Genomic DNA, 72089 nt, shown 5'->3' on the forward strand with positions numbered 1-72089 from the left:
GGCTGCTGCAGCCAAGGGCCACCCCCCATGCAGCTCAAACAACTGGATCTCCTCTTCCACAGTCTGGAGGCCAGAAGTCTGAGGTCAAAGGGCGGGCAGGGCTGTGGTCCTTCTGAGAGCTCTGGGGGAGGGTTCTTCCTCGTTCCTTCCAGCGTCCGGCAGAGACCAGCAGTCCTTGGCCTCCGGTGGTTTGTGAGCATCAGCTCATCTCTGCCTCCGTCATCACGTGGCTTCCTCCTGGGCACCTATGTCCACTTCTTCTAAGCACACCCATCATTGGACTGCAGGCCCACCCAAATCCATCATGACCTCATCTTCAATTGATTTTACCTGCAACCTGTTTCCAAGTAAGACCACGTTGTGATATTCAGGTTGGACATGAAAGATCGAGGAATCCTATTCAACACTCTACACCATCCTACAACCCCACATCAGGATGAGGAATCTGATTTACACTGTGAGATTTATCAGACTAGTTAGTTTCAGAGCCTGGACCATAACTCAGTGACCACATTCTCACCTAATATTCCTTCCAGCATTTCAATAAACACTGACTGCTAGGAAGTCCATGTGAATTCCACCAGGTCTTCAATACCACTGCCCACTGCCTGCAAAAAGTACAGCAGACCCTGCTTTTACCTTGCTGGTTACAGCCCAGGCTGTCCTGCTTGTCCAGGATGAAAGGAGCAGTTTCCAGATACACTGCTAATCAGATCAAGCAGAGGGTTGTGTTGTTCAGTTGCTGAGTTGTGTCTGACTCTTTGAGACCCCACGGACTGAAGCATACCAGGCTTCCCTGTCCTTCACCATCTCCCAGAGTTTGTGCAAACTCAGGTCCATTGAGTCGGTGATGCAATCTAACCATCTTGTCCTCTGTCGTCCCCTTCTCCTCCTGCCTTCAATCTTTCCCAGCATCAGGGTCTTTTCCAATGAGTTAGCTCTTTGCATCAGGTGGCCGAAGTATTGGAGCTTCAGCTTCAGCATCAGTACTTCCAGTGAGTATTCAGCGTTGCTTTTTTTTTAGGATTGACTGGTTTGACCTCCTTACAATCCAAGGGACGCTCAAGAGTCTTCTCCAGCACTGCAAGTTCATTTATATTCATAAAAAAGAAAAGCTCTGGAAGGATAAATCAGAAACTGATAAAGGCGCCTGAGTGGCAAGCGGTGGAGGGAAGCCTCTCTCGATACACTTTGCTACAGAGTTTGTATTAGGAAAACCAGCCAATCCTTCTCCTGTGTGCTGCCTTTACTAACACACAATGCAGCACCTCTGACACTTCTGACATTAAATGTGTTTCCCCCACACACACACACCAAGCACTTCTGTGACCCCAGCTGATGTCCCACAGTTGGACTCATTTCTAACACTGCCTACCTGGAGACGGCATCAGATCCCACAGGCTAAGGACTCAGACCCACAAGACTGCACCCCTCATCCACACACAGGTATCAGTGGCAAGGAGTTGATCCCCCAAGTGACCCACAACTCTTGTCCAACTTGGCTGTAAATCAGAGGTTCCCTCTCCTTGGGACCAGGGAATTTGTTAGAGTGGCTCACGGACCTTAGGGAAACACATTTGCCAGTTTATCACAAAATAAAGGACTTCCCTGGTGGCTCAGATAGTAAAGCGTCTGCTTACAATGTGGGAGACCTGCATTCAATCCCTGGGTCAGTGGCAAGGAGTTGATCCCCCAAATGACCCACAACTTTTATCCAACTTGGCTGCAAATCAGAGGTTCCCTCTCCTTGGGACTAGGGAATTTGTTAGAGTGGCTCACGGACCTCAGGGAAACATATTTGCCAGTTTAACACATAATAAAGTGTAGGATAAAGGATACAGAGACATTACTTTGCCAACAAAGGTCCATCTAGTCAAAGCTATGATTTTTCCTGTAGTCATGTATGGATGTGAGAGTTGGATCATAAAGAAAGCTGAGTGCCGAAGAATTGATGGTTTTGAACTGTGGTGTCAGAGAAGACTCTTGAGAGTTCCATGGACTGCAAGGAAATCAAACCAGTTCATCCTAAAGGAAATCAGTCCTGAATATTCATTGGAAGGACTGATGCTGAAACTGAAATTCCAATCCTTTGGCCACCTGATGTGAAGAACTGACTCATTGGAAAAGACTCTGATGTGGGAAAAATTGAAGGCAGGAGAAGGGGATAACAGAGGATAAGATGGCTGGCATCATTGACTCTATGGACACGAGTTTGAGCAAACTCTGGGAGTTGGTGAAGGACAGGGGAGCCTGGTATGCTCCAGTCCATGGGGTCACAAAGAGTCGGACATGACTGAGCAACTGAACTGAACTAGAGGATACAGATGAACAGTCAGATGGAGAGACACAGGGCAAGGTGTGGGGGGATCCTGAGTGTAGCAGCTTCCGTCCCCATGGAGCTGGGTGGCATCACACTCCCAGTATGTCCCAACCTGCAAGTTCTCTGGGAACTTTGGGATTTTACGGAGGCTCCCTCACGTCGGCTGACCAATTACTAATCCTGTCTCCAGCCCCTCTCCCTTCTCTGCAGAAGGGGTGGAGGGTTGGCCATTTCAAGCTTTTAACCATGGCTTGTTATTCATGGCGACCACTCCAGAGCCAACCCAGAGTCTTCTCACTGGACAAAAGTTGTTCCTATCACCCAGGAAACAACACAGATTTCAGGGCTTCAGGGGCTCTGTGCCGGGAACTGGGGACAGAGACCAAGATATAATTTACTATATTATCTCACAGTGTTTAACTTCCAAACTATGAAGATAATTTCCATATTCAAAACATTAACTTGACTTGAGAAAGTATCCTTATAAGAAGAAACCAACAACATGTAAATTTATATAAAGTTTATAACATAACTAAAGAGTCATTTCAAAGGATTTCAAAGCATAGTATTTTGATTATTTGCTTTCAATAGGATGTATTTTAAGGACAAAAAGACAACAAAGGAATCCTTAATATCGTTTAGTAAGTCTTACTGCAAGTATTATGCCTGGCATTGTTATTTGAAAGCTTGTTTGTATTTTCTAGGATAAAGCCATATGTAATTACCTAGATGCTGCGAGGAAGGAAAGTTATTAGTGTGAGAGGAAAATGTACAAATAAACAGTCACACAGGTTAAGTGTAATACTTGCGCTTTGAATTTGAATTGAAAGTGTTAATGTAATCTCATGGTGTATTATTATTATTATTTTTACTTAAACTAAAACCAAGACTAGGTCACCCATTTCTCCCACCCACCTTCCCTGTACTTCTGGCAACCACCATTCTATTCATTGTATCTATGAGCTTGGTTTTCTTTTTCAAGTTTCATATATGAGAGAGAATATACCATGTTTGTCATTCTCTGTCTGACTCATTTTACTCCATATAATGTCCTAGAGCTCCATTCATGTTGTGGCAAATGTCAGGATTTTTTTTCTTTTTATGGTTGAATAATATCCCTTGTATGCCCACCACATGTTCTTTACCCACCACCCATCAGAGGACACTTGGGTTGATTCCATATCTTGTCTATTATAAATAATGCTTCAGTGAACATGGGAGTGCAGGTATCTTTTAAAGTTAGTGTTTTTGTTTTCTTCACAAAAACACCCACAAGTGCGATTGCAATATGGTAGTTTTATTTTAATTTTTAAGGAACCTTCATACTGTTCTCCACAGTGGCTGTACCAATTTACATCCCTACCAACAGGGACATAGAGTTCCTTCTTTCCACATTCTTACCAACACTTATTTCTTGCTATTTTGATAATAGCCATTCTGACAGCTGGGCTTCCCTCATAGCTCAGCTGGTAAAAAAAAATCTGCCTGCAATGTAGGAGACCCTGGTTTGATTCTTGGGTCAGGAAGATCTGCTGGAGAAGGGATAGGCTACCCACTCCAATATTCTTGGGCTTCCCCTGTGGCTCAGCTGGTAAAGAATTTGCCTGCAGTGTGGGAGACCTGGGTTCAATCCCTGGATTGGGAAGATCCTCTGGAGAAGGGAACAGCTACCCTCTCTATTACTCTGGCCTGGAGAATTCCATGGACTCTACAGTCCATAGGGTCCAAAGAATCAGACACAACTGAGCAACTTTCACTTTCACTTTCATTTTGACAGGTGTAAGATAATATTGTGGTTTTTATTGCCTTTCCCTGATGATGAATGATGTCAAGAATCTTTTCATACCTTTTCAAACTTTTTAGAATTATTTATTCTATTTCTGGGGAAAATGCTATTGGAATTTTTATAGGGATTACATTTAATCTATATATTGCTTATGAATGAACATTTTAACAATGCTAATTCTCCCAATCCATGAGCATGAACATCTTTACATTTATTTATATCTTCTTAAATTTCTTCCATTAATATCTTGTAGTTTTCAATATATAGATCTTTCACCTCCTTGCCTAAATTTATTCCTAGATATTTTACTCTTTTTGATAGTTATAAATGAGATTTTTAAAAAATTTCTCTGACAGTTTTATTATTAGTGTATAAAAATGCAACAGATTTTTGAATATTGATTTTGAATTCTGCAATTTTACCGAATTCATTTTATTAGTTCTAACAGTTTTTTAATGGAGGCTTGAGAGTTTTCTACATTTAAAATCATGTCTTCTACAAATTGTAACAGTTTTACTTCTTCCTTTCCAATTTGTATATCTTTTATTTTGCTTTCTTGCCCAGTTGTTCTGGCTAGGACATCTAATACTATGAGAGTGGTGAGAGTGAGCATCCTTGTTTTGTTCCTGATGTGAGAGGAAAAAGTTTCAGCTTTACATTGTTCAGTATGATTTCAGCAGTGGGCTTGTCATATATGTCATTTATTATGTTGAGGTATGTTTCCTCTATACCTACTTTGTTGACAGTTTTTATCATAAATGTATAAAATAAATTTTGCCAAATGCTTTTTCTGCCTCTAAGATGATTATATGATTTTTTATCCTTCATTTTGTTAAGGTGGTGTATTATACCGACTGATTTAAAGATGTTGAGTCAGCCTTGCATCCTGGAATAGTTCTCTTTATTTTGCAATATTTATCTTTTTTAATTTTTTTTAAAAAAATGTATTTTGTATTAATGCTAATGCTATGTCCCTTCAGTCGTGTCCGACTCTGTGCGACCCCACAGACGGCAGACCACAGGCTCCTCTGTCCCTGGGATTCTCCAGGCAAGAATACTGGAGTAGGTTGCCATTTCCTTTTCCAATGCATGAAAGTGAAAAGTGAAAGTGAAGTCGCTCAGTCGTGTCCAACTCTTTGCGAACCCATGGACTGTAGCCCACCAGTCTCCTCCATCCTTGGGATTTTCCAGGCCAGGGTACTGGAGTGGGTTACCATTTCCTTCTCCAATTTTATATTAGGGTATAGCCAATTAACAATGTTATGATAGTTTCAGGGTGACAGCAAAGGGACTCAGTCATACACACACATGTATCCATTCTCCTCCAAAGTCCTGTTCATCCAGGCTGACACATAACATTGAGCAAAGTTCCATGTGCTATACAGTAGGTCCTTGTTGGTGGAATGACCGTCTTGATCATGCTGTCTGATCCTATTAATGAACCGTTTAATTCAGTTTGCTAATGTTTGTTGAGTATGTTTTGCATCTATGATCATGAGGGATCAGTTCAGTCAGTCAGTCATGTCTGACTCTTTGCGATCCCATGGACTGCAGCACACCAGGCTTTCCTGTCCATCACCAACTCCCAGAGCTTGCTCAAACTCATGTCCATTGAGTCAGTGATGCCATCCAACCATCTCATCCTCTGTCATCCCCTCCTCCTCCTGCCTTCAATCTTTCCCAACATCAGGGTCTTTTCAAAGGAGTCAGTTCTTCGCATCAGATGGCCAAAGGATTGGAGTTTGAGCTTCAGCATCAATCCTTCCAATAAATATTCAGGACTGATATCCTTTAGGATGGACTGGTTTGATCTCGTTGCAGTCCAAGGGACTCTCAAGAGTCTTCTCCAACAACCGCAGTACAAAAGCATCAATTTTTCAGCACTCAGCTTTCATTATAGTCTAACTCTCACATCCATACATGACTACTGGAAAAACCATAGCTTTGACTAGATGGACCTTTGTTGGCAAAGTAATGTCTCTGCTTTTTAATATGCTGTCAAGGTTGGTTATAACTTTATTTCTAAGGAGCAAGCAACTTTTAATTTCATGGCTGCAGTCACCATCTGCAGTGATTTTGGAGCCCAAGAAAACAAAGTCTCTAGCTGTTTCCTCATCTATTTGCCATAAAGTGATGGGACCAGATGCCATGATCTTAGTTTTCTGAATGTTGAGTTTTAAGCCAGCATTTTCACTCTCCTCTTTCACTTTCATCAAGAGGCTCTTTAATTCTTTGCTTTCTGCCATAAGGGTGGTGTCATCTGCATATCTGAGGTTGTTGACATTTCTCCTGGCAATCTTGATTCCAGCTTGTTCTTCTTGCAGTCCAGCATTTCCCATGATGTACTCTGCATATTAGTTAAATAAGCACGGTGACAATATACAGCCTTGACGTACTTAGGTCATGCTAAAATGACACCAAGACCCATGGATGGCCTTTCACTGGCCAACACCAGCCAAGTCAGAAGAGAGAGCAAAGACTGCATTTGACTGAAACACAGTTCAGGCATAAAAATCCATTTCTTCCTAATGACTCTAAAAAAAAAGTAAGATGAAAGTTTTTTAATCACACATGTTACCATTGGCAGTAATTGTTGTACCAACTCTTTACTCAAAGTTAATCATTAAAAGGGAAAAAATTAAGTATTTATCTCATCTGTCCTATACAACCTATATTTTGGGGTCAAATAACCCTAGTTGATGGGGTGAAGAGTTCTTCTTTACAAAAGAATTCCAGCTAATAAATCACAAATGAAAGTTGGAATATAGAAAATCAGCATTTTGCAAGCTCTCAACCCTGAATATTCATTGGAAGGGGGACTGATGCTGAAGCTAAAGCTTCAATATTTTGGCCACCTGATGGGTAGAGCTGACTTATTGGAAAAAAAAAAAATGCTAGTTAGTGCTGGGAAAGATTGAGGACAGGAGAAGAAGGGGATGAGAGAAGACGAGATGGTTGGATGGCATCACCGACTGGACAGAGTCTGAGCAAACTCTGGGAGGTGGTGAAGGACAGAAAAGCCTGGCATGCTGCAGTCTATGGGGTCGCAGATCTGGACATGACTCTGAACAAAAGCAATGACAAATGAAATAATGACCAAACAACACCCACCAGCAGATTTCAAAGCTGTTAGGCAAAGGCCACAAGGACCCTGGATATCCATGGTGCCCGCAGGCCCTTGGTGGTGAAAGTGGGAACCTGCAGCTGCATGGAGGAGGAGCCAGGCTGCCCCCCATATGCATCGCTGCTTCGTCCTAGCATCCTGGCAGCCAAATAGCCAGATGCCTTCTGAGCTATGCCACACACCTGCAAAGTTTTCCTGCCAAAAATAATGAGCTCAAGTCCAGTGAAGCCTTTAGATCTAGGTTCTCATTTACAAGAAATCACAGGGAAAGGGAGATGAAAGACAGTTCAACGTCATCACAACAAGCAGAGACATCCTGAACAAGGGACTTCTGACCTGGTTTCTTCAGTAAGCCTTGGCATGAAAGGAAAAAAGGGAGGGACTGTTTACAGATTAAAAGAAATATAAGAGACATAAAAGCAAGTGCAGGGTGGGGACTTTGTGTCATTATTCAAACTAACCAGCTGTGAAATAGAATCTGGAGGAACATGGACTGACTGGCATTGGATGGCAGACAGGAAGTGACCTGCCCCTGGTTAGCTGGGGTGATCGCTCAGAGTTTGAGTGAGGAGTCACCTGTATCTGTCAAAGGTTTACATACAATATTTAAGGTGAAATGCCAGGATACATTTGATTTCCTTTAACATATTTCACATTTGTTGTTGTTTAGTCGCTCAGTCCTGTCTGACTCTTTGCAACCCCGTGGACTGCAGCACGCCAGGCTTCCCTATCCTTCACCAACTCTCGGAGCTTGCTCAAACACATGTCCATTTAGTCGGTGATGCCATCCAACCATCTCATCCTCTGTCATCCCCTTCTCCTCCTGCCCTCAATCTTTCCCAGCATCAGGGTGTTTTCCAATGAATCAGTTCTTCACATCAGGTGGTCAAATTATTGGAGCTCCAGCATCAGTCCTTCCAGTGAATACTCAGGGTTGATTTCCTTTAGGATTTACTGGTTTGATCTCCTTTCTGTCCAACGGACTCTTTAGAGTCTTCTCCAGCACCACAGTTCAAAAGCATCAACTCTTCGGTGCTCAGTCTCCTTTATGGTCTAACTCTCACACCCATGCATGACTACTGGAAAAAGCATAGCTTTGACTTTATGGACCTTTGCTGGCAAAGTGATGTCTCTGCTTTTAAATACACTGTCTAGGTTTGTCATAGCTTTTCTTCCAGGGAGAAAGCATATTTTATCATATTTCACATACACACAGATAATAAGGCAAATGGGGCAGACGATTGATAATTGCTCATTTGTTGAGGAGATGGTGGTTATTATACTATTGTCCTATTTCTATGTGTTTGAACATTTTCACGATAAAAAGAACTTCAGACTCTGGGGGAGGAGGGGCCCTGCCTCGAGCAGCTCCTCAGTCATTTGGTCAAAGCACAAGGAAGCCTGGGCCCCAGGGATCTCCCGCCGTTTACAAACAGAGTCACTCGTTCTCGTCGGGATTTTTCCATCTGCCTCTCCTGCTGCTCAGAACCAGGGACATGAAGGGTGCTTCTCAACCCCAGGATTATGTCCTGACCCGGAAGGACTCAGGTGAATCAGGGCAGAAGCAACCAAATGAAGTTTACAAAGAGATGAGGCTAGGCGGGGGCTCTTAGGGTCCTCTGCACGCACTGTGCCATGAACACCCTCCTTTTTTAAAAAATCCTTTTGTTGGAGTATAGTTGGTTCACAAAGTTCTGTTAGTTTCTGGTGTATGGCAAAGTGAACCAGCTATGTGCATATGCATACCTCGTCTTTATAGCTATGGCTGATTCCTGTTGATTTACACCAGAAACCAACACATTCTAAAGCAATTATCTTCCAATTAAAAATAAATAAAATTTAAAAACAGATTATTTTCCCATATAGGTCATTACAGAGTACTGAGTAGAGTTCCCTGTGCTATAGGGTAGGTTCTTAGTTATCTGTTTTATACATGCATCTGTGCTAAGTCACTAAGTCGTGTCTGACTCTTTGCGACCCTATGGACTGTAGCCTGCCAGGCTTCTCTGTCCATGGGCTTCTCCAGGCAAGAATACTGAAGTGGACTGCCATGGCCTCTTCCAGGGGATCTTTCCGACCCAGGGACTGAACCCACATCTCCTGTGTTGCAGCAGCTTCTTTACCACTGAGGGAAGCCCAATTTATACATAGTAGTGCATGGGCAGAGGAGCCGGGTAGGCTGCAGTCCATGGGGTCGCGAAGAGTCGGACATGACTGAGTGACTTCACTTTCACTTTTCACTTTCATGCATCGGAGAAGGAAATGGCAGCCCACTCCAGTGTTCTTGCCTGGAAAATCCCAGGGACGGGGAAGCTTGGTGGGTTACCGTCTATGGGGTCGCACAGAGTCGGACACGACTGAAGTGACTTAGCAGCAGCAGCAGCAGCAGCAGGGTATATATGACAGTCCCAATCTCCCAGTTCATCCTGCTTCTCCTTTCCCACCTCCGTGACCACACGTTTGTTCTCCACGTCTATGTCTGTATTTCTGCTTTGCACACAGATGAAGCCCTCCTTTCCCACCATCCCAAGCCGTGCAGCCAGAGAGCATAGGCCTGCCCCCAGGATCACCCACAGAGTCCCACAGCAGCTGCTTTGCCAGCAAGAACACTCCCAGGCGGGCAGCTGGGCAACTGGCAAACTGGTGTGTGCGGGAAGACAACTCCAAAGACTTCCCAGGCTTGACCCTTCCAGGCTCAGCGCTTCACTCCACAGTGACACAGTCTGGAGTCTCTGGATCACCTGGCTTTCCGGCTTGTGAGAGGAGAGGGACGCATCAGTGACTGAAAGGAGCAAGAAGGCATGAAAGCATCTGTGAGTTTTGCTTGGAAATTTAGCCTCCAGGAATGATCTTGTGGATGTATAACAATATTAATGACAATTGTTACAAATTTATGATAGTGAAAAATGGGAAGCAATTCACATTTCCTAAAGGACAGTTTTAAAAAATGGTAGTGATATGGTATAGTCCCAATTTTTGATTATGTTATATTATATTGATAAGCTGGAAGAGAATAAACTAAAAATGTTCGTAACACACGTCTGATGGCTGGTAGAATTGAAGGTAACTCTTACTCTGTGTGGTTTCCAGTGTTTACTGTATGGCAATGGTGTTGAGTACCATTCATGTGACACCTGTTACAGTCCCAGCACCATACCTGGACCTTTAAGAGTAGGCTGTGGACATTACTGAGGACTTTCCTGGCAGCTCAGTGGTAAAGAACCTGTCAGTCAGTGTGGGAGACACGGGAGGTTTGGGTTTGATCCCTGGGTCAGGAAGATCCTCTGGAGAAGGGAATGGCAACCCACTCCAGTGTTCTTGCCTGGAGAATCCCGTGGACAGAGGAGCTGACGGGCTACAGTCCATAGGGTCACAAAGAGTCAAATGCAGCTGAGCATGAACACATAGGTACTATCGAGATTTTGCCAACGAGGAAAAGGAAGCTCAAAAACATTGAGGCAATGTAGCTGGTGAGTGGTGGAGCCAGGGTCCCCATCCGAGACTAGAACCCAGAGCACAGATGAACTGCAAATTCTGGGCCTTGTTAAAATGCTGCTTCCTGGGCCCCACTCAGCTTCCAAAGGAGTCTGTCTGGGCAGAACCGAGGAATCTGTGCTGACCAGCTCCCAGGTGATGGGGCTCTGCTTGCATCAAGGTCATGGTTGCAAGGATGTGGCTCCCAGAAGTTGGGAGATCCAGGGCCTAACCTTCCCCTGCAACCCCACGCACACACAAACTCGCTCTGCAGGTTAAGTGCCCCCTGGCCTTCGTGTCTTTACACGTGAACCTCCCTGGAGACAGCATTCACACCACAGTCTCCCTGACCCTCGCTAGCCTGTCTTACCCACAGGGAGGCTGGGGCCTAGGGTGGGGGTGGGCCCAGGAGGGGACAGGGTTTGAGCTCAGATCTGTCCACTCAAAGCCCTGCGAGTTCCCCAGAGCAGTGGGACCAGGAGCACAGAGATCAAGGGAAGAGTGAGGTGGACAGTTTCAGACAGGCCAGGACTGGAGGAGTTGGGTTCTGGAAGGTTCCCTGGAGACCTGATCTTAGCTGAGCACCTGCACAGAGCCTGACTTTAAGTTGAAGGATGGGAGGGGTAGCTCCCTGCCTGGCTTGGCCTGACACCCCGCTTGAGTCCCTGGGGAGAGGGAGGGCCATGGTCAGTCCAAACACTCTAGCTCTGTCCTTGTTGGGAGTGATCGCCTCAGCCAGACCAGAAAGCTCTTGGCCCATCAAGGGCGGGCACGGAGGCTATGCCATGACCCACCCCGAGAATTTCACTGGGCAAAGGGAGCACGTTAGCCCTTCTTGTTCAGGGCTGCAGCGTCCCCAGTGCCAGCAGACTCTCCGGACGCCGGCTCCAGGCTTCCTGTCTGGAAGGCCGGGTTGACGTCAGGCTGTGTGCACACAGGGGCGGGTCCAGAACTGATAGTGCTGGGAACCTGTGGCCCTCACCCGACAGGGAGCCATGGACTCGGGACCACATGGGCTCACCCTGGGGGTCCCCGGCCCACACCTGGTAGTGTCCTGGCAGGTCCAAGGAGAGAAAGCTGAAACCAACAATACCGGGGAAAGAGACTCTTCCAGGCCCCCAAAGGGGAAGCTAGCTGAACAGGAAGGTGAGGGTGCTGGGCTGGTGAGAGGGTGGCTTAGGCACAACTGACAATCAGTCCCCAGGGGGCTACTGCCCCCTCCAGCCGCTACCCCCACCCATTCTTACCTCTGGCTCCTCTTCAGCCTGCCTCCCCGGCTGATCCTCTTCCTGGACTATGAGCCCACTTGGGGTGAAAAGTCATAATAAACCTGAACAGTTTATCCATAAAGAAGGCTGAGCACCAAACAACTGATGCTTTCACATTGTGGTGTTGGAGAAGACTCTTGAGAGTCCCATGGACAGCAAGGAGATCCAACCAGTCTATCCTAAAGGAAATCAGTCCTGGATATTCATTGGAAGGACTGATGCTGAAGATGAAGCTCCAATATTTGGCCACCTGATGGGAAGAGCCGACTCACTGGAAAGCACCCTGATGTGGGAAAGATTGAGGGCAGGAGGAGAAGGGGATGACAGAGGATGAGATGGTTGGGTGGCATCACTGACTCAATGGACATGAGTTTGAAGGACAGGGAAGCCAGGCACGCTGCAGTTCATGGGGTCACACAGAGTCCGACACAGCTGAGCGACTGAACAACAGCAACAAAGACTGCTGCAGCCTGGAGGCAGCCGTGCTGTACCCACTGCAGAGGGGAGCAGGGGATCCCTTCTCCACTCTGGAGTTTCCCTGCCTCAGCCCCCTGGAGACCCCTGCTGGAGACCCCAAAGGGATCCACCTGCCTTCTTACTTCCAGGGGAGGGGCCAGCTGAGAGAGAAGCCAGGCTGGATCCCAGCAGCTCTCAGCCTAGGCTCCTTTGCAGGAACCTGGCCTGGGAGGAGGGAGATTTTGAGGGTGGAGCCTGCCCACCCACAGCTCAACAGGACCCTGCCCAAGGCTGCAGAGGCAAGCTGGTCATCACTTCCGCGCCGGCTGCTGGCAGCCCTGGGTCCCGCCCTGCCTCTCCAGGCCCCCTTGGAACAGATGCCCAAGGTGGAGAGGCTGAGAGTGGGCTTGGAGATCCTCTTCTCCAGGCTCCAGTGGCCCTGGGAACCATGCGATATCCAGCACCCCATATTGAGTGCAGGCACAAGGCGTGGGGACACTGTGGGAGGACTGGGGTCTCCTAACACTTTTTAGAGTCCTGGCACATACATGTCACAGTCATCCATCCAGAGCAATCCTCAGCGTGGACAGCAGGACCTATGTGAGTCTGGGAACCATCATCGAGGAAAGCTGTGTGCCCCAATCAGCCAGCCAGGGGTGTGAGTGTGGGTGTAGGCATGTGTGTTTCTGTGGTGTGTGCCTGTGTGCATATGTGATATGTGTGTGGTTTGTGTGAGAGGGGAGCATGAAAGTGGATCATGTGTCTGGGGTGTGTGTGTGTGTGTGTGTGTGTGCATGTGTGGTGTGTGAATATCTGTGCATCTCTGTGTGTGCACCCTCCTTCTCGGAGTGGACAGGGAAGACTTTGGGGCCTCGCAGCACTGCCCAGGCTGAGAGGGGAGGTCCAGGCAGAGACTGATACAGACACACCCGGAACACACATGCACAAGCTTGTCTGGAGGCTGTGGATGGTGGGGCTGACAATGACTTGAGGCCTTGAGGGGGGCAGAAATTCCCTGTCACTTCAGGTGGAATTCCTGGCCTGGCATCTGGTCCCATCACTTCATGGCAAGTAGATGGGGAAACAGTGGAAACAGTGGCTGACTTTATTTTTCTGGGCTCCAAAATCACTGCAGATGGTGACTGCAGCCATGAAATCAAAAGACGCTTACTCCTTGGAAGGAAAGTTATGACCAACCTAGACAGCATATTAAAAAGCAGAAACATTACTTTGCCAACAAAGTTCCGTCTAGTCACGGCTATGGTTTTTCCAGTAGTCGTGTATGGATATGAGAGTTGGACTATAAAGAAAACTGAGCTCCAAAGAATTGATGCTTTTGAACTGTGGTGTTGGAGAAGACTCTTGAGAGTCCCTTGAACTGCAAGGAGATCCAACCAGTCCACCGTAAAGGAGATCAGTCTTGGGTGGTCACTGGAAGGACTGATGTTGAAGCTGAAACTCCAATACTTTGGCCACCCGATGCGAAGAGCTGACTCATTGGAAAAGACCCTGATGCTGGGAAAGATCAAGGGCAGGAGGAGAAGGGGATGACAGAGGATGAGATGATTGGATGGCATCACCGACTCAGTGGACATGGTTTGGGTGAAATCCGGGAGTTGGTGATGGACAGGGAGGCCTGGCGTGCTGCAGTTCATGGGGTTGCAAAGAGCTGGACATGACTGAGCGACTGAACTGAACTCAACCGAACTCAGGTGGAGGCCACGCGATATGGCCCCCCCACATGGTGTGGAGTGGGAGAGTGCAGCACCCATGACTCAGCGCCCGAGGCTGCAGTCCGCCTGGGGATGTCAGAGGCCTGAAAGCGCTTCCTGCAGTCAGGGCCCTCAGTCTCAGGCCAGCCTCATCTCCACAGGGCTGGGGGGTGGGTTGCCAGGGGTCCTTCTCTGGGGGGCAGGAGGGGCTGCTGGTCAGAGGCTGTCAGAGTCCCAGCGTCCTCACCCTCCTACAGTGAACTGGGCTCTACATACATGTGGTCGCAGAAGGAGGCAGAGGGAGGTTGGTCAGCCCACAGTCTGGTGACTGGATTTGAGGTGGAGCCCCGCAGTCATGAGCCAGGGGTGGCTGGCAGCCCTCAGGAGCTGGAGGAGAGGGGGTGGGTGGGCATCACCTTGCTGCCTTTTCAGTGGCTTCTCTTGGGATTTTCTGAGCTGCAGATGCAAACCAACTGTACCACCAGGAGCTGCTCCATGGGGAGGTTTAGAGAACTAAGGAGCTCAGAACAGGGTGGAGAAAGTTCGTTCAGCAGGTGCTATGACCCAGAGGCAAAGTTGGCCTCTGCACTAGACTGTGAACTTACAGGGTCACCCCAGACCCGGGCCTGAAGCTGCTGCCCTGAAGGAGGCTGTGGATGATGAAGTCCCTGATCTGCTGCTTCCCAGCCCTGCGTCGCATCCCCCACTCCATCCCCACCCCCTCTTCCTGGAGCCACAGAAAACTACCCAGAAATGCAGCCCTCCAACCCCCGCAGGGTCTCAGACCTGGGCCCCCGACTCTGTGTTAGTAGCTCCTGCTTGACTCCTGGGACAGACCTGCCGCCCACTGCAAGGGACCAGCAATTCAAGGTCCCTGGTCCACTGCAAAGCCAGTGGGTGCAGAGGGCAGGCCTCACTGCTGACTATGTGGGGACACACCTATGTATCCCCATGATATTGCTGGAGACCGACTGTGAGGCCAGGAAGGGAGCAAGCACCCCTCAAGTAGCCCAGAGCCCATCCTCGACCCTCCTTCCATCCCACTCAGCTCCAACCGCGCCCTAAGCATGATGGCAGCAGTGACTCCTCTTGAACCTGCAGGACTCAGGCCCACCTGGGCAGTGGTGGTTACCGTGGGTTTGCCTCTGCAGCTCAGAAAGTACCAAGAGAATCCATTGAAAAGGCAACAAGATGATGCTCAACCTCCCTGTTGCCAGCACCCGCTTTCCTCAGGAAAGGGGGGCAGTGCTCATCTCTAGCTGGTCCCCCAGGGCAGCGGGAAGCTGTCCAGCCCCACCACTGACATGCAGCCGCTCGGCAGCCAAACTGGCTGGCTATGATGGCAAAGTCAGGCCAACAAAGCAGACCATTAAAAAGCAATCCCAAGGCACTTGCCTACAGCCCAGGGCGGGCGTGCTGGAACGAGGCATGGCGCACGCTTCTTGGCAGAACACCCAGACCTCCTGTCCTTGTTAGCCGGCTGCAGCCGGGACTGGATGCTTAGGGCCGGATGGGCGGGGAGCAGACGGGACTGAGTCATGGCAGATGAGAGGAGAAAGTAGGTGACCTGTATTGTCCCCAGGTCCCCTCTGCTTGATAGAAGGCTCCGAAGACCCTGCCCACACTCAGTCCCTCACTTTTCCTTTATCGTCTCATTCATTCATTCACCCATCCTTCCATCAGTCAGGGAGCCAGGTGCTGTCCAGGGTTCTGGAGACATAGCAGAGAACCAACCTCAGTCCCCACCCCTACGCAGCTGGCAATTGAGAGCCGAGTCTGGAAACCCGGACAGCCACAGAGCTGGCCAGTGATGCAAGGCAGGGGTGTGGGGTGATGGCATATGGAAAACAATGATGAGAACAGAATTCACGCCTGGACCCAGGAAGGAAGGCAATGAGATGACTGGAGGCTTATAGAGAGAAACACACATAAGTGTCCATCCTCTACGTGTGTTAGTTACCCCAGGCCTCTGAACCACAACAGCCAGAGCTAGGACCAGGAACTTGGATTTGAAGGCCCTGCCCGAGGTTGTGATCTAAGCCTCCACCTCCAGGAAGCTAATGGGTCATGGGCCCCACAGCCACGCTAACACCCTGAGCCAAGACCACATTCCCTGAGGCTGCTGCCCAGTGTCTGTGGGACACACACGGGGATGCCAAGGTGGGCCAACGCCTGGGGGACCTGCACCCCAGCCAAGCACAGCTCGAAGCCTCCCTGGGGCCTGGCCGAGCCTTCCCTCACCTCCCCGACTCTGCCCGGCACTGGGGTCAGACCAGCTCGGCCATCTCAGGCCCTCCCGACTTTCCCCCGTCCCGCTCACTTCCTGCCACACAGGTGTTTCCCCTAACAAAGACCCATCTTACCATCTGCTCCTCTGATGGCCCAGACTACCGTCCCCTCAGGCACCTTAGGCCTGGCCAGTCTCAGACCAGAGTCTGCTGGTCCTCTTATGGGTGATGCAGTGGTGTAAAGGTCACTGGCCGAGGCAAGAGAAGACCCAGTCTCTGAGCCAGTCCTTCCATTGACCAGTGTCATCTCTGGCCATGCTGGACCCATCTCTAGGCCTTCTTTTCTGGAGGAAAGGGGGAAGAGGGGCCAGATATTCCCAAGCACCTTCTGGCTCGGCATGGCATGGCCTGTGCCCTGGGTTCTGGCCTGCGACCCGGGCTCTGCCTGCAGCACTGAGCACACCTGTGGCCAAGGTAAGGAGCTGCTCCGAGGGAGTCCCCACACCCTCCTCACCATCAGCCCTTCACTGGCAGCCCCAGCTCATGTGGTCCTCAACCCCCTCCACTATCTCCAATGTCTGGAGGGCTCTCATGTGGCACCTGTTAGGGAAAGTGGTCAGCTACAGGCTGAGTCAGGCAAAGAGAATCTCCATGCCCATGACTTTGAGATTCAGCCCGTCTGCCCTTATCTTGGAGACCTTGTTTGTATTTTTGATTCATGAGGGTCATGAAGATAAGACTGGCTCTGAATCTCCCGAAGTGGGGCCAGTGGAATAGAGCCACTTCTTGTCTGCTGTGCTTTGCTGCAAGTTAGTGGTGGGGAGAAACATGGGATAGCTTAAACAAATAGGTTTCTTTAAAAAAAAAAAACCACATTGTGAGAATCAGAGATAGACAATTGTTATGTGTAGTTCACAGCTCAATGCCATCTTTGCTGAAGTCTGCCATATTCTTGACCTTTACCTCATTAATACTAGATGGCTGCAGTGGCACCAGCCATCCCATCTGCTTTCTGGAGACAGAATTAGGAGAGGGTTGATGTGTGGGGGATGGAAGAAGGCCTGTATCAGGGAAACCATAGTTTGCCAGGACCTCCTAGTAGACTTTTCTTGGGATTCACTGGAAAAATGTATCAGTGGGGGAGCATTGTGAATGAGGAGACCCTTGTGTTCACCCCTCTGACACATCAGGCCTCACCTCTCTTTCAGGGGAGCAACCCTTACTCAGATCTCATTTTAACACAAATTAAAGTCTGTGAGACTGAGCTCCACAGAGCCCAGTGCTGACTCATCTCCAGCCCCATCACCACCCAGGACATGCACCAATCTGGCCCTGACCGTGGGTCTGGGAGCAGCAGTGGTGCGGGTCCACCCCACCTCTCCCTGCTTGCTGTGTGACTTTGGGAAATTTTTAAGCTCCCCAAGCTTTGAGTTCCAACTGTAAGCTTGTGGTACCTGGATCCACAAACAATCATACTCTGGTCCCTTGGCTCCCAGACACCGTCCCTCTGACCTGCACCGTCACGGCTAGACACACACTGTGTGGGAAACCGTGTGTCTTTAGAGAGGGTTCTCAGCTTCAGTGATGTAGGAACATGAAGAGCAGCTGAAAATTCAGGAGGGAGCAAGCCCCAGCGGGGAGTACTGCCTGAGGGTGCCTGGTGCATGCAAAGGGCTGTGGGGCCCAGGTGTCTGTCCCAGGGTGGCCACCTGGGCTGGACCCCACTGCAGCTACCTCTTGGCTGGTGATCTCTGTGCCTCTGTTTCCTCATCTGTTTAGAGGGGGACGTTAACAGTGCTTCGTGTCCAGCTGTGAGGGCCAGTGGGTTGACACATGCCACTCGCAGCCAGGCCCACGTGTCCCCATTATCACCATGTTCCGGTGAGTGTCCAGGGCTCCCCACCTCTTGGCCACTGAACCCTCACTGTGGTCCTTCCGGGGAAGCCTGTCGTGGCCTACCCCAGAGACAAGAAACCTGGGAGAGTCTTTCCGGGTCCAGGGCCCTGCGTACCACCCCTCTCTCGTGAGCCTTCTCCCTCGGCCTCTGGGGGCCCTGTACTAGTGAGGTCAGCTGGTCCTGATCCTAAGGAGGATGGACAACAAGGAAGTGACTGATCCAAGCATGTATGTGTGTGCTAAGTCACTCAGTCATGTCAGACGCTTTGTGACCCCATGGACTGTAGCCCGCCAGCTCCTCTGTCCATGGGATTCTCCAGGGAAGAATATAGGAGTGGGTTGCTGTGCCCTCCTCCAGGGGATCTTCCCGACCCAGGGCAGATTACGTCTCTCGTGTCCCTCGTCTCTCATGTTTCCTGTACTGGCAGGCACATTCTTTACCTCTGAGCCACCTGGAAAGCCCCCGATCAAAGGGTAGGAGTATGAATTTAGCTGCCAAGGCACTCCTGAAATCTAGGAGCCTTAGAGGATTTGAGCAACAGAGCTGGGGCCATCTCCAGGCGGGGTCAGCCCCCACGGCCTTTGCAAGAAGCGTCCTGGCCATGCAGCCCGGCCCTTGGGGGCGCGCTACACCACACCCCTGCTGCTTGCAGGCACCTCTCCGTGAGCCCCGGGTGATGGGCGGCCACCCTCCTCCCTGTGGCCTGGGACCCCTGCCATGCAGCCAGACTCCAGTCCAAATGCCTGTGCAACACCCCCCGGACATCCCCAGACGTGACCACCCCATCGTGTCCTAACGGCTCTGAACCTACCCGACTCAGCCCAGCTCTATTCCTCCGGAGGTTGGCCCAAACCCTGAGGACCGCCAGCCTCCTGGACACCCGTCCCCTGCAGACGGCGCCGCCTTCTCACCCACGGGGCATCCTGCCGCTCTCCCCTCTGCCCTGCCCTGCTCTGAGCGGCTGTCACCCGTCCCTTGTTGTCACAGTGGACTCCTGGCAGGTCCGCTGCACCAGCCTGGCATCCTGGTGGTCAGCTCACCCTCAGTCTCTCTCAGGGCCGCCCCCACCCAACTCCCCGGGCTCTGAGGGCCAGGCGCCAGGAGTCCGCCCGTGCCCCTTCCTCCCTGGCTCCTCCTCCGACCCACCCTCCCCCAGAGGCGCCCCCTCACTAATGACCTGGCCTGGGAACCTTCTCCCCGATGTCTACCTTCCCGCTGCCACCAACCCTGGGCCCCCATGGCCCCCACCGCTCCTTTAGCCTGATGGAGGAAGCCCAGTGGGGGAGTGGACACTGCTTTTTCCTTCCTTAAGGTCACTTTGGAGCCTGAGTGCCTTTAGTCCATGCTGGCTTGTCCACTGTCCCCGAGCCCTGGGTCTCTGCCCTGCAGAGACGCCTTTGCTGGGGCCGGAACAGACAGACAGACAGACAGCTCCACTCCTAAACAGAGCAGCTATGATGACTGCCAGGCTTGGAGGGCATTTCTGGAATCTCCTGGCTGCTGGGAAAGGGCTGTGGGGCTTCCTCAATGCCAAGGCTGACAATTACCCAGATTCAGCACCAGCCTACGGAGGCAGGTGGGGTGAACGCCAACAACACACAACCCGGCATGTTGGGGCGCGGGGAGGGAGGGCATGCTGTCTGGACAGCTGCCCTGCAGCCATGATAGGCACAGAGCTGTCTGTGGACTTCTCCTGGGGAATTAGTGCCTTTTATTTTTCCTGTTCAGTTCAGTTCAGTTCAGTCACTCAGTCGTGTCCAACTCTCTGCAACCCCATGGACTGCAGCACACCAGGCTTCCCTATCCATCACCAAATCCTGGAGCGTCCTCAAATTCAAGTTCATCAAGTTGGTGATGCCATCCAACCATCTCATTCTGTGTCGTCCCCTTCTCTTGCCCTCAATCTTTCCAGCATCAGAGTCTTTCCAACGAGTCAGTTCTCCGTATCAGGTGGCCAAAGGATTGGAGCTTCAGCTTCAGCATCAGTTCTTCCAATGTATATTCAGGACTGATCTCCTTTAGGATGGACTGGTTGGATCTCCTTGCAGTCCAAGGGACTCTCAAGAGTCTTCTCCAACACCACTCTTCAGAAGCATTAATTCTTCAGCACTCAGCTTTCTTTATGGTCCAACTCTCACATCTATACATGACTACTGGAAAAACCATAGCTTTGATTAGATGGACCTTTGTCACAAAGTCATGTCTCTGCTTTTTAACATGTTGTCTAGGTTTATCATAGCTTTTCTTCCAAGGAGCAAGCATCTTTTAATTTCACGGCTGCAGTCACCATCTGCAGTGATTTTGGAGTACCAGAAAATAGAGTCTGTCACTGTTTCAGTTGTTTCCCCATCGATTTGCCATGAAGTAATGGGATCGGATGCCATGATCTCCGTTTTTTGAATGTTGAGTTTTAAGCCAGCATTTTCACTCTCCTCTTTCACTTTCATCAAGAGGCTCCCCAGTTCCTCTTAGCTTTCTGCCATAAGGATGCTGTCATCTGTGTATCTGAGGTTATTGATATTTCTCCCTGCAATCTTGATTCCAGCTTGTGCTTCATCCAGTCCAGCATTTCCAGCCTGGCATGATGTACTCTGCATAGAAGTTAAATAAGCAGGGTGACAATATATAGCCTTGACATACTCCTTTCCCAATTTGGAAACAGTTCGCTGTTCCATGTTCAGATCTAGCTGTTGTTTCTTGACCTACATGCAGATTTCTCAGGAGGCAGGTAAGGTGGTCTGGTATTCCCATCTCTTGAAGAATTTTCCACAGTTTGTTGTGATCCACACAGTGAAGGGCTTTGGCATAGTCAATAAAGCAGAAGTAGATGTTTTTTTCTGGAACTCTCTTGCTTTTTCTATGATCCAACAGATGTTGGCAATTTGATCTCTGGTTCCTCTGCCTTTTCTAAATCCATCTTGAACATCTGGACGTTCTCAGTTCACGTACTGTTGAAGCCTTGCTTGGAGAATTTTGAGCATTACTTTGCTAAGGGGTATGGGGTTTGATTCTAAACGTGATTTCACCCCTCCTACTGTCTTGTTGGGGCTTCTCCTTTGCCCTTGGACCTGGGGCATCTTTTTTTGGTGGGATCCAACATTCTCCAGTCAATGGTTGTTTGGCAATTAGTTGCTATTTTGGAGTTCTCATAAGAGAGGGTGAGCATGCGTCCTTCTATTCTGCCATCTCGCTAACCTCCCTGATTTTCCCGAGGCTTTTTGATTAGCATGCGTATGTGCCTGCATGCTGCTCCAGTCGTGTCGGCTCTTTGTGACCCCGTGGACCGTAGTCCGCTAGGCTCCTCTGTCCATGGATTCTCCAGGCAGGCACAGTGGAGTGGGTCGTCGAGTCCCCCTTAAGGAATGTCAGAAAGGGCGCCTATGGGAGAATGAACTCTGCTCAGGATACAGGGGTGGGCAACAGAGGTTCAGAGCTGGTGCCCACCATACACAGGGCATCCAAGGAGTCCTGACCCCGCCTGGTCCTGGATCCAGCTCGGGTCGGGGTGTCCCAGCTGCTGGTGCTCCCACCTCGGGGAGCTGCGGCCTGTCCCCGCAGAGGCCAGAGCACCCACCTGACAGATTGCAGGGCAGGGGTCTGTGGCCAGAGTGCAGGCCAGGCTTGTGTCTCATCTGCTTGCCAGCCTGGGCTAACTCCCCAACCTTCTCTGATCAGACCAGGAGACCACGTGGGTCGCTAAGCCTCTGCTGCTTCCAGCTCTGGGCCATTGTCACCACGAGATTGGCACCTGAGAAAATCAGCTCAGGCCAGTTCACATCACCGTCTTGACCGTTCTCATCTAGGGGGCCCCTGAGGATGGGGAAGGGGGTTATGGCTGTGCCCTGGAATCAGAGCCAAGGGAGGAAACGTCACCGGGAGCCATGGGCCAGTGGGCCTGACCCTGACTTCATCTGGAGGGGCTCACTGATTTCTCTGTGATGGGGGCTCTGCCCATGGTGGGAAGGAGCTGTTGGGGAGCTCAGCTGGTCAGAGAAAGCAGGGACACCCCCGCCTCCCAGAGCTTACAACAGCGCCTCCTCTCACCCCCTCCCACCCGGGGCACCTCAGAATCAGCTCTTGTGCTCTGGACCCTGCCACATGATGCTGGCACCTGGCAGGTCTCCGGGCCACATCCCACATCTGCAGTGACACCCCATTCCTTCCCACCCACTTGGCTCTCTGCCCGCCCTGACCCCGCAGCCTCCAGGACCATGCAGTCATGTGGTTCCACCATGCGTATCTCACCCAGGAAGTCCCAGGACCATCCTACCTCAGTCATGCCATGCACGGCCCCGTGGTGGACTCTCCAGGAATGCTGCCTAACCACCAGGCTGGAGCTCCAAGGCTGCTGGTCGTCCTGCTGGCCCAGTGACCCTTTGTCCTGTAAGGGGCTGCAAGCCTCGGAGCCTCAAGGCGGGCCTGCATATGGCCTGCCGAAAGCTGGTCCCTTGCTTGATGCCCAGAAACATCTCTGGTCAGGCCACCACACCCAGCGGACACTGCCCGGGGAGGGGGACCTGGGGGAGCTGGAATACATGGACAGCTACAGCTTCAGGCTGTAGGGCTGGCCCCTTGGAGGACAAAACCCAGGTGTTGGATTGTCCCTAAGCGTGAGGACACCGCCCTGGGCCTCTGTGTGGGCCTGTGTGGGCAGGCCGGCCCCCAGACCCCTCTCAGCCCACTCAGCTCCATCTTCCATCCAGGCCCTTACATTTTTGGTCACATCTGTGCCCCACCCACTGGCCCCCAGAGGAAGAGCAGAACCGGGAGGTGCCCAGGCCGGCTGGCATGGGTGAGGGCCCTGAAGCAGAGACCAGAATGTAGGGAAGAAGGGGCAGGGATGGGAAAGGAGGGCCTGGACCCCAGCCAGCATCCACCTGGCCCCCTGGGGAGGTGGGGAGCCTCTGGAGCTCAGACCCAGGCCTGGTCCCCATGAGCCAGTTTGAAGGGAAGGCAGCTGTGATGGTTCTTGGGGGCGGGACGGGGCTGGGGTCCTCTGTCCGGCATCAGGGGATCGCTGGGAAGGAGGATCTCGTAGCACTGAAGGGTCTGGGCAGTTCTGCAGCTCCAGGAACTCGCTAAGGACCCTGAGGGGTTTGCAAATGTGGTCCTAGACCCCCAGTGAGACAGCTAGGGATCTTCAGGAGCCAGCAGCCCCCCAAACTCAGAAAACAAGGCATCGACTGGGGGTAGGGTGGGCAAGGAAAGGGGGCTCACCTGGGATTGGGATGCTGGGAGCTCCAGAAGACCCCCAGGCTCCCGGTCCTCAACTGAGGTCTCCAAGTTGGAAATGCTAAGGGACAGAGTCTCTGCCTGGGGTCTCCTGGTACCATGAGAGGAGTGGCCTAACAGGGGTTTTGGGGCAGGGGGAACGATGGGGTTGGGCTGAGTACTGACCGTAGCCCACAGTGATGGCCAGGAGCCCTGGGCGCCCTCTGGACCTGGGTGGGGGAAGGTCCTGGGATTGCCATTACAAGAACAGCCCAAAGCACAGAAACATGTTATCACACAGTCTGGAGTCTGGACTCCAAGGTCAAGGAGTAGGCAGACCTGGAGCCTTCTGCCAGGCCTCTCCCGGCCTCTGGAAGCTCTGGGGCCTCTTGAAGACAGTCGTCTCCTGTGTCTTCACGGCTTCTTCCCTCTGTGTGTCTCTGCGTGTCCAAGCGGCCCGTTTCCATGGGGACACCAGTCAGATTGGAGGAGGGTCCCCCTTGATGACCTCATCTTACCTTGATCACCTGCAGAGAGCCTTTTCCACAGGTACTGTGGGTGATGAATGTAGCATTTTTTGGACACACAATTCAATTCGACCTGTCACCTGGGGGAAGGCGGGGGAGGACGCGGGGGAGGACGCAGGACCATCTGTGGGGGGGAGGGGGGAGTCCCACATGCCTAGAAGTCAATTGTGCTGTAGCTACTTCCCTTTCCCCTCTCCCCACAGCCACCACACACAAGCATAAACATGCATCTAGCTGGAAATTTAACATCAAATCCTTCCTGCTACTTCAATTTCTACATTAGGACCTGGCAGGACGAGCACATTTTTCACTGTGTTACGCTGGGCTGATTCGAGTGGGCACGTGGCCAGGGCATGCATTAACAGCGAGCCTCTCCTCCCCGCCCAGGGAGATGCATCATCACTTACATCCTCCTGGTCTGGCCCAGCACAACCCCAGGCGTCCAGATGAGGAGCCGGGGGGCACGGTCTCCTTGGTTTCCTCTGGAGGTGGAGCTTTCTGCAATTGCATAGAGCAGACTCCGAAAACATCACAGGGCCAGCACTCCCCTGACGTCTTTTACTGTTTTAATATATAAACTGGATCTCTTAAGAAACAAGCCACAAACCTCATGGTGTGCCCCTTTTATGTGCATGAGCTCTAATTACTTGGTATTCTGTAAGTGCCTGAAAAATTATATTGTTAATTCCTCCCAAGGCCCATCATGAAAGAGCTTATTATAACTGCCGGGCCTTCCCCCAGGATTTAGGATTTCGTCTTAAGGGCGATAACAGTGCTCAGAGCTCCTTGTAAGGATGGGCCTTTCAGGCTTCAGCATTTGCAGCTCAAGAATAAAGGGTCTGCTAAAGATGTCTGTGGGCTTTCCCGGTGGCTCAGTGGTAAAAAAAAAAAATATCTGCCTGCCAGTGCAGGAGATACAACTTCAATCTCTGGGTGGAGAAGATCCCCTGGAGGAGGAAATGGCAACCCACGCCAGTATTCTTGCCTGGAGAATCCCGTGGACAGAGAAGGCTGGTGGGCTACAGTCTGTAGGGTCACAAAAAGACATGACTGAGCGACTAAACAAGGATGTCTGTGTATTTGCAGGCCGTGGAGGGCAAGAACCACCTCGCCATCCACAGTTTCATCGTTGCAGGATTAGGTCACACACCAGGCCCAGAGCAGATAAAGAACTGCCCGCGCTCCAGCTCTCGTAGGCAGAGGGGGTAAGGGATTTTGGGAGGAGCCCATAGAGGAAACTGAGTGTCTGGACCTGGCTGCAGAGGAATGGTTGCAGGCTGTATCCCTCCCTGCTCCCATCACCTCCTGGGGCTGTGTGTCTGTCCCTTATGGCCTTCTCCCAGCTCTGGATAGTCCTTGGCTGTTAAATGTCTCAAGAATGCCAGGGAGTGAATCTTGCCACTGGGCAAAACATTCCTTCCATTTGGGATTTATTAGAAAGCGTTCGGAAACCTTAGAGAGGGATGCCAGTGCTAAGGGGACCCAGGGTCATAAAACTTTGAAACTGGATAAGACTCAGGGTTAGAGGAGACAGGGGTTAGAACAGGGTAGTAGGTTACCTTGAAGTCAGACAGCAGCCACTGGCCCCTGCTTCCCAATTCCTCATCAGATAGAACTCAGCTTCAGCTCAGTAAACAAATGCTAGGCTAATGATTCCTGTTTGCTAGCTGGCAGTCCACATCTACAAGGAATAGAAGTTGTGACTCATACACTTGGGAAGCTTGTGGTGTAGACTTAGCAGGGTTGGATTCTGAGCAGGAGGCACTATTACACAGCAAGTTCTAGATAAGATCCTTGAGACAACCGAGAAGGTGGATGAAAAAAAGTTTGCTAGCTACCCCCAACATCCTTTCCATTCTTCTACTTAGGTAACTAGAATCCCAAATTTTAGCTGGATACACCACATTCATGTAAAAGGCTATATTCCCCACACTACACTATGACTTAGTGAAGAATGTTCTCTTGATAGGAATTTAGAGGTGATGGCTGCCACTTAAGCAACCATTTTGGACCATGAGGTTGCATGGTCAGGATGAAAGAGCAGCATGTGGAAGAAGTCTGAATCCCAGCTCTTAATCTGAACTCTTTGTAATAGGGACCCTCCAGTTTAGCTGAGCATATTTCCCCATCTCTTTTGCAGCTAGATGTGACCATACATCTAAATTCTGGCCAAAAAATTTTAGGCAGATGTCTTATATGCAACTTCCAGAAAACATCCTTATCGGGCAGAGCCATGCCTTCTGCTATGAACTGAATTGTGTCCCCACAGAATGCATGTGTTGAAGCCCTAACTACCAATGTATTTGGAGGTTGGACTTTGAGAGATGATTAGGTTTGGATAAAGTCATGAGAGTGGGGCCCCCAAGTGTCCCACAATGGGGTTAGTGTCTCTATAAGAAAAGCAAGAGACCCCAGAGCCCTCTTTGTGCCATGTGAGGACAGGGTATGATGGCCATCTGCAAGCCAGGAAGAGAGAACTCACCAGAATTCAACTCTGTGGCACCCTGATCACAGACTTCCAGCCCCCGGAACTGGGAGAAATAAACATCTGTTGCTTAAGCCCCTGGTCTGTGGCATTGTGTTAGGGCACCCTGAGAAACCTGAGACATCCTCCTTCGCTCCATCCCTGCTGGCTGGGATGCCCAAGCAGTCGTGCTGGTCCACCAGGGAGCTTGCTGATGATGGAGCATCATCACTATCATTAAAGAACCAGATGTTGTTCTGTGTGTGCCGGGTCACCCCCCTCAACCAGTTCCCTTTGATTTGCAATATATTCTGAGACAGAATACCTATTAAAACCTGAACACAAGGACGGTTTTTTCTTTGATTTTCCAATGAAAGAAAAATTAATTATTTGCCTGAAAATTCTCACCCCACAAATTAACACATATTTTCCTACTCTTATCTTCCCCAAATAGACAGCTGTCCCCTGAGGTTACCCCCAATAAATTATCATACACGTGGTGGCTTAAAATAACAGAAATTTATTTTCTCGCAGTCCTAGAATCCCAAAGTCTGAAACAAGGTCAAATCAAGGTGGCAGAGCTGTGCTTCCTCTGCAGGCTCTATGGGAGGGTACTTCCTGCCCCCTCCAGCATCTGGGGCTCCAGGCATCCCTTGGCTTATGGTTGCATCACTCCTGTCTCTGCCTCCATCATTGAACAAGCTTCGTCTCTTTTCTCTGTCTCTGCCTGTGTCTTTATAAGAACATTGTCACTGGATTAGGGGCTTATCTGGATAATCCAGAATGGTCTCATGTTGAGATTTTTGTTTGTTTGTGGTTTTTAATTTTTTTTTCTATTTTTGTTTTTGTAACTGGAATACAATTGCTTTATAATGATGTGCTAGTTTCTGCCGTACAGCGGCCTGGCAGCTGGGGAGCAGGCCTCTGAGCCAGAGAGAAATGAGGAGGATGCAGAAGGGACCCTGAGGGGTGAAGGATCTTGGAGGGCAGCTTGGTCTGCTGGCCACAGCCACCTTCCTGGGCCGTGAGCTGAGTGCAGGCAGAGGGGAGTTAGCTGGCCTCACATCCCGGCTGGATGACCAGTCACCAGAGTGGACCCAGGTATTCTCTCCCGGGAAGATCCCCCAGAGTAGGGGAAAACTCACACACTCACAGGATACCGTGGTTCCTCTGAGGGGCTCTTCTGCACAGGCTTCACAGCCCCTCCCCTGACATCTATGAAAGGAAAATCAAAAAGGAGTCAGTGTTGCTTAGACAGTCCTTCAGACAGAGCCTGAAGCCCATTGAGGACGGGACTCACGCTCATCTCAACCCGGATGGAATCTGACCTGTGACCACGTTCTGTCCTGACAAAGCATCCAGGACACTTGCCTGAAACTCAAGACGCCAGTGGGACCCTGATCCCGAAACAACGTGTGACAGCCACCCTTTCGGGACACTCCTTCTGTGTCCAAGTTCAGCCCCGTGGGTCTTGCCTTTATTGTAAAGCCCCCTGACTCTCTTCCCAGAAAGCTCTGTGCCTACCAAATTGCAATTTTTTTTAACCGAAGGATAATTGCTTTACAAAGTTATGTTGTTTCTGCCAATATGAATCAGCCATAGGTATACATATGTCCCCTCCTTGCACCTCCCTCCCACCTCCTCCAACCCCATTCCACCCCTCTAGGTTGTCACAAAGCACGCGGTTGATTTTCCTGTGTTATACAGAAACTTCCCATTAGCTATCTATTTTACACATGGTACTATGCATGTTTCAATGTTATCCTCAATTCCTCCCACCCTTTCCTTCCCCAGCTGTGTCCACAGATCTGTTCTCTACATCTGAATCTCTATTCATGCCCTGCAAATAGGTTCATCAGTATTATCTTCTAGATTTCATATATATGCATTAATATATGATATTTGTTTTTTCTTTCTGACTTACTTCACTCTGTGTAACAGGCTCTAGGTTTATCCACCTCACCTGAATTGCAGCTCTTTGGACCCCCAAATAAAGCTCCAGGTGGCTCAGATGATAAAGAACCTGCCTGCCAAGGCAGGAGACATAAGAGACACAGGTTCAATCCCTGGGTCAGGAAGATCCCCTGGAGGAGGGCATGGCAACCCACTCCAGTATTCTTGCCTAGAGAATCCCATGGACAGAGGAGCCTGACAGTCCACTGAGTTGCACAGTCAGACATGACTGAGCGACTGAGCTTGCACACACATGTTGTGATGTCTGCAGACGCTGCTAAGTGCGCCGCGAGGAGAAGCTCTGACACAAAGGGTCCTGGCTGAGAAGGTGTAAGCCTCCCAGGGTCCTGCCCTCCCTGAAGCTGCGGGTTCTGGGTCACAAAGAGGAGTCAGGAGCTGCTGGGTGAAGGTGGGCTGGGTTGGGCGGGAGCCTGGCTTTGTCCTCAGGGCAAAGGAAGCCCAGAGGGAGAGGGAAGGAAAGGTGGTCTGGGGAACTCCCTTGGAAGGAGAAGGGATTTGCATAACATTTGCATGGAGCAGTTTGCATTTCAATGACCCAAATTTTAGGACATGCAAATTTTGGTGTTCTAGGGGTGAAAGAAATCCTTTGTGAGGCAAAATCCGGAGTGGGGACAGTTTGACCCAGACCAGGAAAGGACCAGGATGTTCTTGGAACCACCTAGGGAGGGAAGAGGGTGCCTGCCTCATCTGCTCAGCCCTGTCCTCCCACAGGGCAACATCATTGTGTGTGTGTGTGTGGTGGTGGTGTTTTGTGTGTGTGGTTGTATGTGTGTTTGAAGCTGGAGGTCACTAGATTAAGAGATGAGTAAGTTAACGTAAGGGCTTCCCTGGTAGCTCAGCTGGTAAAGAATCCATCTGCAATGCAGGAGACCCTGTTTGATTCCTGGGTCAGGAAGATCTGCTGGAGAAGGGATAGGCTACCCACTCCAGTATCCTTGGGCTTCCCTGGTGGCTCAGGAGATAAAGAATCTGTCTGCAACGCGGGAGACCTGGGTTCAATCCCTGGGTTGGGACGATCCCCTGGAGAAGGGCATGGCAACCCACTCCAGTATTCTTGCCTGGACAAGTTCATGGAAAGAGGGGCCTGGCAGGCTACAGTCCACGGGACTGCAAAGAGTCGGACGTGACTGAAGCAACTCGGCACAGCACAAGTTAATGTAAAATGGGAAATTGCTTGAATAATGAATGTTTGTATTGTTAAAAAACAAGAAATTTAACTTAAATACACATATCTGAAAAGGGATGGCCCTCTCCCAGTGATGAGCGAGTAGGGCCCGGCAGAGGAAACGGCTCAGTGGTCAGCTGTCCTTGGTCAGCTGTCACTCCCCTGTCCTGAGTTGCAGGATGCTTCCTGGCCCCCTCCATCCGGAAAAGCCTGGCCTGGCCTGGAGGACTCCACACAGACCTCCTCAGCACCAGAGACCTTTTTAGCTGCTGATTTGATAAAAGGAAATTCTAAGACACAGCATGAGATCTCAAAGAGAATGCCTTCAACTTTCCCCAGTTTCTAGCTTCGGAAGGTGGGATGGTGGCCCCCAGAACACAGGTCCACTCAGAACCTGTAAATGTGGCCTCCTGGGGGAAAAGGTCTTTGCAGATAGCCTGGATGAGGTTGTCCTGGGTTAGGGTGGGCCTGAGTCCTGTAAAGTGTCCTTAGCAGAGAAGAGAAGGGAGGAGACACCCAGGGAGGAGCCCACGTGAAGACAGAGGCAGAGGCTGGAGGAATGTGGCCACAAGCCAAGGGTGTTCAGAACCACCCAGAGCTGCAGGAGGCAAAAAAGTACCTTCCCCCAGAGCCCGGGGAAGAGGGGTGGCCTTGCTGACACCTTGGTTTTGGGACTTCTGGCCTCCATAACTATGAAAGAATAAATGTCTCCTATTTTAACCAGCCAGCTTGTGGTGCTCTGTTACAGGACACCAACTCATCAACTCTCTTCAGAGACGCTGCTGCTGTGGGGTCCCACAAGCCCCAGGAACACATCACACATCCCTCAGGGCTCTGAGTGTCCTCTGGGGCAGGCTGTACCCCTGTTGTGCACTCACTTTTGCATTTGGCAGGCAGTGAGGGGAGGCATTGGGCTTCCCAGGTGGAGTTGGTGATAAAGAACTCATCTAACAATGCAGGGGACACAAGAGATCTGAGTGCAATCCCTGGGTAGGGAAGATCCCCTGGAGGAGGAAATAGCGACCCACTCCAGTATTCTTGCCTGGAAAATCGCATGGACCGAAGAGCCTGGTGGGTGACGGTTCACTGGGTCACGCAGAGTTGGACATGGCTAAAGTGACTTCTCATGCATGCACGCAAGGGAATGTATTGTCTACAGAGAATTTAAAAACAATAGGAAAACCAGCTGTCATTACCATGTGCTGTCAATTCTGAATAGTCTGTGAAAGAATACACCTCCTCTTAAGGGGATGAGAGGACTCCCTGTTGGCATACTGCCACTGGGTCATCCTGGCACATGCCCTCCTTGGAAGCCAACACAAACCCTGAGTCTCTCCCCAGGCCCAGGGCCTGGCCCTACAACTGGCTTTGTGTGCATTTACACCATCTTCAAACCATACAATATATCCCTCCAAAATGAGAAAACAGACAAAAAGAATTTTTGTCATATTAATTGAGAGACATTATTATAAAAATATTAGACAAATATCCGAAGAAACCCCATCAAATAATTGAGCATGGTAGTTTCTCACAAAAGTAAGCACAGAACTACCATGCGTGCATGCGGTCACTTTAGTTGTGTCTGACTGTTTTCACCCTGATGAACCATAACCCACCAGGCTCTTCTCTCCATGAGATTCTCCAGGCAAGAATACTGGAGTGGGTTGCCATGCCCTTCTCCAGGGGATCTTCCCTGGGATTGAACCCCACATCTCTGGGGCTCCTGGATTGCAGGCAGATTCTTTACCATCTGAGCCACTGAGGAAGTCCTATAGAACTACCTTATTATCCAGATACTCCATTTATGGGTACAGACCCAAAAGAATTGAAAACAGGAACTCAAACCCTGTCTGTACATCTGGGTTCATAGCAGCATTACTCACAATAGCCAAGGGGCAGAAGCAACTTGAGCACCCCTAATGGATGAATGAATAAGCAAATTGTGGTACATCCGTACAGTGGACTATTGCTCAGCCTGGAAAAGGAAGGAGCCTGACACCTGCTACCACATGGATGAACCTTGAGGACATGGTGTTCCACGACATCAGCCAGGCACAAAAAAAGACAATCACTGTGGGATTCCACTTACATGCGGTTCCTGGAGGAGTCAGATTCACAGAGACAGAAAGCAGGATGGTTGGTGCTGGGACTGGGACTGGGCAGGGGGCGTGGAAAGCGAGTGTTTCATAGGGGCAGAAAGGACAGAAGCAAAAACCTGCAGTGTAGGAAGATGGGATGTTCTGGAGATGGATGGTGGGGATGGTTGCACAACAACATGAATAAATTTAAGGCCACTGAGTTGTACACTTAAAGATGGCTAAGATCATAGATTTTATCACAATTAAATGGTTCTCTAACTTTTACAAAAGGAAACAGAAAAGTTGTTGTCAGAAACAAATTTTTAATTAAAAAAAAAGAGGTAAGAAGATATCTGCAGGTCAGAGCTGTGTCTGTTGGGATCTGCTGCTGGAGCATCGTGTCTGTGACAAGGACACATGCGGTCTGTGAGGTGGACACGTGCGGTCTGTGAGGTGGACACCATCCCTGCCCGCTGCCCCGACCCCCACACACTGTACACTGGCACCCAACCAGAGTAGGTTCCCAGGAGCCTCCCAGCTTTCTGCATCTGGTTCTGTGTGGCCCATAGTGTTTCCCGGCAAATCTTTCCTTCTGCTGGCTGGACGCTACACTGGCCTCCTCTCTCTCAACCTGCCCACAGGTCTTATCAGAAGCTTCATCTTGGGTCTTTTCTCATAAATGCCTGTGTTCTGGGGTTACTCTGCCTTGAGAAACCCTGAGAAATGGGGTGCTTTCTGCTTGGGGGGAAGATCCTCCTGAAGAAGAGGTGTGGCCATTCTCAAGAATGTCCTTCTTGGGCTGGAGGACACCTGGACGCCTGGACATCTGGCTCCTGGAAGGGCCCAGGGGCCATCAGGCAGCCCCTCTGGAGGCTGGAGCTCCCGCCCACAGCCACAGTTTGGCCTCATTCCCAAGAGGGGGGTGGATCGAGATAAATCAGCACAGAGTCCCCATGTGCAACACATGGTCCTGCTCACGTTTATGCACATGCACCCTTCCCACACACAGGAAGCAAGGTAGATCTTCACGGTGCAGACCACCCTTCACACACAGCTGTCTGGAAACTCAGACACTAGAAAAAGCAACGCCTCTGCTTCCCAGTCTAACCCACCTAACTTACCCCTTCATTTCCTAAGCAGAGTCCCTGAAACAGCACTTCCCCAGCTTGGGGATGGGGGGAGGAGGCCGGGGCAGACATGAACGTTTACAGAACCTGTGCGATCACTCGGCGCTAACACATAGGGGAGGAGAACCTGCCACATGAGATGTAAATGACCCAGTACGGGGATCCTTTACAGAATGCTCTTACATCTGGAAGGTAAGAGGGCCTGTGGGGCGATCACAACTGTGGCAGCATCCTGTCTCACTGGGCTGAATTCCCGAGTGCATATGCAGAGCGTCACTCAGACGCTGCACACCATACGTGGGAGGTGGGAATGAAGGGGCGGGGGCGTTTCACAATCTGCCTCTTGTTTGTCTCGTCTCCTGATTCAACTCTGCGTATCACCATCGCGGTGGCTCAGGTGATGCTGGGGAGCGGGGGGGGGGCAAGCTCTCAGAGGCATTGCTGGAGACTCTGAGGCAGATTCTGAACACACTTAATTGTTTTGTGGCTTTTTGTCCCCACATGGGTCCATACATTCATACGGACACATGGACAAGCGATTGGTCCCTGGACCTGTGTTAATGACTGCTGAGCACCATCTGCCTTATCGGCCTTCACTCACCAGCCAGCAGCAGGCAGAGCCCACCCCCGATGCCAGTAGATGGCCACCTGTAAAGTCAAGCTCAGCATCCAGTCAAGGCTGGTCTATTCAAGGGAGGATTCCTATGAGAGCCTCTCCCCACAGCTGCCCTGCGGCCACTGGGAAACTCACACCTGAACAGGGGGCCCTGGGTTTCCAGGCACAAGGGGCAGGGCTCCCCCTCCTCCAAGTCCCTTCTGCCGCGGAAACACCAGGGGCCTCCACTTCCTGCAGTGAGCAATGATCCTCCCGTGGCTGGCTGCCCACTGCTTCCTCTGAAGGAGGCCCCATCTGTCTTGGGGTGCAGGGAGCGGATGGGGACCATGCTTCTTCTTTAAGGACATCCCCTTCCCCCGTTGTCTTTGCCTCTCCTCCCCCAGGCCTGCCCCAGCTGCCCAAGGCCTCGGATCCCAGCACGTCCGCATAGTGGGAGCCTTCTGCCACTGTGCCCACATGGGCCTTGCCACAGTACTGGCATTGCCCTTCTGCAGTCTGGCTTGTCCAACTCTGGGCATCATGTTTGGGAGTGTAAACAGGTTCACTGTGGGGTCCCCCAGTTTGCCATGACTGGATGGGTGAGAGAGATCCTAGGGCTGGTGGATGGAGCAGAGGTCACAGGGCTGGTGAATGGAGCAGCTGTCATTAACTGGGGAAAGCCCCTCCCTACCCTTTGCCAAAAATAAGACAAAAAGTGCTGACTCTGAGGCAAGGGGACTTCCCGTTCCAACTGTGCCAACACACAGGGGCTGCCGGCTCTGGGCTCTGGCTGGACTGTGGCTGGACACTCCTCCTTTTCTCAGGCAGGGCCATTTGCATCCTTGATATAGCTTCTTCAGTTTCTGTCCCACCCAGTCCTGAAGACCTCTGGAGGGTGTGACAGCGAGGTCTGGGAGTCCCCTTCTCCTCCTGCCTTCAATCTTTCCCAGCATCAGGGTCCCTTCCAATGAGTCAGTTCTTCACATCAGGTGGCCAAAGGGTTGGAGCTTCAGCTCCAGCATCAGTCCTTCCAATGAATATTCAGGACTTATTTCCTTTCGGATGGACTAGTTTGATCTCCTTGCTGTCTAAAGGACTCTCAAGAGTCTTCTCCAACACCACAGTTCAAAAGCATCAAATCTTTGGTGCTCAGTTTTCTTTGTGGTCCAACTGTCACATCTATACTACTGGAAAAATGCTAGCTTTGACTAGATGGACATTTATGGGCAAAGTAATGTCTCTGTTTTTTATATGTTGTCTTTTTAATATGCTATCTAGCTTGGTCATAGCTTTTCTTCCAAGGAGCAAACATCTTTTAATTTCTTGGCTGCAGTCACCATCTGCAGTGATTTTGGAGCCCAAGAAAATAAAATCTGTCACTGTTTCCATTGTTTCCCCATCTATTTGCCATGAAGTAATGGAACCAGATGCCATGATCTTAGTTTTCTGAATGTTGAGTTTTAAGCCAGCTTTTTCACTCTCCTCTTTCACTTTTATCAAGAGGCTCCCCAGTTCCTCTTTGCTTTCTGCCATAAAGGTGCTGTCATCTGCATATCTGAGGTTATTGATATTTCTCCCTGCAGTCTTGATTCCAGCTTGTGTTTCATCCAGCCTGGGTTTTTGCATGATGTACTCTGCATGTAAGTTAAATAAGCAGAGTGACAATATGCAGCCTTGACATACTCCTTTCCCAGTTTGTAACCAGTCCATTGTTCCATGTCCAGTTCTAACTGTTGCTTCTTGACCTGCATACAGATTTCTCAGGAGGTAGGTCAGGTGGTCTGGTATTCACATCTCTTGAAGAATTTCCCACAGTTTGTTGTGATCCACATAGTCAAAGGCTTTGGCATAGTCAATAAAGCAGAAGTAGATATTTTTCTGGAACTCTCTTGCTTTTTTTTGATGATCCAACGGATGTTGACAATGTGATCTCTGGTTCCTCTGTCTATTCTAAATCCAGCTGGAACATCTGGAAGTTCTCGGTTCAAGTACTGTTGAAGCTTTGCTTGGAGAATTTTGAGCATTACTTTACTAGTGTGTGAGATGAATGCAACCCTGCAGTAGTTCGAATATTCTTTGGTATTGCCTTTCTTTGAGATTGGAATGAAAACTGACCTTTCCCAGTCCTGTGGCCCTTGCTGAGCTTTCCAAATTTGCTGGCATATTGAGTGCAGCACTTTCACAGCATAAGCTTTTTGGATTTGAAATAGCTCAACTTGAATTTCATTACCTCCACTAGCTTTGTTCATAGTGATGCTTCGTAAGGCCTACTTGACTTTGGACTTCAGGATGACATCAGGCAAGTCTGTAGGAGGAGAAAAGACAGACACACAGAAGACAGCCCTGCTGTGGCCAAGGCTGTGCTCAGAGTGATGTGTCCACAAGCCAAGGAAGACAAGGGTTCCAGCAACACCTGATACTGAGGGACTTGGGACAGATCAACCTCTTGATATTCAGAATGGAGAGTGGCCCTCTTGACCCCTTGATTTTGGACTTCTGGCTTCCAAAACTGATAGAAAACGTCTCTGTCCATCCCATCTGTGGTCATTTGTTTCTGGGGCCACAGGACACAAAAGGGTCATCATTTATATCCAGTGCTCTGATGGTTCAGATGGTAAAGAATCCATCTGCAGTGCGGGAGACTCAGGCTCAATCCCTGGGTCGGGAGGATCCCCTGGAGGAGGGCTTGGCAACCCACTCCAGTATCTTTGCCTAGAGAATCTCATGGACAGAGGAGCCTGGAGGGCTACAGTCCATGGGGTCGCAAAGTCAGACACAACTGAGCGACAGAGCACACACACCCACATTCACCCTGGTGGCCCTGGAGGAGGCCTCAGGAAGGGCCAGGACCCCTGTTCTCCCCCCAGTCTTTCCCAACCTTCCCAAGGGGTCAGGTCCTCCACCATCCATCATCTCACACATCCCTTATTGAGCCCCTGCCGTCCTGGGGACACAGACCTGAACCCCACTCCCAGCCCACCTCCTTCTGGAGCTCAAACCTGCAAGAGGTAGATAAAGGCTGCAGAGTTTATAACAACAGGCTCCCCTGGAAGCCACACCCAGCCTGGGAGGGCTGGACCTGGGCTCCGAGCAGCTCTGTCCTAAACGCCCCCCTCCTGCGATGAGTCTGCCAGGAGAGCTCACCATGGAGAACTTTTAGGGTCACTGCCCCGGCTGGACCTTTCCCCCCTCTGCTCCTGGATGCTGATCCTTCTCTGGAGCCCCTGTTCTCACACCCAACCAGGTGTCCCGGGTGTCTTGGGGACCAGGAGTGACCACAGGAGCTGGTGGCCATCCAGGCAGGCATCGGAGGCGGTTACCCACTTAGGGACACAGGGGATGGAGGGCCGCCTCCCCGCACTACCCCAACTGGACTTTGTGTTGGGGAAACACCATCCTCCCCCTACCCTACCCTACCGCGTCTGTGATGAGCTGCTCTCTCAGCTCTTGGATCCCAGCTGAGATCACAGCTGTCCACATGGTCACTTGGGACCCAGAGTAAAATCTTGCATCTTAAGGAGGTCAGAGGAAACACCCAGAGGCCTTGGCTCTTAGGAAGGACCACAGGCCTGCAGAGCCACGGAGGGGGCCCCGGCCAGCTGGTCATGACAGCATGAGCTCCGGGGCTGCCAGATTCTTGCTGACATGGACGTTGGATTCCTGTCTTGTGGAGGGAGGTGGAGACTGAGTTTTTGAGTCTCCCCCGTCCCCCTCCATGGCACAGAAAAGGGACAGGACTCCCCAAGAAGGAAAGGACACGGCGGGTGCTATGCTGGGAGGAGTCCTGGGAGCTGGACAGTGGCCATGACCGAGGATGAGTGGAGCTTGAGCTGCTGGGGGCCCTGTCTGCCTGCGTCACCACTGCAAGGGGCCGGAGGCAGGGAGATTACCACGCAGGCAGGGGCAGAGGTGCGGGGGCCGAGGGAAGGCTCACTCTTCTCTTGCCTGGGGATGGTTGCCTCCCAGAGGGGCTGGAGGAAGGTGGGAAGGGCACCGAGGTGAGGAAGGGGACTCCACGGGGATCTTCTTCCTGGAGCAGACCCCTCCCCATGCACAGGCCACGACCCCCACCCACTATGCAGAGGCCACACAGGATCTGCCCCCCATCACCCCACCAGCCTCACATCTCAGTGCTGGCCGCTCCCCTTCACTAGCACGCCTGCAACTGCGCTGACCCAACTCTTGCCGAGCTGGGTGCCCGCCCTGCCTTTTGCCCAGAGCGGGCCCCATAGCGCTTCTTCATTCAGTCTTGCAGATGAGTCCCCATCCCTGACCATGTGGCAACAGTTCTGCCTCCCCACCCTGACACTCTCGCTGCCTCCACCTCCGCGTACCCTCCCCTCATGACTTGACCTTTGCACATCTTCCTCATCAGGCTCTAAGCCCTGTGAGGTGGGAGGCGTTTGTGGTCCCTGGTGCAGCCCCAGGGCTGGCCTCCACCCAGATTCACTGACTAGACGGCCAGACAGACGCATGAGTGACTCAACCTCTGTCTAGATGTCGCTGGTCCCAGGAAGCGCATCTAGGCAGGAGGCAGTGGCCGCGAAGCCTCATCCCCGTGACCCCTCCTCTCCCTGCCGGCCCAGCCCTGTCTCAGAGTTCATGACCTGGCATCTCAGCGCAGAACATGGTCTCTGACACCCCACAGGCCCCTCCAGGCCTGGAAAGGGTGGGGCGCTGACAGCCGTGGCCCAGTGTGAGGGCTCCCGGGAACACCCGCAGCTGCGCTCCAGGGAAGTGCGTCCAGCAGCAGAGGTGGGGCAGGGGGACCCAGGGGGACTACAGCGCGGTGGCCCTGGGCAGCACCCTTTGCAGGTATGGTGAGTCTTGGTCAGTGCTGATGGCCCTGGGGCCACCTGGACAGCCGAGAGAGGACTCCTCCTGGAAGAGCCCTGGACCAGGGGACACACTCAGGGCCGCAGCCGAGTGGCACCGGGAGGGGTTCCTGAAGAGTTGGGTGAGGTTCTGAGGGTCACATACTTGTGATGGCTGCCACACCCACCTCCAACAAACTAGAGTGGCCAGGAGGACCCCGCCCAGCAGACAAATAACAAGATGCACACATTCCTGAGAGTGTGTTTTTCAGCTCCCTGGAGACAGGTACTCCATTACAGTGAGCAGACAATTACAAACTCTGCCCAGGTCCCTGGATGGGGCTTCGGGATAAAGCCTTGTCCAGCGTGGCCGTCCACACCCTGAACCCTCCAGCCTGCTTTGTTTTCAGCTCTCTGTAATTCAGACTCTCACTAATTCTTTTTTTTTTCTCTTTCAATTTTATTATTTAGATTATGAATGTATGATAACACATTACAGATCTGGAAAATATAGAAAAAAATTACATATAGTTCCACTATACATTACAATTATTTTCTTAAGTAGATAAATTAAAATTTATATTTGGAGTTTGAAACTCTCAAAAATTAATAGAATGAATAGATAGAAAAGTAGAAGGCTACAGTAGATCTGAAAAGTACCATAAAGCAATTCAACAGAATTAAGATTTACACAATTTTCACACAACATCAGGATACAAATTCTATTCAAGTTTCCATAGATTACAAACTAGGAAACACTGGATCATATCCAGGGACATAAAACAAGGTACAAAAATTTCCTGGTCTAAAGGGGTTGAGCCAGACTCGCCTGTGAGTGTCCAGGAGTCTCTGGTGAAGGCGAAGGATGGCAGCGGCCTGCTGCGGGGTCAGGGCACTGAATACAACAGGGCAGGCATAAGTCCTTTTGAAGGAAGTTGCCATTACTGCCATTTCCCTTACCATAGCATGACCTCAGGCCAAACAACAGGGAGGGAACACAGCCCCCCACATCAACATAACATTGGATTAAAGATTTACTGAGCATGGCCCCATCCATCAGAACAAGACCCAGATTCTCCCACAGTCAGTCTTTCCCATCAGGAAGCTTCCACAAGCCTCTTATCCTCATCCATCAGAGAGAAGACAGATTGAAAACCACAGGCACAGAAAACTAACCAAACTAAACACATGGATCACAGCCTTGTCCAACTCAATGAAACTATGAGCCATGCCATGTAGAGCCACCCAAGACGGATGGGTCATTGTGGAGAGTTCTGACAAAACGTGGTCCACTGGAGAAGGGAATGGCAAACCACTTCAATATTCTTGCCTTAGATCCCCCCATGAACTATATGAAAAGGCAAAAAGAAAGATAAGACACTGAAAGATGAACTCCCCAGGTTGGTAGGTGTCCAATAAGCTACTGGAGAAGAGTAGAGGAATAGCTCCAGAAAAAATGAAGGGACGGAGCCAAAGTGAAAACAATGCCCAGCTGTGGATGTGACATGTGATGGAAGTAAAGTCCAATGCTATAAAGAAAATATTGCATAGGAAACTGGAATATTAGGTCCTTGAATCAAGGTGAATTGGAAGTGGTCAAATAGGAGATGGCAAGAGTAAACATTAATATTTTAGGAATCAGTGAACTAAAAAGGAGTGGAATGTTTGAATTTAACTCAGATGACCATTATATCTACTACTGTGGGCAAGAATCCCTTAGAAGAAATGGAGTAACCCTCATAGTCAACGAAAGAGTCCAAAATGCAGTACTTGGGTACAGTCTCAAAAACAACAGAATGATCTTTGTTTGTTTTCAAGGCAAGCCATTCAATATCACAGTAATCCAAGTCTATGCCCCAATCATTAATGCCAAAGAAGCTGAAGTTGATGGTTCTATGAAGACCTACAAGACATTCTAGAACTAACACCCCCAAAAACACCCCTTCATCATAGGGGCCTGGAATATAAAAGCAGGAAGTCAAGAGATACCTGGAGTAGCAGGAAAGTTTGGCCTTGGAGTACAAAATGAAGCAGGGCAAAGGCTAACAGAGTTTTGCCAAGAGAATGAGCTGGTCATAGCAAACACCCTCTTCCAACAACACAAGAGATGACTCTACATATGGACATCACCAGATGGTCAATACAGAATGAGATTGATTATTTTATTTGAGGCCAAAGATGGAGAAGCTCTATACAGTCAGCAAAAACAAGACCAGGAGCTGACTGTGGCTCATCCACAAACTCCTTATTGTAAGATTCAGACTTAAATTGAAGAAAGTATGGAAAATCACTAGACCATTCTGGTATAATCTAAATCAAATCCCTTATGATTATGCAGTGGAAGTGACAAATAGATTCAAGGGATTAGATCTGATAGTGCCTGAAGAACTATGGACGGAAGTTTATGGCATTGTACAGAAGGCCGTGATCAAAATCATCCCCAAGAAAAAAAAATGCAAAAAGGCAAAGTGGTTGTCTCAGGAGCCTTACAAATAGCTGGGAAAAGAAGATAAATGAAAGAAAAAGAAGAAAAGGAAAGATGTACTCATTTGAATGCACAGTTCCAAAGAATAGCAAGGAGAGATAAGAAAGCCTTCCTCAGTGATCAGTGCAAAGAAATAGAGGAAAACAATAGACTAGGAAAGACTAGAGATCTCTTCAAGAAAATTAAGATAGTAAGGGAAAATTTCATGCAAAGATGGGCACAATAAAGGACAGAAAGGGTATGGACCTAACAGAAGCAGATGATATTAAGAAGAGGTGACAAGAATACATAGAATAACTATACAAAAAAGATCTTCAGGACCATGAAAACCACACTTGTGTGATCACTTACCTAGAGTCAGACATCCTGGAATGCAACGTCAAGTGGGCCTTAGGAAACATCACTACAAACAAAGCTAGTGGGGGTGATGGAATTCCAGCTGAGCTATTTCAAATCTTAAAAGATGATGGTGTGAAAGTGCTGCACTCAATATGCCAGCAAATTTGGAAAGCTCAGCAGTGGCCACAGGACTGGAAAAGGTCAGTTTTCATTCCAATCCCAAAGAAGGGCAATGCCAAACAATGTTCGAACCTCTGCACAATTGCACTCATCTCACACACTAGCAAAGTAATGCTCAGAATTCTCCAAGCAAGGCTTCAACAGTACATGAAGTGAGAACTTCCAGATGTTCAAGCTGGATTTAAAAAAGGCACACGAACCAGAGATCAAATTGCCAACATCCACTGAATCATCAAAAAAGCAAGAGAGTTCCAGAAAAACATGTACTCCTGCTTTAATGACTACACCAAAGCCTTTGACTGTGTGGATCACAACAAACTGTGGGAAATTCTTCAAGAGATAGGAATACCAGACCACCTTACCTGCTTTCTGAGAAATCGGTATACAGGTCAAGAAACAACAGAACTGGACATGGAACGACGGACTGGTTCCAAACTGAGAAAGGAATATGTCAAGGCTATATATTGTCAACCTACTTATTTAACTTATATGCAGAGTACATCATGCAAAAAGCCAGGCTGGATGAAACACAAGCTGGAATCAAGATTGCCAGGAGAAATATCAATAACCTCAGATATGCAGACGACACCACCCTTATGGCAGAAAGTGAAGAAGAGCTAAAGAACCTCTTGATGAAAGTGAAAGAGGAGAGTGAAAAAGCTGACTTAAAACTCAATATTCAGAAAACTAAGATCATGGCATCTGGTCCCATCACTTCATGGCAAATAGATGCAGAAACAATGGAAACAGTGACAGACTTCATTTTCTTGGGCTCCAAAATCACTGCAGATGGTGACTGCAACCATGAAATTAAAAGATGCTTACTCCTTGACCAACCTAGACCTATTAAAAAGCAGAGACATTACTTTGCCATCAAAGGTCTGTCCAGTCAAAGCTATGGTTTTTTCAGTAGTCGTGTATGGATCTGAGAGTTGGACCATAAAGAAAAGTGAGTGCCAAAGAATTGATGGTTTTGAACTGTGGTGTTGGAGAAAACTCTTGAGAGTCCCTTGGACTACAAGGAAATCAAACCAGTCAATCCTAAAGGAAAGCAGTTTGAATATTCATTGGAAGAACTGATGCTAAAGATGAAACTCCAATACTTTGGCCACCTGATGGGAAGAACTGACTCATTGGAAAGGACCCTGATTCTGGGAAAGATTGAAGGCAGCAGGAGAAGGGGATGACAGAGGATGAGATGATTGGATGGCATCACTGACTCAGTGGATATGAATTTGAACAATCTCTGGGAGTTGGTGACAGACAAGGAAGCTTAGCTTTCTGCAGTCCATGGGATTACAAAGAGTCGGACGTGACTGAGCTACTGAACAATAACAACAAACCAAAACTAGCAGTCTGAATTTGTTAGTTTAGCATGAAAGATGTTGCCCTAAGAAAACACAGCGAGGATGAAGACATAAGTAAGCCCCAGCCACGTGAGGCTCCTTGGAGGGAACAAGGGGAATCTGCTCATTGTCTGTGACCAGTCCACACACACAGGGAAACAGGGTCAGGCACTAAGCTGAACTGAAAGGTATTGAAATCATACAGCAGACTCACACTGGTTCTAATCCACTTTTCCTCGCAGGAGGCCGTATCGATGGTGGTCACTCACCATCTGGCCCCTGACCTCATGACCTGGCCCCTCTGCTGGAATTTATCCCAGAGACCTTGTTTTATGTCACCCCTTAATTTTTCATTGCTCACCTCTCCCAGTTCTTCAGAAACCCTCCAGCAGGAATGTCATCCTATCAGAGATGGTTTAACCACTTTTCAGCATCTTCTGTCTCATCCTCCAGCAGGAATGTCATCCTATCAGGATGGTTTAAGCACTTTTTCAGAGTCTTCAGCTTTAATTTGCTAAAAAGAGAGCTGTCCCTGCTTGCCACTTCCCACAGAGGTTTGGACTGATCTCTTCAGGGCCCAGGCTGTTCCTCTTTTGCTTCTGTGCTTTTCCTTTGACCTCTCAGCGGCAGGTCAGACCCCCATCTGTCCTTACCACATGTGCGTGTGACGGGAAAGGCAAGGCCTTGTGAGCAGGCGGGCACGGGGACCGGAGCACCGTCCACCCCTCCTCCCTCCTGTCCTCCCAGACAGCAGTGGGGCTCCCAGCATGGAACAAGGATCATGCTTGCTCACTGTGGCTCCACAGCCGGCACCCACCACCAACCCTGCACTGCTCAGAGGAGACCACCCCTGCTCCACTCAGCAGCTGATGGAGGAAGCACACAGCTCCTCTGGGAGTCCCAGGCAGGGTAGCTAAGTGACCAGGCCACACAGACATCAAAGCCTCAAGGAGAGGACTTCCCTGGGCATCCTAGTGGTTAAGAATGGCCTTTCAACCCAGAGGACGTGGGTTCGGTCCCTAGTTGGGGAGCTAAGACCCCACAGGGACTAAGTAGTCTGTAAGCCACGAGAGATGGCCACGTGCCAGAATGAAGACTCAACATAGCCAAAAAAAAAAAAGCGTGCCACAACAAAGGAAACTATGAGTAAGGTGAAAAGACAGCCCTCAGATTGGGAGAAAATAATAGCAAATGAAGAAACAGACAAAGGATTAATCTCAAAAATATACAAGCAACTCTTGAAGCTCAATTCCAGAAAAATAAATGACCCAATCAAAAAATGGGCCAAAGAACTAAACAGACATTTCTCCAAAGAAGACATACAGATGGCTAACAAACACGTGAAAAGATGCTCAACATCACTCATTATCAGAGAAATGCAAATCAAAACCACAATGAGGTACCATTACACGCCAGTCAGGATGGCTGCTATCCAAAAGTCTACAAGCAATAAATGCTGGAGAGGGTGTGGAGAAAAGGGAACCCTCTTACACTGTTGGTGGGAATGCAAACTAGTACAGCCGCTATGGAGAACAGTGTGGAGACTTCTTAAAAAACTGGAAATAGAACTGCCATATGACCCAGCAATCCCACTCCTGGGCATACACACCGAGGAAACCAGATCTGAAAGAGACACGTGCACCCCAATGTTCATTGCAGCACTGTTTATAATAGCCAGGACATGGAAGCAACCTAGATGCCCATCAGCAGATGAATGGATAAGGAAGCTGTGGTACATATACACCATGGAATATTACTCAGCCGTTAAAAAAAATTCATTTGAATCAGTTCTAATGAGATGGATGAAACTGGAGCCCATTATACAGAGTGAAGTAAGCCAGAAAGATAAAGATCATTACAGCATACTAACACATATATATGGAATTTAGAAAGATGGTAACGACAACCCTATATGCAAAACAGAAAAAGAGACACAGAAATACAGAACAGACTTTTGAACTCTGTGGGAGAAGGTGAGGGTGGGATGTTGCGAAAGAACAGCATGTATACTATCTATGGTGAAACAGATCACCAGCCCAGGTGGGATGCATGAGACAAGTGCTCAGGCCTGGTGCACTGGGAAGACCCAGAGGAATCGGGTGGAGAGGGAGGTGGGAGGGGGGATCGGGATGGGGAATACATGTAAATCTATGGCTGATTCATATCAATGTATGACAAAACCCACTGAAAAAATAAATAAATAAATAAAAAGGAAAAAAAAAAAAAGCGTGCCAGATAGAGGCAACAGCTCCTGTGTCAAAGCCTGAGTCTATGTGATCATCTCAACACCCCCTGGGTAGGACACATCAGAATCCCGTTTATGGAAGATGAAACTGAGGCCGTGGGTCCTGATGCATAAGCAGCGGTCTGACAAAGGCTCTGTTTAGTAACCACTGCCCGGGACTCGACACTCGCCTTCTCACTGACCCCTCCCTTTGCAACATTATTCAGGACAGATTTCCTGCTGGCGTGGACAGTGCTCAGACTCACTGCTAGGAGACAAGGGAAGGAGAGATGCTCTGATATGATGTGAATGCGGGGCCTTCCCAAACTTCTGATGCCCTAGTACAGATGTGCCCGGCAGGCTGCCCAGCACTCCCTTCTGGGGTCCTTGGCCCAGCCCCAAGGGCTTCTAGCCTGGTGTCTAGGAACCCGCCCCCCCCCACAACAGGGTAGAGAGGAAACTTCAGGAGAACTTCAGGATACTCTCAGAGGAACTCTGTCTGGTTCAGGGGAGTGCGGGAGTCACGGATGACGGACAGCTGGCAAAATCATAAAGAACTTGAACTAAACAGAGTTTAGTCCATCCCAGCGTTTCCCAAACTGGCCAGCCTGTGGACCACCCAGAGCAATTCAGGAAATGGCAGATGTACAGATTATAGTCAATGACCCAAAACTGTGATCTTGGCAAAATACCGCTGTAGGAAATGATCAAAGTCGGATTAAATACAATAACATGTATTTCGGGTTAGTAAAGGCAGACACACACACACATGCACACACACCCTGCCACCCGGCCCTCAGACGCCTGGTGTGAGCATGAGGCACGGACAATGGACTGATTCTGTCATCGCTGTGCAGAGTGGGTTCTCAGGGACCCCTCAGATGGCAGGCCATGGGCATCTGCCAAGGGGCACTGAAGGGAGGCTCCCAGCTGCCGGAGCGGGGCCCAGAGAGCCCAGTGTCCCCAGTTGGGTGAGCAGAGCCACTCTGGCAGGCATGCAGGGAGGGGGGTACACTCCAGCCATACAGAGCCCACTTCGTCGCCACGGTGACTGCGCCCTGGCAGGTGATCTGAAAGGGGAAACGATGACATCAAGGGGCATTCATGTCCACTGACCCGCGGGAGCAGCCAAGGGCGTGCCGCTCTCCCCGGCTCTGGGGCCAGGTGCCAGCTAGGCGCATTGGAAGGGCTCCAGGAGGCAGAGACTGCTGGGGATAGGGAGGCCTGCGTGTGGTCAGAGCCCTGAGTCCATCATGCGGGTGACTCAGTGCACCTGTGGCTCTGAGTCCAAACCAGAACCAGGTAAGTGGACCGCCCAAGACAGGCAGCTAGAGGCAGGTTCTTCCTACTGATGCCAGCCCCGCCTGCCCGGAGTGAGCGTAGAGGCCGGCCCGACCGAGAACAGGGGCTCGGCTCTGCCCCTGCCGCTGCCAGGGCACCTCCCAGGAGAACCTATGTCCACCACGCAGTGTTCCCCCACCAGCGTCCCCCAGGAGCCCAAAGTGGACCACATGGGCTAGGGGCTCTGATGAAATCCAGCCCTGGGCCGTTTTCTCCCCACCGGCTGTCTCTGACTGGGGACCACCCATGTTATGTGGTAAGTCCCCCCGAGTCCCGTGGTTCCTGCTTGGTTTTCTATTTCCCCAGCGACAAGGCTGAATTCACTTCCTAACAAGTCCACTCAGGAAGGAAAACGGAGGCAAATGGTACCCTTGACACTAATTTGCCTTGTGTCCTGAAGCTCCCAGCGTCCCCAGTCGTCAGGTCTGAAAATAAGCCCAGCAGCTGAGAATCTGACGGGGCTCCTGAAAGCAGCTCCTCCACCCGCCTCCCCCACCACCAGGACCCCAGGCTCCGGGGAGGGAGGCCCGCAGACGTCAGCACCCTCTGCCCCGGCGTCTCTCCCACGATGGCAGCGGGACGGCACGTTACTGCCTCTCCCAGCTCCTGCCACTCATAGGTTGTCGGGCTATAAAAAGCAGCATTGTTCAGCCCCAACCAGGCAGGCGCTGCCGCGGCTCTGACGTCTCTGCCTGCTGGCTTGTTTCAGACGACAAGTCCGCACAGCGCTGCTGCTGATCCCCGGGCACACGCCCACACACGGCCCGGCCTGTGCACACGCGGGCAGTCACGTACGACAGAAGGCCTCCGAGCGCTCAGTGCGGAGGCAGCCTGCCTGGGAGACCCGGGGCAGCATCCCTGGGGGCCCCTGGAATGCACGGGCCGCTGGGCGATGACGGGGACCAGCTTCCTGTGGGACGCATGTGGCCAGCCTTGCTGGCGAGGGGACAGGCCTCTGAACTGGGATGCGGAACACACAGTGGAGGAGGGGAGTCTTGTGTTGCGACAGCTCTGCAGAAGCACACGCGGGGCCCTGGATATGTTGGCGAGGGGTGGGGGCATGGTTCTCAGGCTGCTGGGCCACAGGGGAACCCACTCCTGGGTGCCGCCTTCAGGGACGGGGTGCCCTCTGTGTCAGCCCCTGTCACCTGCCAGGTATTGAACTATCAAGGCATTTTCCCTTTCTCAGCAGCCATGACTCCAAGGTGCTCAGGGTCTCAGTTTCTGCACCTGCAGAATGGGATGGTTCCACCGTCCTTCCAAGATGCCATGAACAGAAGTAAGGAATACACACAAAGCAGCAAGCAGGAAGTAGTGACCTGTAAATGCCTCTCTTAGGGGTTTACATACAATCTACTCCTCGCCCTTGCACCAAACACCTTCTGTCTGCAGCCACATGGAGCGGGATGGGGGAGGGGGAATGATGGCAGGGGAGGGGAGGCATGCCTCCCAGGCCCTGAAATCTCCCCAGGACACTCAGGTCTCAGGTGGACCAGAGAGCCCCAGGAGACTGGAGTGATAATCTGAGAGGTTCAAAGGGCAGGTCCAGCCCTCTTTGTCTTCACGTGACCGCAGGCCCTGAAGAACAGGCCGAGAACCCAGGGTGTGTGGAACCGGCGAAGGAAAGAGAACCACCAGGTGAGGAGGGTACCGTGGTGGCTGGCTCAAGCCATCTGGATGACCCAGCTATAGGTGCCCAGGCTTTTACTGGTTGCAGCCCCAGAGCCATCTCATGGTGTCCGAGGGCGGGAGGACAAGACGAAGCCCCGTGACGCTGAACCCTGCGCCAAGCCACACAGGCCTGCTTCAAAGTGTCCTTCCCGTGGAAGAGCATAACCTTCTGTCTCGTGTCCCTAAAAAGGTGCTTTTCTAGGCTGTGGGCCCCGAGCCAGTTAGTCTGAACATCTGTCCTCCACGTGCCCACAGCCCTACACTTGGCGGGCTTCACAGACGCGGCTCAAAGGCTGTCCTCTGGGCAGATGGGCTGGTGCTGGGGCTCAGCCTCCTGGCCACCCCTGCTGGGCGGTCATCACCCCGCACGCCCTGAGATGGGCATGCCACAGCCCTCGGAGCTCCAGATCTCAGTTTCCACGTGAAGCCATCTCCACCAGAAGTGAGGCCAAAAGTAAATATATTTCAAGAGTTTAAATAAAACTCCTTCCAGTGCGGGAGAGTTGTTGGAAAGAGGTACTTTTTAAAATAATAATAAACAGAAGTCAAGTGGGTGAGTCAGGCGGGAGGAGGAAGTCCCCCGGATACTGACACAGGTTGGGGCAGGGGCTCCCTGGACGGACATGGCAAGGCTTCTGGGGTAGCTGTCTGAGGGTCCGGCTACAGTCCACAGGCTGCCTTGGCTGGGCAGGTGGGGAGCCCACTGTTTGCCTGAGGAGCCCCGACACCTGGAACAGGCCACGGCTGGAGCACGAGGCGAGGTTTCCAGCCACACCCCGGCAGCCCGAGCTTAAAGCCCAGAAGCTGGGAGCTGCAGGAGCCTGGAACGCTCCAGACGCCCCACCCTAACCTGTGCGGACGTGAGACCTCCCTGCCACCCCCTCCCGCCAGCTGCCAGCTGGCCTTGGCTCTCAGGATGCAGGAGGCCTTGGGGAAGCCGACAACAAGACAGGACCCGCACACACACCACCTGGTCGCCCTCCAGCCGGGAGCACCGGGGACCTGGCTCCTGCACGAACCTCAGGTCGGAATGAAGGGCAAACCTCCTGAGAAGAGAAGCCCCTCTCCACCTGGCACTTCCGAGGGCTGTGCCCCCGTGTCTGCTTCACCCGTGCTCCGGCTGCAGCCCCAGCAGGGCTGGAGCGGGTCTGAAATGTGGGTGTGTGGGGGTGTGTGTGGTGCTTACGTGGCATCCGTGCATGAGTGTGTGGCTCAGTATGCGGTGCCTGCATTGCTGGAGGGGTGTGTGTCTACCAGGCTTCTCCCCAGAGACAAGGCCATTCTGCAGCCCACCTGGCCCTCTGGCTGCCTGGTCCCGTGGACAGCTGTGGGCGGCCGGGCTCCACTTCCTTTGAGGCCTAACTCAAAGCCTCTCTGGGCACAGCCTCTGGTGCCCACAGAGCATCACCAGAGCTGGCCATAAAACGAAAACTCTCCCATCTTCCTCTGCCAACAAGCTTTTCTTAAGCTTTTCTAAAAAGAATTGCCAACTTTTTCAAAACTCCCAAGGGGAGAATTTCCACCTGCTAATGGCCAGCTGGCCAGGTTCCTGGGAGCAGCGAGGCCAGTGCAGTCACCAGGAGGTGACCTCGGGCCTAATGCCACTCCTTTGCCAGCCCCCACACAGACCCTCTCCCACCAACTCTGACCGCTGCTCACTGTCTACCCTGAAGAGGACACCTTCAGTCCTGTCCGTTCAGCCGCAGGACCTAGAGCCAACCTGAGGGCTACCTGCCATCTGGGCAACAGGGGTCAGTGCCCGTGTATGGACGGCAGCCCCAACCCATGCTTCTGCTGGGTACCTGAGCCCAGGTCGGACACTGTCCCCAGTGTCTGGGGGCCTCTCCCTCCTGGAAGCGTGACCTGGGTCCAGAAGTCCAGGCAGATAAGGTGTGAGAGCCGCAACCCCCCGGGAAGGAGGCATGGTCAGCCTGGAGTGAAGCTGCAGCCGTTGCACTGCAGATACCAGGCGGGAGCAGCAGGGTGTCTGCGGCCACCAGCTGGGCGGGGGATGCCTGTGAGCAGCTCCTCTCCCGCACGGGGATGGGCAGCAGACAGGCCAAAATTCAGGGAAGAGGAAGAAAGAGCTAGGGTTAATGAGGCTGGCTCCAGCCCATCACACCCCTACTCCCCATACCTAAGGGGCTGCTCAACGACTCACGCAGCCAGCTCAGGGAAAGGAAGCATGGTCCATTGATGCCGCTGATCCAGGAAAGGACACTGCCAGGACCAGGGCAGACGTCCCCACCAGCAGGCCCCCACCACTTGGCTGACAGTGTTCTCTGCCCTTGGGGCAGGGTTTGAGGGAGGATACCTGAGCCTCTGGGGGAGGCAGGAAGGCTGAGAAGTTCCCGTGAGCTGGGTCCAAGCATCCTACAGAGCTGGGTGCTGACCGTATCTGATGGTTTGTGCTAATGTCGCGACTCTGGGTGGGGCTGTCACACGGAAAACACCAACCCTGGGCTTGGGATAGGGACTTATCAGTCGGAGCCCTGGAGAGAGGCAGAGATATCAGCTGGACCTCTGGAAAGGGGAGGGGGCTGGAGATGGGCTCCACCACGTAAGCGATGATGGGATCAGTCTAATCCCAATGCAAACGGGGCCTGATGCTCAGTGAACCTCCCTGATTGGCCACCCAGAGTCAGGTCACACGTGGATGTGCTGGGAGGGTCAGCCACTCTGAGGACAGCCTGGAGGAGGGGTTCCCTTGGGAGACCGTCTCAGACCGCGCCTGATGCCAGGCTTCTTTTGACTGACTCTGATGTGTCATAGCCTTTTGCTACGATAACTTCTTGCTGCTAGTGTAAGTGTTCAGCTCAGTTCAGTTCAGTCACTCCATCGTGTCTGACTCTTTGCGACCCCATGAACTGCAGCATGCCAGGCCTCCCTGTCCATCACCAACTCCCAGAGCTTGCTCAAACTCATGTCCATCGAGTCAGTGATGCCATCCAATCATCTCATCCTCTGTCATCCCCTTCTCCTCCTGCCTTCACTCTTTCCCAACATTAGGGTCTTTTCCAATGAGTCAGTTCTTCCCATCACGTGGCCAAAGTATTGGAGTTTCAGCTTCAGCATCAGTCCTTCCAATGAATATTCAGGACTGACTTCTTCTAGGACGGACTGGTTGGATCTCCTTGCAGTCCAATGGACTCTCAAGAGTCATCTCCAACACCACAGTTCAAAAGCATCAATTCTTTGATGCTCAGCCTTCTTTATGGGCCAACTCTCACATCCGTGTGAGATTTATAGTTATTATAGACTATTGGTTTTATCCGTGTGCTGCACAATATATTTTTGTAGCTTGTTTTATATCTAATAGTTTGTACCTTTTAATCCTCCACCCCACCCCTCCCCTCCCTCTTTCCTTCCCCCGGTGGTAACCACTAGTTTGTTCTCTGTATCTGTGACTCTGTTTCTGTTTTGTTATATCCACCAGTTTGTTTTATTTTTTAGATTCCACACATAAGTGATAACACAGTATCAGTATTGTCTTTGTCTGACTTATTTCACTTAGCATAAACCCTCCAAGTGCCTTCACGTTGTTGCAAAATTTCATGTTTTGAGTGGTATTCCACTGTGGATAATATACCGCATCTTCGTCCATCCATCTGTTAATGGACACAGGTCTGATTACCCAGTTTTAAACAAATGAGTGAATGATTTGAAAAGGCACCTTTAAAGGTTACCCAGATAGCCAATAAATGTGAAAGGGTGTCAGCACCATCAGTCACCAGGGACAGGCCAGCTAAGACCAGACTGAGGTGGCTCCACACCCCCCTCCCCACCTGAACGGCTAAAAGCCACAGGCTGTGGAGACTGGCGCTACCTAACTCTGCTGACGAGTAAGGTCTACAGTCGCTTTAGGAAACTGCTTGCCAGTGTGCACTGAAGCTAAATGCTCAAACATCCTCTGACCCAGGGTGCCCCCACCCCAGTGTAAACCCAACAGAAATAGAAGCTCCATACACCAAAAAGCTGTACAAGAATGTTCACAGCATCATTGCTCATGAAGATCTAAATGGAATTGTCTGTCTGGCGTGGGATAGACAAACTGCATGTCATACAACACGATACGGGATGGCAGTGCAAAAGAGCACGGGCTGCTGACCCCTTGATATGGGTCAGTCTCCCAGGAAACCAGGTGGCGCACGAGAGTCCAGACCCCAAAGCTGACGCTGAGGCATCCATGTCTGTATTTGGGTAATATTCAGGATTGGGCAGAGTGACTCTGTGTCATAGGGATCAGGACAATCATTATCTTCAGGGCTTGGCGTGGACTGGGAGGGGCCCACGGGGCCCCCATGTCACTGGAAATAGTTCACACCTTGATCTGGGGGCTGGTTCCACAGATGTGGCAAGTTGTAGTGTACAAAGACAGCTCCATCCATTTCTCCCTTCCCACGAGGTTAGATAGCATCACTGACTCAATAGACATGAATCCGAGCAAACTCTGGGAGATAGCGAAGGACAGGGAAGCCTGGCATGCTGCAGTCCATGGGGTTGCAAAGAGTCAGACACGACTGAGCGACTGAACGACAATGCTGAGGTTTTCACACATGGACTGGAGGCTCCTGTTCAGACACGAGAGGGATGATCCCTCCCCAGGCCTTTGTGATTCCTCCATCAGTAGAGAAGCTTCCCTGATGGCTCAGCTGGTAAAGAATCTGCCTGCAATGTGGGAGACCTGGGTTCAATCCCTGGGTTGGGAAGATCCCCTGGAGAAGGGAACAGGGAGGGAGCATGTTCTGGGGAGATGATCACTCCCCAGACCATGAGCAAACCTTTGAGATTCCTCCATCAGTAGAGAGAGGACCAGGGAGCAGCTGTGTGCACTTCCGCCTGGCTCGCTCGGACTGACTGCAGGGAACACAGCCGCCACATAGTGAGGAAGCCCAAACCACCCCAGGGAGTGACCACGTGGGGAGGAGGCCACGCGGGGAGGAGGCCACACGGGGAGGAGGCCGCGTGGGGAGGAGGCCGCGTGGGGAGGAGGCCACGCGGAGGGTTCCGGTGGTGGCCCGGAAGAGGCGCAGCTAGCATCAACCAAAACACGTGACTACGGGTGGTACAGCATAGCGCATCCAAGCCTTCGTGCATCTCAGCCTCTGCTCCTCACAGGCACCATGGAGCCGGGGCCAACAGTGCCCACACGCCACTCCCCCCCACCCAGCCTCCTGACCTGTAGAGCCCTCACACACACCATGAAGGGGCCTTGTCCCCAGTTTCCGGAGGCTTGAGAGGCAGTGCTGATGACGGGCCCAAGTGCACACATTTATAAAGATTAATTGAAATGTACGTTTGGAGTCTATGCAGTTTGCTCTGTGTAAACTACTGCTTAATTTAAAAAAAGAACCATCCAAACCCTCCTGAAGAAGAAAAGGAAGGCAGTGGGGCCACCCCACAAGTTGAAAAGTTATTTGTGGTACTACAGTGAAGGCTGAGGTGTAGGAATTTCCCTGGCAGCCCAGCAGCTTGGACTTCACACTTCCACTGCAGGGGCATGGTTCAATCCCTGGTCGAGGAACTAAGATCCTGCAAGTCACTCACTGCCACCAAAAAAGTGGGGGTAGAATGAAGCATGGTGTCAGCCCAGGAAGTGACAATCTGGGCAATCGAACAGGATACAGAATCAACAAGCACACACAACTGTAGATGGATTTTGAGAAATGAAGGACGTGACATGAGGGGTCCTAGGGGAAAGTCATGCAATAAAAGAGGCAGGAAAACCCCAGGACGAAAACTTAGATGCTTTCTTTACTGTCAGAAAGCATCTCCAAGTGGATTAAGAAACAAAACATCAAAAGTTTAAAACTTTAGAAGATAATACCAGTGAATATTTATGTGACCTTAGGACAGGAAAGAATTTCCTAAATAAGACACTCAAAAACCTTAACCATACAAAAGAAAAGATTGATGCATTTGAGTACATTAAAATTAATGACTGGGATTTCCATGGTGGTCCAGAGGTTAAGAATCCAGCTTGCAATGCAAGGGAGTCAGGTCTGATCCCTGGTTGGGGAACTAAGATCCCACATGCCATGGAGCAACTGAGCCTGCACACCTCAGCTAGAGAGTCCATGTGCCACAATGAACTATCCCACATGCCTTAACCAAGACCCAATGCAGCTGATAAATAATCTTTTTTTTAATTAAGGACTTTTACTCAATAAAGTGTTAGTCGCTCAGTCCAACTCTTTGCAACCCCATGGACTGTAGCTCACCGGGCTCCTCTGTCCATGGAATTCATCAGGAAAGAACACTGGAGTGGGTTGCCATTCCCTTCTCCAGGGGATCTTCCCAACCCAGGGATCGAACCTGCGTGTCCCATATTGCAGGCAGATTCTTTGCCATCTGAGCCACAATTTACTCAATAAAATGTACCTTAATGAAGGTGAAAAGACAAGCTACAAACTGGGAGGTGATATTCACCACACACAAAACCAACCAAAGACAAGTATCAGGCTCTGCACAGAATTTCTAGGGGTGAGGAAGCAAAAGCAAGCAACCCAACAGAAAACTGGGCAAAAGGCAGGAGCAGGAGCTCCAAGGAGAGCAGAGGGGCCAACAGACACGGAGAGAGGCCAGCCGGCCCACTGTCATCAAGGGATACGGCTCACGATGAGATGGCATTTTGTATACTTTTCATCAACCACACAAAAAATTTGTTAATTCCAAATGTCAGAGAGGATGTGGGTCACCAGAACGCTTACACGTTGCTGGTAGAGTGTGAACTGATGCAACCATTTTGCAAAACAGCTAGGCACTGTCATGCCAAATTAAAATTCTGTGTTCCCACAATCCAGATTCCATTCTCAGCTCTGCTCCCAGGAGGGTCCCCCATGGGTGTGTACAGGACGCTTATTCGTCAGTATGAACACTGGAGCAGCCCGAAGGCCCAACAACAAGAGAAGAGAACAGACAATATGTGATGTACACAGAGAGAAATTCTTCAATGGGGACATTCAGTATCGACAGACAGCTGCTCACAGAATATAAACAAACCTCAGGAATGCAATGTTGAGTGGGGAAGGTCAAGTCCCAGAAAGGAGAGAAAAAATGAACACCGAGTGCAGAATTGTGTTTACCTCATGAGGAGGAAGCAGTTGAGGTGGGAACAAGCAGGGGCAAACAGAGGTTACTGGCAGTTCCAGTTCCTGGACTGGCTGGTGGGACAGCGTGTTCATTGCTACTATTGCTACGTGTTCATTGCTATCACGTACTGTTGCTACCATCTTAAAGTCAAAGAACACCCAGCAGGGACCAATGCGGAGAGTGTGCCGTGAACCAGATTACAATAAATCCAGTCTGTGCACGTGAGGTCTGGAATCTACTAAACGGTTTGTTAGGAAGAAGGAAGACTAAACAGTCAGAGCACAGAGAGTTTTTAGAGCAAGGACTGGTGCTGAAGCTCCAATACTTTGGCCACCTGATGTGAAGAGCCGACTCACTGGAAAAGACCCTGATGCTGGGAAAGATTGAGGGCAGGAGGAGAAGGTGGTCGCAGAGGATGAGATGGTTAGATAGCATCACCGACTCAATGGACACAAATCTGAGCAAACGCCAGGAGATAGGGAAGGACAGGGAAGTCTGGCGTGCTGCAGTCCATGGGGTCACGAAGTCAGACACGACTGAAAGACTGAATATCAAGAACTTTGTATGATATCCTGATGGGTGGCACACAACTGCCCAAATCCACAGAATGTACCCCACCAAGAGTAACCTTAATATACACAATGGACTTTGACAATGATACAGCAAATTAGGTTCTTCATTTCTGACAAACACACCACTCTTGCAGGATGTTGATGTTGGGGGAAATTTGCATGTGTGGGGGTAGGGGGTGTAGGGGAAACCTCCATACCTTCCACTCAATTTTGTTGTGAATCTAAAACTGCTCTTAAAAAGAGTCTATTAAACAGTTTTAAGAGAGAGGGCCGGGGAAAGATTTGAGGAGGAAGGAGAGTTGCTATAAACATTTTATATTGTTTTTGTCTTGACCAGCTGGCATATCCATCACTGGAATCTCCTCTCTAAACCACAAGAGCTGTCTCTGTCAGAGGACCCACTGTACGGACATGCACCTGCAAGGCACACCCAGCTGGCCCTTGGCACCAAGCAAGGGGGAAAGTGGACCTGAGTGCTCTGAGAAGCCAGCCCTCAGCACACACTGTGTCATACTCACAGCACCCACGGAGCAGTTGTCATCATCCTAGTCCTCAGCTGGACAGGAGAGCTGCCTCTGCACCTGCCCTCACACCAAGGGGAGACACGCCAAGCTTGACCACTTCATTCTCTGTGAGCCTGGGTCCTGGGAGGACAACTAGCATCTTGGTTTAATCCCCAGAGCAGCTGCCCTCCAGCTTTTCAATCAGGGCTTCTCTGGAAGTAGGTGCAGTGGGAACGTGGCGCTGAAGGCCTCTGCTCAGCCCACTTCCCCTCTGGCCACAGGGGCCACTGTTGCTGGGACACGAGGCCCTCCTGGAACCCCCTGGGATGGTCTGGGTATGGCTAAAAGATTCTGCCCAGGCTGGAGGCCATAGGCGACAGGGGCCAGCAAGGTAGCCCAATGCCCAGAGCTGCTCCTGCACCTGGCTGCACTTCGGCTGCTCCTGACGAGGAGCAAGGACCACCTGAAACACTCATGTGGCCTGGAATGCAGTTTTCTCCAGAAAGTGCTCCCCGCAGAGCTTCATTCACCAACACCTCACATACAGACTTTAGAAGGGCCAATCGGGCAGTCACAATGCCCGGCCTCTGGAGGGGCCACTGCCTGCCAGCCCGACCATGTCTATGTGGGGTCATGGGCAGGGGGACACTCTGACGTGTGACATTTGGGCAGGTGGTACCCGTGCCTCTGTCACTGCCGCCTCCTCACAGGCCTGGGACCCCAAGACTGACAGGTCCAGGAGATGCTGAGGATGGAGGGATCCCCAAACTTACCATCACCAGGGCCTCAGGACCTCGTAAAGCCAGTTGGATTGAGAGCCCCGTGGGGGCTCCGAGGCCATATTCACACTCCTCCCAGGCCTCAGCCCTCTCTCTCCTTCTGTCCATGTCCAGGAACAATGCCCTCCCTGCGAGGCTGGAGGTGACACAGTGATGCAAGGAAGCTGCCCAGTCACTATCACGGGTGATATTGTCCCCACCCCCCACAGAGGCCAGGTCTCAGTAGGTGCCTGGAGAATGTTGGCTGGATGTGTGCTGCTGGGGGCCCTTGGCCCCCCTGGACACCAACACAGCCCCGAGGGGACACCCAGAGGCCCCAGTGCAAAGGAGGAGGCTTGCCCAGCTCACACTGAGCCAGACCCTGGCCCACCCTAGTGCCCACAGTGACCGCTGGACCTTGGTGCCACAGCCACCAGGGGGTAGGCAGCAGAAAAGGTCAGCCTTGGTGTCTATGGGACAAGCATCAACATCAGCCAACTGCCCACCGCACCCAGCCCTAAAATTTCCAGGCTGGAGCTGAGAGCGGCACAGCCCTGGGACCAGGGTCCGGCCTCCGGTAGCTCCTCAACCACCTTCCTGTCATGTGGGCATGAGCCATTTGCATTATGAAACGTCATTTGCATTATGTGAAGTGGGAATGACAGCAGCCTTGGCTTAGGGGGGCCGTGGCTATGGTCAGGGGTCAGGGGTGATGCGTGCAGAAGGGTGATCCACACCATGGCCGCTCGCTGGAGAGGGGCTGCTGTCACCACCTGTTCCCATCACACCCCCAGGGGAGGTGCGAGGGGGGACGGGAGAGCAGAGGGCGGCGGGGAGCCAGCGTCTGGTTCAGAGGACGGGAGAGGGTTAAGCCAGAAGAATGCACCATGGGACCGGCAAGCAGACGGATGGCAGATGGTCCTCTCTCTGCCCTCAAGGATCAAAGGGACGTGCTCCTGGTCACACTGTTGGGGTGGGCGGTGCTGAGGAAAGGAACCAGCTTCGAGAGAGTAGTCAATGGACAGGCAGGTCCACAATCGGGAAGCACCTTCTGAGGGAACCAGAGCCCCTCAGAGAGTTTGATACCCAGAACTGAGAGATGAAAGTCTTTCTGTGAATGCTGGGGATCCTGCCCGCTGTCCGCCCCACTGCGAGGTCAGTATGACGCGTGAAAACTGCAGAGGCCGTGATAACCGCCCCCCTCACCGCCCCAGCAAGGAAGGCCCAGCTCTGGGCCATTGCCAGAAGGCAGGCCGGTGTTCCCCAGGAAAGAGATCACGTCCCCAACCTCCGGACTCGGGTCAGTACCAGGTACCCACCCTCCACCTGCCTGAGGACTGGGGATCTGCCGAGGGGAGCCTGGAAACTTCGTGCTCTGGGCTGAAAATGGGTCAGAGAAGCTGGCCGCCCTACAGGGAGAGGCCCAGGACCTTTCCTGATGGGATTTCTATGAACATGGCTCAGACTCCATGAGGAACCGCTGCTTTAAAAGCAAGAAGGGGGACTTGTCTCCTGGTCCACTGGTTAAGAATCTGCCAGCCAATGTAGGGGACTCAGGTTTGATTCCTGGTCCAGGAAGGTCCACGTGTCGAGGGGCAACTAAGCCTGCGTGCTGCAACCACTGAAGCCCCTGCGCCCTACGGCCTGTGCTGCGCAGCAGGAGAAGCCACTGCAAGAGAAGCCGGCGCACCGCAACCAGAGAGGAGCCCCCGCTCACCACGACTAGAGAAAGCCCTCACACAGCAATGAAGACCCAGTGCAGCCAAAAACATGAAAAGAAAACCTCCTCCAAAAAATAAATGCAAGCAGGGTTGGACTGTCAGCACCCAAAGCTCAGATTCCGGTTGAATCATTTCTAGAACCTGGACTAATGCCCAGTATGACGATGAGTGAGTGATAGTCGCTCAGTTGTGTCCAACTCTTTGCCACCCCATGGACTATAGCCACCAGTCTCCTTTGTGCATGGAATTCTCCAGACAAGAATACTGGAGTGGGTTGCCATTCCTTTCTCTAAGGGATCTTCCTGACCCAGGGATTGAACCCTGGTCTCCTGCATTGCAGGCAGATTCTTTACCATCTGAGCCGCCAGGGAAGCATAATGCCTGGTATATACTGGCCTAATGAGCAAAATTGGAAATCCTGCCCTACATCACATTTTTAAAGAGCCTTGCCATGTCAGCTTCTGTTTCATTTATCTAATGAATGCTCCCAAAACTCAACGACTTGGAATAAAAACTGGTCATTTCTCATCCTTCACAGTTCTGTGTGTTGATTTGGAGTTCACTCTCTCTGGAGCTGCTGGGGTTCAGGGGTGTTTGGAGGATCCCAAATGGCCTCATTTGCATGGCTGCAGGTTGGGGCTGGCTGGGGGCCATGAGGTCAGTGGGGCTGAGGGCTGGGTCCCTGGTTCTCCTCTCTTGGCCTCTCCCTGTGGCTAGTTGGACTGCCTCCCAATATGGCTGCTGGGCTCTAAGAAGCTCAGAAGTCAGGACATCATTTCTGTTGCATCCTTTAGGTCAGAGCCAGTCCTCAAGGCTGGGGAAATTCAAGGAGAGAGGAATTAGCTCCATCTCTTGATGTGGGGGTGGCATATGTGCAGAGAAGGGAGGGACTGTAGGGGCATCTCGAGGACACTCTTGTGTCCGTGCAGAGCGACCCTTTTCACAGCCCAGTGCCAACTTGGCACTCCAACGTGAGAGTATTGAGAGTCCTATAGGCAATCCTGAGCGCATACCTGCCTCTCAGGTACCTGGGCTCTGGCAGGTGGGACAACACCGCCCCCCCAGGATTCTTTGGAGAACACAGTCCCTCTGGGCATCATCTCCAGCAGCTAGGGCCTGGGATCTGTAGAGTCCTGTCCTTATCAGTGATCAGTTCCTGCGAGAGCTCCCCTTTCCCACAGTGGGAAGTTCTGCATGGGAGGCAGAGTGGAGGGGCTCAGGTTACCTCCGGCTCTGCCTCTTGGCTCAGGAATCCAGTCCCCAGGCCTCTTCACCCACCCCCTCGATGGGAACCCCCTCCCCCTTGCTCTTCCCTCCCTGCCCAGCACACAAACCACAGGCACTGGCCTCAGGCGGGGCTGCTTCCCTTTGAGCAGAATTAGATCTGGTGCTGTCCCTGAGAGCTGACCCACTCCCCACATGCACACTGGCCTCAGGAATTGGGGGCCTGGCTCAGGAGACCAGGGGAGTGGGCAGCTCCCAGTGTCTGCTGAGATGTCCATGGTACTACTGTGGCCCAGAGAGGGTCCCCCAAGGCTGGAGTCTGGGGGGTAAATGAACAGCCACTGTGGTGGAAACTGTGTCTAGACCTCGTAAATGCAAGCGGCAGTTAGCCACCAGCCACTTCACTCTCAGGGACTGAATCTAAGCAACATGTCAGAGCTGTGTGCAAAGACCTCTGGCATGCACAGATGTTCTGCATGATCTTCTGCATTCTCTGAGCAGTACTGAACAGATGTGCCCTGCCCGGGGGACAGTGGCTCAGTGTACCTTGAATAAGCTCATGATCAGAAATAAACATGGTCGAGACGGGACTGCAGCAGCCAGCCCTCCGACTGCCCTGGGTTACTGAGCTCGTACATTTTCTCTAGACCCTAACCCAGACATCATTCCAGGAGGCACCTTCCCTGAATCTAAGTCCTGGAGGACCCACTGTGCAGCCTCAGAGCCTCACACAGCTTGCTCCCAGCACTCATCGGTTTGTGATGAGCGTGGTCATCCGTGGATTTACTTTTAGTTCTGGCCCCAACAACAGGCCTGTCACGTGTTCCGACACATGATGCATATCACAAGCAGCTGACATGCAGGGGGAGCCATCAAATGAACCCATACTTAAGTAACAACAAGCTACGTGTGGCTGGTCACGTATGTAAACTACTGATCCACCTGCCGGAATATTCTTCAGCAATTTAAAGGAGTTGCTGAAAAATACGACACATGAGAAAATGCTGAAGAGATCACATCAGGGGATATGAGGCTACTGTCAAACTGTACTTACAATTCAATCCCAAGTAAGACAACAGTCATGTCCAAGCATTATAGAACAGACTCCCACACTGCCGTGAGGATGCACAGTGACAGAGAAGGTTTTCAGTTCCTTAAAACATGTGTGGCATTTTTATCCTGGGAATTAAAAACTTGTGTCCACAGCCAAAGGCAGACACAAATGTTTATGACAGTTTTGTTTGCCATCCCCCCAAAGAGGGAACCACCCAGAAATCCTTCAGCAGGTGAGCGAATGAATAAACCCATTTGTGATACCTAGAACCTGTGTAGCAAAAAGAGAGAAGATACACACATTTCCCTGGATGGACAAACCTGACTCTGCTTTCAGGACATTCTTGAAATGACAGATGAGGGGACAGAGACAGAGGAGGTGTGGTCAAGGTGGGGAGCATCCCAGAGAGGGTGACTGTGAAGGGGGAGAATAGGAAAGACGTTGAGCTGACAGAGCCCCTCCGTAGTAGGATGGTGGTGGTGGTTACAGGTCCACACAAGTTGAAATGCCTTAGAGCCGGGTACACTTGCACCAATGCCACATTCCTGGTCTTGATATTTCACTAATGTCAGACATAAACATTTCAGGGGATGGCGGTGCTGAGGTCAGGGCCGAGAACATGAAGGTTGTGGGGGGCAGTCCTGGGGGTACTGGAGGGAGACCGAGGCCGAGGTTCATGGTCAGAGGAAGCGGGGTTAGAAGAGCCTAGTGTAGGAGGAACCCTGGGGCTGCCAGCAAGGGCTGGTGTCCTCAGAGTGGGGCTGTGCAGAGTGGGTGTAAAGGGGTCACTGGAAAGCTGGGGTGGAGTGGACAGCACACGCCCAGTGCTGTGGGGCTGAGACCCCAGGAGGTGACCGAGAGCAAGACACGTCAGTCTGAGTGGGCAAGGCTGGCACCAGATGGCCTGCAGTCCCTGGGGGGCGGCAGGTGGCTGGAGAGCCATGGGCAGTGCGCTGGGCTGGAGTGGATGGCAGAAGCCCCTTGGGGCTGACTCACCATCTCTGGACAGGAGGAAGCTCAGGAGTGGGGCCAGGGGATCCAGCCTGCTATCCTGGCAGATGTCGGGGTGAACACTTCGGTTTCCACCCAGAAGTGGGGGGACTCTTGAGGGAGGGGCAGTCCCAGCGGTGCGCCTCCCAGGGACCCCCAGAACCGAGGCTTTTCCTTCACTCCTTTCTGGGTGATCGCTGGGAGAAGAGGGGATCTCTGGCCACAGAGGCTTGATTTCCAGGGGGTCTAGACCTCCAGTTCCTGCAAACCATCCCTCCAGGCCAGCAGCCTCAACAGCACACCTGCTTGGATCATGAGCCCCTCAGAGGCGGCCCCTTCTCTGGGCACCCCTCACATGGCCATGCTCTCTGCAGAATCCCCTGTAAGTGCAGGCGAGGGGCGGTCTGCCTCCCGTGCTGGACGTGCCGCGTCCTGGGAGGGCCTGAGTCCCCTGCTTGGGAAAAAGTTCCCTGTAGGGCAGACATCAGCAGGAGATGCTGTGGCAGGAGCCAGGCCCAGGCCTGGCCTCCAAGGCTGCTGCTGCCCACAGCTCAGGGACTTTTCAGAACTGCTTCCTTTTGTATTATTATTATTATTATTATTTTGCTGTTGTTGAAGTGTAATTTGATGTGTAATAACACCAAAGACCCTGATGCTGGGAGGGATTGGGGACAGGAGGAGAAGGGGACAACAGAGGATGAGATGACTGGATGGCATCACCGACTCGAAGGACATGAGTTTGAGTAACTCCAGGAGTTGGTGATGGACAGGGAGGCCTGGCGTGCTGTGATTCACAGGGTCGCAAAGAGTCAGACACAACTGAGCGACTGAACTGAACTGAACTGAACACCACACCCACTTAAACTGTATAAATCAGTGTGTTTGACAGACATCTTCACTCATGAAGTCACCTCCACAGTCAAAGCTCAGAACATTTCTGTCACCCCAAAGTTTCCCTGTGTACCCCCAAACCCCTGTTTCAGACACCCACTGAGCTGCTTATTTTTGGTATCCTGACTTTTTTTACTTATTAATACCTCTTGGAGACTTCTCCTCTCAAGGGTGTACAAGTCTTCATTTTTTTCTCTTCTTTTTTATTTTTTAATTATGAAAGTATGATAACACATTTACAGGAGACCTGGGAAATACAGAACAAAGTTACATATAGTTCCAGTATATATTACAATTATTTTTAAGCAGGATTAAGATTTTTAGTTGGAGTTTCAATATCAAGCTCTCAAAAATTAATAGAACCAATATACAGAAAAGTAGAAGGATATGATAGACCTGAAAAGCACCATGAACCAATTCAACATAATTAAGATTTATATAATTCTCATGCAAAAACAAGAATTCAAATTCTATTCAAGTTCCCATATACTGTAAACTAAGAGACATTGGAACATACCCAGGAACATAAAATAAGGTGCAAAAATGTCATGGTCTAAAGGTAGTGAAATCATACAGTCTGTTCTCTTATCACTGTGGAATTATGTTAGAGATCAATATCAAAATAAATTTGAAAATAACCCACATATTCTCAAGTGCAATGTGACATTTACCAAGAGAGATCTTTGACCTAGCCATCGAAAGCCTCAATAAAGTAAAAAGACTGGAAAAACACAGAAGGTGATTGCAGAGAAGAAAACATTTAAATGAGAAATTAATAACAAAATGAGAAATTAATATCAGAGATACTTTTAAAATACCATATATTTGGAAATTAAATGTCTGCTTTTAAATGATAGGTGTATGTAAGAAGCCGTAACAAGGAAAATTAGAAAATATTTGTAACAGAATAAAAATGAAAAGGGAATTTACCAGAGTTTGTTGCATGCAACTGAAGCTGCTCAGTGCAACTAAACACAACACCCACTGAGCTGATTTTGTTGGTGGGGGTGTGCACCGGTGTGAGCTTCTTGGAGGCAGTGAGGCAATCGCTGTCAGAACCTTCTGTGACCACTTTCGTCTCCAGCCTCGCTAGCCTGCCACCTGGAGCCCCCAAGCAGGCCACTGCCCCAGGGCCTTTGCACGGCTGCCCCCTCAGCCAGGATGGCTCACCCCCAGGTGGGTGCCCCCTCCCTTCCCTGGAGTCTGTGTCCACGCGTTACCTTGTCAGGGAAGCCTCCCCTGTCCCATGTTAACTGGTCACCGAGACTCTGCACACCATGTACCCGGTGCTTCTGGCTCGTCTGATGTACACATTTGCTGAGCCTGGGAAGAGCAGGCTGTCTGTCTGTCGGGCTCACTGCTCTGAAGCAGCGTTTCAGCTCCCGGCTTTATCACACAGTCGGGGGGCAGGGGGTTAGGGGCAGTGTCAAGGTTTCAGGCAGCCAATTGCATCTGATTCTCCCTATCCACTACAGTCCATTAGAGCGAAAATCCCACAGAGGGAGCCGCACTCACAGAGCTCCGTGTAGGAGAGGAAGTGGGCCAGGGGGTTGGGCTTCTCTGCTCTGGAACCCAGGGCACAGATGCCTCCCCGCACTCCCCAGGCTCACTGCCTTCCATGGGTAAGGGGCGCTCGTTCACCAGGGGCAGGGCCAGACTCTGCAGCCAGACTGCCAGGGCTCAAATTCCAGCTAAATGCCACCCTGGGTGATGTACTTTCTAGTGGCCACCTCACGGAGTTGTACAAGGACCCAGTGGTCCCAGCTGTGAGGGTCAGACAGTGTCCGGATACACATCAGTTGTGGCGGGGGCGGGTGCTCCTGACAATGCAAGAGGGGGCAGGGAGCTCAGAAGTCACCCAGGAGAGTGGCTGGGAGGCTGGAGCCCACAGACCCACCCCGATGGCTGCCCACCCACTTGTCAGTCTAGATGCCATCCATCTCCCTGCTCTGCACCCCGGACAGATGGATGGTGCACGGTGGGTTCCAGATCAGTAGGCAGATACCTGGGAGAGCAAAAACCAATTATCAGCAAAGTCAGCAAGTCTGTGATGGGGCCTCCAGATTGAGAGAACTCCTCTCCTTCCACCAGGAGAGGGTCACCCAGCAGCTCATTGATTTACACCACTAACCGCCATTCTCTGACGGGAATAAAACAGTTGAACTGTGTTCTCTGAATGGTCCTGAAAGCCCAGTGAATTGCAGCCCAGCTATCTCATAAGGAGCTTAAATAGAGATTCTCCTCCAACCCCTGAAACATATTCAGACGTAAGTCTATTTTTACATGAGTTACATAACCATTGTCTCTCATTCATTGATGGTAAATACTTCTTTACGAACGGTACTTCTGTCGAGGGCACAGTCGACTTCCGTCCTTCTGGCTGAAGGTTCCCCAGCATGGAGACAGACAAATATGAAGCAGGCTCGGGCAGGAAGGATGTCATCCTGACTCTGGTGCTCCACGCCTGGGCTAGGGGCTCCCTCTCGGGGTCACCAGCCACAGCGCCGAGATCAGGAAGCACTACCTGTACATAGATATCATGTCTGTTGTTGCTATTTAGTCACTGAGCCATGTCCGACTCTTTGTGACCTCACGGACTGTAGCTCACCAGCCTCCGCTCTCCATGGAATTTCCCAAGCAAGAATACTGGAGTGAGTTGCCATTTCCTCCTTCAGGGAATCTTCCCAAACCAGGGATGGAACCCACAACTCCAGCTTGGCAGACAGATTCTTTACCGCTGAGCCACTTGGGAAGCCCATGAATGTAAACATGAGGCTTCTGGATCAAGGCAAGAAATGTCCATCCAGGACATGTATCTCCAGGAAAGGCCATCACTCCTTGCATGTGCACTCGTGTGTGTGTTTGTGTGTGTGTGTGTGTGTGTGTGCCACCACTCGGTCCCTCCACAAGGGTCCTCCTGCTGCCCAGGGCCCCTGCTGCACCTCCTCCCGCCCCCACTTCAAACTCCTTGCAACCACTCACCCGCCTTAACCACTGGACCACTAGGGAAGTCCCAAGTCTAAGGACTCTTCACCTAAACTCAGCTTCTGAGAGACTTTGGACTTTTCCTAAAAGTGCGATGGTTTATGTTTTACATTTCACCTGTGATCTGTTTGGATTTAATTTTTGCATTTGGCGCCACACTTAGGTCAAGTTCCCGTTTCAGCACCCGAGTTCCTCCCCATTTCTCCACATCACTTGTTGACAAGGCCGTCTTCCCGAGGTTGACCTCTGACCGTCATTGGCCATCAGCTGGGTGGCTTTGTCCATGCAGGTCCTTTGATCTACAGGTCTGTGCCTCCTCCAGCACCTCGTGGTCTTCTTCACTGCAGCTTTACAACCAAGGCTTTGCAAGCTTGTGGAGCGTGCCTTCTGGATTTTGAACCCTGTGACTGTGTTACCCATTCCAGTGTGAGAACATTAATGCTTTTAATTAATAAATTTGGAATGTGGGACATATTCTCTTCTTACAGCTTTTATCTTTCCTGTGAACAGCCGCCAACTGGGAGGATGTTCCCACGCACAGCAGCCTTTGGGGACAATCCCAGCACAATCGCACACATGCTGCTTCTGTTTACCTCTGGGAAGGCCAATTGCTGGGAATAGCAGGGAACTCATCAAGCAGGCTGTAGCCCAGGGCCCTGAAGCTGCTGCGGGCCCCTGCCCCTTCTGAAGAGGACACATTTTAGGAGAGATGTTTGGTGCTGCTGGCTTATGTGCCAGGGTGGTACACAGGGCAGCTACTGTAACCTCAGAGGTGGGGTATAAAAAAAAAGGGGAAACAGTGACAGATTTTGCTTTCTTGGGCTCCAAAATCACTGCAGATAGTGACTGCAGCCATGAAATTAAAAGGCACTTGCTACTTGGAAGAAAAGCTATGACAAATCTAGGCAGCATATTAAAAAGCAGAGACGTCACTTTGCCGACAAATGTCCATATAGTCAAAGCTATGGTTTTTCCAGTAGTCATGTATGGATGTGAGAGCTGGACTGTAAAGAAGGCTTAGTGCTGAAGAATTGATGCTTTCGAACTGAGGTGCTGGAGAAGACTCTAGAGTCCCTTGGACTGCAAGGAGATAAAATCAGTCAATCCTAAAGGAAATCAACCCCGAATATTCATTGGAAGGACTGATGCTGAAGCTGAAGCTCCAATGCTTTGGCCACCTGATGCAAAGAACTGATTCATTGAACCTGATGCTGGGAAAGATTGAGGGTAGGAGGAGAAGGAAGTGACAGAGGAAGACATGGTGGGAAGGCATAACTGACTCAATGGACATGAGTTTGAGCAAACTCTGGGAGATGGTGGAGGACAGGGAAGCCTGGTGTGCTGCAGTCTACGGGATCTCAAAGAGTCAGACACGACTTAGAGACTAAACACAGCAACAGGCGGGTCATCGAAGCACAGGGGCTGAGTCCAGGGACCCAGGACCAACCGGCTGCCCTGGTTCACAGTCCAAGGGCCGAGGTAGGCAGGTTCCCAGAGTGTGTCTGGGTTCCAGGGTGGACCGTCTCCACTCTAACCAACATGAAGGGCCAGCCGGCGGATGAGCTATGCTTGCTCCTGGCCCCAAACCATAACACCAGGGCCTCAGGCGTTACTTGTCTACCATTGTCAAACAACCATGAAAACAAGGACTGGTCAATAAATGCATTCCCTGGGCTTCTTTGGGGGGTTTCACTGCTTTTACAGTTCAAAGACAGGGAAGAGCAGGGCCAGTCTTTGATACCTTTGAGTCAAGGTGACTCAGCCACTTTTCAGAAAAGTCCAGAAATATTTAAAAGACAGATCCTGGCATCTGTTGAAAGCATTGTTCAGTCTCTTCCTACAGAAGCTCATTGTCTGCCAAGCTACACACACTACTCAGCACTGGTGCCAAGGTGGGTCCACACTTCCACCCTGAGCTAAAGGGCCACCCACTTTGGACACACCACTCCCCACTCAGCGGGACCAGCCTGGGTTTAGACCACCAAGTTAGGATGTGCAGGGAGCTTCCAGAACCCCAGGGCCCAGGCTGCACCCCAGACAAGGAAATCAGCATTCCTGGGGGTGGGACCCAGGTGACAGCATTTGCCTGAGCCCCGGGGCTCTATATTCATATAGTCTGCGAGCCCCTCTGCTGGGATTTCCAGGAAGAGTGAGGTCACTGTGGGAGGCGGGAGGATGCTCTCAGCTTAGCCTTAGAGAACAAGCTTGGCCAAGTGGGAAGATCAAGGAGAGCCTTGAGTTTAAAAATGACGAGAATATACACGTAAAAGTGAGAATATTTGCATTCATTTCCTAGAACTTCTCAAAAAAATCACTACAAATTTGGGGGCTCAAAACAACAGGAATTTTTTCTCCCCTGGCTCTGGAGCCAGCAGTCTGATATCAAGGTGTCAGCGGGGCCCTGCTAGTTCTCAGGACTCTGGGGGAGAACCATCCTGCCTCTCCCAGCTCCTCAGAGCTCCTGGCATCCCTGGCTTGTGGTCCCATCTCTCGGCTCCATCCTCACATGGCCACCTCCCCCTGTGTCTATCTGACCTCTCTCTGCTGCTTCCTTATAAGGACCCCTGTGATGGCATCGAGGACCCACCCAATAATCCTGGATAAATACCTCCTCTCAGGATCCTCGATCACATTTTTGCTACAGAAGGTCATGGTCTGGGGGCATTAGGACATGGATGCATCTGTGGGGACCACTATCCAACCCACTATAACACTCAAACTGCCCCTTGGGGAACAAGAAAAAACCATCATGACTGACACAAGAGAGTCCCCTTGGGCCACTTGTTGTGGGCAGGACCACGAGCCCTCAGATTCCAAGGAGTCAGGACTATTGGTCAGCGATGGGAAGGCTGAAGCCCAGACTCAAAGCCTGTCCAGGACGGGTGGGGCTCTAGGGAGGCCTGGGGCTCACGTGTACCAAGGACTGAGGTTACAGAGCCTCAGAGCTTGCCTTCCAGACTAAAGGCAGACGGGTCTGCTGACGCCTCTAAGCCTGACCCCATGAGCTGTATGCACCATGAAGTCATATTTTGACTAGCACAATCATGTTACACTGATTTTTATGTGCTAAAAGTTAATTTGTTAAATATAAACACTGTGTGCCATAGTTTCTGAAGCCCCATTTTGGATCTTTTTTCCTCTCTAAATTGAAAAGTGAAGAAAGTGTTAGTTGCTCAGTCATGTCTGACTCTTTGTGACCCCATGGACTGTAGCTCACCAGGCTCTTCTGCCCATGGAATTTTCCCGGTAAGAATACTGGAGTGAGTTGCCAGAGGTTCTTGGAGTGCCTGGAGTGAGTTCTCCAGGGAATCTTCCTGACCCATGGATCGGACCCGGGTCTCCTGCATTGCAGGCGGATTCTTTATCATCTGAGCCATGGTTAGAGACTCATAAATGAATGTGTCCCCTCCAAGCGGCTCTGCCAGGTCCCATCCCAAAGGGCTTGTTTCGATCACTGAAGGATGGAGAAGCCCTATTGGAGGTGGCCCCATTCACACCAGCATCCCGTTTCCTGGCAACCTGGGGGATGCAACCTTCCCCCCACCCACCATCATAGCCCCAGCTGTCTTCCTACCTTGCATTGGGACATAATGGGACTTTGTAAACACAGAAGTGAATATTGATGGAGAAGAGCAGAGAAAGCCATGCCCTCACTCTCGCCCCCGCCTCACGGGGGAGTGAACACAGCTTGTAAACTGTGGGCCCAAGTTTCCAGCTCGGCCATCCTCCCTCTCCGAGTGTGAATTCATCCCTAAGTCCGCTCTTCCGCCAGCTCCAGGCTGCTTCCTTCTGAACTTACCTTACGCCTGATCTTCAGAATGTGCTGGATTCACAACCAATCTGCTGGAGTAGTGGGACCTTGGAATCCCTGCAGGAATATACAGAGAACCAGCTTCCAACAACTCCGTCTCTCCCAAATGGCAAACCGACTTTTAGTTGAGAAAATGCAACCATGAAGGCAAAGTCCTGTCAGGCCTTTGGGTTTAGCAAGACGAGGAAACCAGTCAAATGCACTCTGGCTGGGTCTGGGGGATGCACGCCTTCCCGTCCCAGTGGTGCAATGAAAGAGCAACGTTTCTCAGGCGGAGCCCCAAAAAAGCCAGAAGAGGGGGCAGACCCTTGGCGATCCTTCACTCCAAAGAAGTCCCCCAGTCATGGAGCAACCAACAGGACAACGCTGGGCAGCCCCGCCGCAGTAGACAGAGGGAGCCATCCAGGGGGCCAGGAGGTGAGTGTACCTGTGAGTCAGGGTCCAGCAGGAGGGTCTGCCATGCAGCCAGTCCAGAGAAGCCTCTAGAAAAACTGGACTGGGTGCAAGAAACAAATTGAGGACTTCCCTGGTGGTCCAGTCATTAAGAATCCATCTGCCAAGGTGGGGGACATGGGTTCCATCCCTGATACAGGGAGATCCCACATGCCGCAGAGCAACTAAGTTTGTGCATCACAGCTACTGGCATCACCTAGAGCCTGAGCTCTGCAACAGAGCAGCCACTGCAACGAGAAACTGGCGCACCGCGATCAGAGTAGCTCCCGCTGGCTGCAACTAGAGAAAGCCTTAGCACAGTCAACAATAAAATAAATAAATAAAATTTTAAAAAAGAAACAAAATGAGCCTTCTCATTAGTACAGCCAGGAGAACCACAGATGCAGGGCAGGCCATGCTGGGTTGAATGGGAAAGGGTGTCAGTGTTGTTTTTGAAACAAATTGTGGGAGTAGCCTTTTGGTGGCCGTTTTGGGTTTGGGGTCTTTGGGCCGTTGGTCTGAGTGATGCTGCCTCACTCAGCATGAGACACCCTCCTGCAGCCTCTTTCATTCCTGCAGGGCATCCCATGGTCCCCAAGTGCCAAACCAGCAACAGATTAAGCTCCCTCCTCATCCCAGACAGACTCCCTGAGGTTGCATGTACACCCGTCCTCCACTCTGCAGCCCTTCTCCATGGGCAGAGAAGAGCGAAGTCTCCATCATCCTGCTACAAGTTCCAAAGCTGCTGCGTGTCCCGTGGGTGGGTGGACTCCATCCGGGATCCCGGAATGCGGTGGCTGGGAGCGGGGAGGGGATTCCCAAAAGCCAGGGGGTTGCAGCTGGCGGCTAAGCCAGGAGCACCCAGGGGACACCACGCGGCCACCAATTTGGAGGTAATTACAAGGCTGTCTGCCTGAGACAGGCTCAGCGGAGATTCCAGGAAAGCTTTGCACTGATAACACGAGCACAGAGACTGGGAGAAAAATCTCAATCCTGACCACGCAGGCCCCACTCAGCTGATTCCCCCAAACAGACAGACAGGAAATGACTTTCCAGGCTACTTCCCCATGGGCTGACTTCAAAGTGACCTGCAGGCTTGGGTCCTGGAGACCAGCTCTGCCCCCGACCCTCGGGAACTCCAAGTCCCAGCCCTCATCTGCCTGCCTGCTGAGTGGGGATCCATGGTGGGGGTCGCCCAGCGCCCCCCGCCCTACACAGGGAGCCTGTCCTCAGCACACAGCCCCTCTCCTCCCCTCAGTTGCAGGGGTTGGGGACAGAGGAACTGGAACACAGCCTCCAGCCCACAGGGGCCAAGTGATTTCACACCTGGAGCTAACGCCGACTGGCCACCAGTGGGCTGAACTCTGCTCACACTCTGAGACCAGAGCAACCACTTGGAGAGCTTTGCCGGGGTGAGGGGCTTTCTGATGCTGTCGAACACTAGGGGAGGGGGCAGGGGGGTGGTCAGAGCCATGGGATCCTGGGCCTGAAGATGACCCTCGTCCCTAACCCAGCCACCCTGCTGTCTCCTGCTGACTTCGGCCAGGGAGGACCCAGAGGACAGTGGCCCCAGGGTAGGGTAGCTCTCGTTCACGACCTTGACCCAGACAGACCTGGCAGGGAGTGTGTGGGGAGCAGAGCGGCCCTCGGGTTCTATTCCTGGGGTCTGGCTGTGTATGACTCACGTCAACACTGTACCGCTCACAAAAAGGGACGTGACTCATCGAGACTCACCCGGCCCTCGGCTCACGGCTCCACCTGCTGGGTTCTCCCCAGGGCCCCACCCAGGCCCCACGTGCAAGTCCTCCTCTGGCTCAGTGTCTTCTCTCCCACCCCTACCTGCTCCGCAGGGTTCAGGCTTCCCACCTGGCTCAGCATCTCCCCCAGCTCCCAAGGGGAAGACCCCCTTATTGATGCAGGCGAACTGGGAAGAGCAGCCTCACTGCTGGGCCAGTAACCAGGACCTGGACTGGAATCCAGGGGCAGGCAGGGCAGGAAGCCCAGGAGCATAACATGACAAGACCACATCTGCTAGAGCAGGCCTGCGAGGGCCCCTGCTTTCCAGCACTCCCGGAGAAGGGCAGACTGTTGCCCACTGCCAACTCCAGAGGCCCTTGGTCCCGCGTCCTAGAATCTGTCTCCCAGGCCCTGTCTCCCTCCAGGACTCAGGGACTGCCCGGGGCTCTTTCTCCAGCCCTCAGCTTTTCACTGACCTGAGGAAGCCAGAGACACCTGCCACTGACCCCAAGC

The sequence above is a fragment of the Cervus elaphus genome, chromosome 19 (genome assembly GCF_910594005.1).
Source record: "Cervus elaphus chromosome 19, mCerEla1.1, whole genome shotgun sequence".
In the NCBI taxonomy this organism is placed as follows: Eukaryota; Metazoa; Chordata; class Mammalia; order Artiodactyla; family Cervidae; genus Cervus; species Cervus elaphus.